This window comes from Vicia villosa, linkage group LG6, assembly GCF_029867415.1.
Source record: "Vicia villosa cultivar HV-30 ecotype Madison, WI linkage group LG6, Vvil1.0, whole genome shotgun sequence".
NCBI lineage: Eukaryota > Viridiplantae > Streptophyta > Magnoliopsida > Fabales > Fabaceae > Vicia > Vicia villosa.
Window position 1 is genome coordinate 156677683 of NC_081185.1, and position 72089 is coordinate 156749771.

Below are 72089 nucleotides of genomic sequence, written 5' to 3' on the forward strand. Positions count from 1 at the left end.
TTGAAAGAAATAATAAAAATTAAAACTAATACACACAAATGGACTTCACGACTGCGACAAATTATTTTTATTTTGATGTTTTTCTTGTGATATCTTTGCAATAACAAATGGTGGTAAATTATTTGGTTTACATATACATACAATATAATTCTAATTTTACTTTCATATTTGTTTATAAATTAAAAATAATATTGCTCAATTTAATTGTATTTTTCTTTTAATTTAAAATATGTGATTGAACATTCCAGTGTTTATCGTACACGACTAGTTCTGTAAATTTGTGCATATACTACATATTTAAAGAATTCTAACAAATAAAATGGTAAAAATAAAAATTAACCTTATTTGTATTATAAAAATGGTAAAAATAACAATAATCCTTTTTTGTATTACCAATAGTCTTGTGTATATACACATTCAAAGGATTTTAAGAAATAAAAATGGTAAAAATAACAATAATCTTTATTTGTATTATAAAAATGGTAAAATAACAATAATCCTTATTTGTATTATAAATAATCCTTATTTATAAATAAATAAAAAACAAATGTGCAGTGTACACAGTCAAACAACACAAATAGAATTTTAAAAAATAATTAACATTCTTATAAAGAATACAACTAATACAATTCTAATTAAGTTTTTTTCTCTAAATAGCATAAGAAAAATATTAGTATTTTGAAGTGAATTCTATGAACTAAGCCAGAAAAAATCATACATTTACTTATTTATTTAATTTTACAATTTCATTTTCAACATTTTTATCCAATATAACTAGTGGAGCATTTGAGGTATTCTCATAGTTGGAGCTATACTTTTCACTTTGACCGTCTTCTTTCTCGTTTTCCTTGTTCTTCATTGTAAAAGTTTCGTGTCTTTATTCGTGATGGACTTGGATGTCTCAAGAAACGGAGATTTTGAGGACACAGATTTTGGTTTTGCCTTCAATGATTCTAAATTCTCTGATAGAATCATTCAACTGAAAATTATGAGTGATCTTATTGAAGTTCCTTCTAATGTCAAGAGTTCCTCCACATGCGCCAATCAGACCAGCCTCGACAAAAAGAAAATGGATGACTTTCAGACAGACAATGGTAATACCCTAATATTTTTTTATTCATTTCATCTTGTAGAGTTTCTACAATGCTTTGAATCAAATTTTTGTGTGATTCAATTAATGGTGAAGTCAGAGGGGAAAAAAGAGGATATTAATTGAAATTTAAATCCCAAATCTAATGAACCACGTTTCTAACAATACTATACCAAATTTAATGGTGCATCTAGTGGTCGTAAAAATAATGTTGATAAGTTCTCAATTTTGTCTACTGTCAAGTCAAGAGCAATATATGAGGTTTTTAAATATTCTTTTTATTATGAATTATGTCTAAATAAATTGCAATACTGGATCCTTGTGATTTAGATAAATATGATTTGTTTTGCATCATTATGATAGGACCCAGAACATCGACCAAACATGATTTGATGAATAGGTTATATATTTTTCTACACTTTTTTTATCTTACTAACATATGTTCTCTCGTGTTTTTGATAGCAGATTTGTTATCGGGCAAATCTGATGTAGACGACTGTACGGTGCATAAGTTTGAAGAGGATGCAAACGCGGATGTGGTTGAATTCTCCAATGCCGGTACTTGGATAATCTCTTATAAATTCTCATTTTTTATGATTTTTTTATTTATTTTAACTCGTGGAGGCATTATCTTGCAGTTGATTTACCAGTGTTTATCAAAATATTAAATTTTTTGACACTGATTGTGATGTTTGATAATTTTATTGATAATCCATGAAATTGTAAAATCTAGTAATAATTGTAAGTCATATGCTCGTATACTGATTGAATTGTTTGTGTGAAAACACAATCTTAAGCTAAAAAACACTTTTCTTTCGCTTGCAAGCTAAACAATTCTTTTTAATTATTGTTAAGTTTTCAGTTGTGTTCATTGGTTTGAGGTGGTTTATTATTAATATAGGTGATGAGGCTGCAGATCTTCACATAGACTACTCCACAATCGTTAAAGTGAAGACATTGTATGTCAACTCCTCCATCCTAGCCGCGAAGAGCACATTCTTCTACAAGGTATACATCTCTTCTTTATTTAATATATTTGAATATTTTTGGTAAATATTCTTTGCTTAGTTATGTCTATTATTTTGCAGCTCTTTTCTAATGGGATAAGGGAGTCCAAGCAGATACACATCTCCGTAAGAATCACTACATCTGGTACAAACATATTTAAAAAGCTTTTAGATTATTTTCTTAATTAGATTTGTTTTCTCCAATAGTTTGCTTACTAATGATGGTTTAATTTTCATGTTTCAGAGGAAGCTCCACTCATGGAACTTTTGAAATTTATGTACAACAGTTCTCTGAACGTGACCTCACCGCCTAACTTACTGGATGTTTTGATGGCGGCGGGCAAGTTCGGTGTGTCGTCGTGCATGAGCTACTGCATTCGGGTATTGTTGAACATACCCATGACACCAGAGTCTGCGTTGCTCTACCTATAGCTTCCTTATAGTGTCCTGATGGATGATGTTGTTCGACCATTGGTTGTAGCAGCAAAACAATATCTCATTGCCCGTTACAAGGATGTCACAAAGTATGTTTCTTTATTCAACTTAGTTTAAATAATTTATATGATATATGTTGCAGATGATATTTAAAATATGGTTGATATGTTTATAATTGTCTACTAAATTCATTGCTATTTTTTTAATGCTAATAAGTTTTATTATTGGTCAGACATCAGGAGGAGCTAATGGGGTTGCCACTTGCTGGGGTCGTGGCGTTACTATCTAGCGATGAGCTGCAGGTGGCGTCTGAGGATGCAGTGTATGAATTCGTGTTGAAGTGGGCTCGAACCCAGTACCCTAGTCTAGAAGAGAGGAGAGAAATTCTAAGAGAAAAGCTTATTCCCTTCATCCGCTTCCCATACATGACCTGCCGCAAGCTGAAGATGGTCCGGAGTTGCAACGACTTCGAACAAGAAGTCACTTCTAAGCTAGTATTTAATGCCTTATATTTCAAGGCTGAGGCACCACACAGTAAACAGATACTAGCAGCGGAATCGGCTTCCACTAGTCGCTTCTTTATTGAGAGGTCATACAAGTACCGTCCTATTAAAATTGTGGAATTCGAACTTCCACAGCAACAGTGTGTGGTCTACTTAGACCTAAGGCGACAAGAGTGTGCCAACTTGTTTCCCTATGGCCAAGTCTGTTCACAGATCTTCCATTTATGTGGTCAGGGGTTTTTCTTGTCAGCGCATTGTAGTATGGATCAACAGAGCTTCTACCATTGCTTCGGCTTTGGTTTTGGTACACATAAAAAAGACTCTGTGAACTTCAGTGCTGACTATGAATTTGCTGTTCGGTCGAGGCCAACCTTAGAATACATCAGCAAGTATAAAGGCAACTGTATATTTACCGGGGGAAGAGCAGCAGTCGGTTTCAGGAATTTTTTTTCTACACCATGGACATCGTTCATGGCTCAGGACAACCTCTTCTTTATCAATGATGTTCTCCATCTTAGAGTAGAGCTAACGATTAGAAACTAGTTAGTTTTTAATATTCTTGTAGTTTTATCGTTATGTTATTTTGTAGCACTTGTTCTTATTTCCCTTTAACCCTCTGTTATTTTAATAGTCTTAAAGAGAGTGAAACAACGTCGATGCATTGTGTTGAGTTCAAGGCATTGAGTTTACTTGAAGATGTTTGTTGAAATGGCTTGTATTTTTTTCTTCAAATTAACCGATGTGATTGAATATTCTGGTTCATCGCACATGTAGACGATTAGTTAAGTAAACGTGTCTATAGTGTATACATTCAAAGGATTCTAACAAATAAAAATAACAAATATTCTTATTTGTATTATAAAAAATAGTTTAAAAATAAAAATGGTAATTTAGCAGCATTAAACGTGAAAAATTTAATAAATTATTAATTTAAATATAAAATAGTAATTTAACATTAGAAGTAAAAAAATTAAAAACAAATTTGTAATGTACATATTCAACGGATTTCCCAAAACTTTATTAAATTCTTAATTTAAATAGAAAATAGAAATTTAAATTTAGAAAGAAAAAAATAAAAACAGATGTGTAATGTACACATTCAAACGATTTCCCAATAAAATAGTAATTTAAAATTAGAAAAAAAAATTAAAAACAAATGTGTAATGTACACAGTCAAGGGACTTTTCCAATCAAAGATTTTATCATATTTTTATTTATTTATTTATTTATTTATTTATTATTTTTGACAATTTATTTTTCAATAATTTTATTGAGTATTAATAGATGAACATTTGAGTTATTTTCATTCACATTGTTTTCTCATAGTTGAGAGTTATAACTTTCATCACTCATTTTTCTTTTTCTTCCATGCTCTTCACTTCTGTGTCACTTTATCAATCACTATCAAGAAATCAATTTAGTTGAGTCTTTAATCTTGATGAACTTGGATATTCCTAGAAATGGAGGTTATGAGGATGCATATCTTAGATTTGCCTTCAACAATTCTAGTTTTTTGGACAGAAACATTTAACTTGAAATCATGAATAATTTCATTGGAATTTTCCCTGACGTCAAGAGTTGCTCCACAAGTGTCCGTCAAACTAACCTCGGTAAAAGGAGAAAGGATGACATTCATAAACACTAATATTTTTTCTCGAAAACTCTTAACCTTTTTTGTGTTTTTTATTTTTCCAATTTTTGAGATACAAGAGGTATAATTCACTTTATACTATTCAAAAATGAGTGTTTATATATCTTGAATGGTGTTCATTTCGTGGGTGTTTATGATATTATTCTTGATATCTTCTTTTTGCTTAAATAATTTTTTTGGTACCATGGTATAAACCAAATGTTATTGTGATTCATTCAATTGGTGTACCTTCTTTGTTCATTTCAAATTTTATCTACAAATCAGAGGGGGAAAATGAGAATATGAGTTACAATTTTTGTGTTTTTTTTCTTCTAGTTGGTGAGATACAAGAGGTAAAATTTGTTTTAAAAAATTCAAAATTAAGTGATTACATAATTTGATTGTTGCTCATTTCAAAGCGCTGCGTGTTTATTTGAAAATTAATCTAGAAAAAAAGAGAATGAGTTGAAATTTAAAACTCATATCAAATGAACCACATTAGGGTTTTCACTAACTAAAAAGGAAATCAGTTTGTTCATCTAAAAAATTTCTTAAATTTCACTAAAACATCTTACATCTTCTTGGGCATCGAAAATACAACCAACAGTTTTGCATTTACAAATTTTTGTTTGGGTTTTTAAATATATTTTTCATCCAATCTAAATAACAATGAATCTTGGACCATGAACAAGTTAGCACCATTTAAATTAACTGATTTTTGGGATATGTTCATTGATATTAGAATTTTGGAAATTGGATTGCCTAAGGTCAATGAAGTCAACAACATGTCGCTGTCACGTAGTCACAATAATGAAGACCATTGGATTTCAATCCAGTAGTCCAAGTCATGGAGGCAGCATCATGCAGTTGGTCTGACAATGTTTGTCAGAATATTATATGTTTTGACATTGATTGTGATGTTTTGCATTTACAAATTTTTGTTTGGATTTTTAAATATATTTTTCATCCAATCTAAATAACAATGAATTTTGGACCATCTTCTAAGGTCCTAGAGGCATTAAGGGTCTTCTTAATGCCTCTAAAAAAATCAATTTGTCGAAATCAGTTTGTTCATCTAAAAAATTTCTTAAATTTCACTAGAACTTCTTACATCTTCTTGGGCATCGAAAATACAGCCAACAGTTTTGCATTTACAAATTTTTGTTTGGGTTTTTAAATATTTTTTTCACACAATCTAAATAACAATGAATCTTGGACCATCTTCTAAGGTCCTAGAGGCATTAAGGGTCTTCTTAAAAATCATCAACAACCAAACTTATTAAGAAACCTTTATAAGTATATTGAAAATGGAGTGGGAGATAGCAACGGGGATTCGATGCAATATACCTTATAATTATATTATCTTGGTTCTCCAAAAAAAACTCGAGAGAATGGGTTTATTATTATTTTTTATGTATAAAGAAAATCACTCACTTATAGGTTTTGTTACCTCGGTTTTATTATAACACCGAGCTAAAATGTTGTTTATTTTATTTGAAAAATCAAACATGACGCTCCCAGAATATATTATACTCTCAATTTTTAGCATGTTCAAGATGAAAGATTCGTCATAAAAAGTATTATTCGTTATAGTGTTACTATATTATAAAAGCTTTTACATTTTCAAACAATCAAAACTATAAAATGTATTGTTTTTAAATGAATTTTTATTAATTTCAAATAATTTTTGACAATTTAAAAATTATGATTAATTGATAATTTATAATGTTTCTATAATATTACTATATAATCAAAATCTAAATTTTATTTATCAATAGTATAAAACATTTTTAACATTTTGATTAAATAAAAGTTGCAAAAGTAAATCAATATTTGTAAAAAAATAATTTATACGAATAGTTTGATTAAATGTACCGATAAATAAATTTATGATTTTAAATGTATATAAAACAAATTCTATGAACAACAAACCAACAATTTAGTTGAGTCTTTAATCATGATGGATTCAAATTAGAGATGGCAAAACGGGCCGCCTGTCCCGCCCGCTCCGCCTTATGCCCGTAAAAAAACGAGCGGGGCGGGCATGCCCGCCATGTAAAATGGGCATAAAAGTCATGCCCGCCCCGCCAAGATGGCAGGTTGGAGGGCGGCGGGCTTACCCGTCTATTTTTATTTATATTTTTTAATAGATTAATAGCATTTTTTACATTTTAATTAAACTATTCACTTATTTTTTAAAACAATTTTTTATAAAAGCAACTTTTTAACAAATTTACTTAAAAAAATATTACGTATATTTATAGATAAATGCATAAAATAAATCATCAAAAATTGCAATTACTAGAATTTGCTAAAAAATGTGAGTTTTTGAGGAGGGGCGGGCTTTGACGGATGGAGGGTTTTGGCGGGGCGGGCCACGGCCCGTTTTGCAGCCCCATGTCGCTAGAAACCGAGACTCCACGTAGATTTTCATAAGCTCATTCAAAATAATATAATTAACCCACATCACCAATTAAGTAAATAAAAATAAACAAATAATTAAATAACTAATAAATTAAATTGCTAAATAAATCATAATCCTATTCTCTCTTATCATTCCCACATTTCCACCTCATGGCTTTATATAATATAACAATTTCAGTATAATTTTCGTTTAAGTATTTAATGGCACAATAAATTATTTGTGTAGGAATATATTCATCCAACACAAATAATTTGAAAATCATTTAATTTGAAGAAAAAGTATAAATACTTTACATTTTTTATTATTTCATAATAATATTTACAATTTATATTAATTTTGATTTGTTTGTAATTTCATCTTTTTATTGTACTGCAGAAAGATTCATGCCATGTAAAAGAATATAGCATAAAATTTCAAGAATTCTTAAAAAAAAAAATTATACTTATTTAATTTAAAAACTAACACACAAGGTCAAATTAAACTTCATAAAAGTGTAAAAGAATAGCCCCTAATGAAATTCTAACAAATTATTTTGATTTTGTTATTTTTTTTAGATTTTTTGCATCACAAATAATGATAAGTTTTGTATACATATATACTACATTATTCTAATTATACTTTTATGTTTATTTGCAAGAAAATTTAAAAAAAATTATATTGCTCATTTGACTCTTTTTAGTTGTATTATATTTTTTAAATTTAATAGTGTAGCGGAGAAAAGTTGGGATCAAAGTCATTAGATTGACGCGACTCATTATTTTAGTAGTGAAAGTCGCCACTAGATTGACTCGACTCATTATTTTAGTAGTGAAAGTCGCCACCGCGCTTTATTGTTTCCAAAGGAAATGGGAAAAGAGTGAAATAAAACCCAAAGATTGTTTTTAAAACAAAAGCAGAGATCTTAGGTACAAGGCTTGATTATGTGAGGGGAAGGTATTAGCACCCCTCACATCTGTGGTACTCCACATGAACCTTTTTGTAAATCTATGTAAAAGAGAGTTGTGTGCAAAAGAAAGTTTGATTTTTAAAAATATGCTTGGCAAGACATTACATCTTGTGCCTACTATAGATGATTTAGTTTGGAAAGTGATATTACCTATGGATAGAAATGATAGAGTACTGGGAAAATAGTCACCTAATTGGGAGGGATCGTTCAAGGTAATACAGGTCTTTACAAATAATGCTTATGAACTGGAAGAGTTAGCCCCAGATCGACGGATTTTTAGAGTAAATGGTAAGTACCTAAAAAGGTACAGACCTATCCTTCAGGAAGTCACGATTTCGACAGCATAAAGTAAAGAGTCGAATAAAAAGCTGGAGAAAGTAACACTCGAAACTAGCATAACAAGCATAAAAAATGTGCAGAAGAAACAAGGTAAATAGGAAACAAAGCCTTATATGGGAATTGGTTAAAAAACCATAAGTCAAAATATTACAAAAAATACGCAAGAATAAAAGGCCTCACGCGGGTGGCTGCGGGAAGGAAAATTTAGAAATGCCCGAATATTTTTTGAAAGGTCCTCAAGTCGAAGTGAAGATTTGTAGTCTGATTTTCCAGAGTATCTGCCTTGGCTTTAAGCACCTTGATCTCTTCTTCGATTTGAGTCGTGGCATTGCTAACAGCAATGGCGTCCACAGCCATTTTGAGCATTTCTGCTTGAGTAGGAGCAATCTCTTGGGCAAGAGCTTCTTCTTGTTTGGTGATAAGCCCCAACTCAGCGTCCAACTCAAACATCTCCTTCGACAAGGCCTCAAGTCGAAGACGGATTTCAACAGACCTTTCCCGTTTGGGAGCTTGTTCTTGCCATTTCTGGCCCACCTGGGCCCTTAACCCTTCGATTACCACTTTCGTCTTTATCACGGTGTCCACGTTCCTCTTCACTAGTGCTTGCTTGGTTTCGACCAACTCCTCATTCTCTTTCACAATTTTGATATTGTCAAGCAGACGAGGGAGGATTTTTTCAAAATCCACCACCATGAGCCTGCAGAACTCAGAAATCTCGAGACTCTTTAGTTGAGCAATATCGTCTAAAAGTTCTTGGCCAAGGGCCGAATCTTCACGCAGCAATTCAGGTAAGTCGGGACTGAGAGCATGCGTCAGAATTTTATCCGTCAGGTTTTTGATTTTTGTAGCCTCAGGTCCCATTTTGTCATTATGAGTTTAGGAATGGTCGGAGTCGGAGGAGAAAGTGTAATGGCTCACGAAGCTGTTCAACTGGTCTCAAGATCAACTGGTCGATCTTGCAAGTAACCCTTAGTTTAAGGCTTTGGGAAGACCAACGGTTGTTTACCAATTTCTACAGTAAACACCTACATACTTCCTTAGTGCAATGGAGAATTGAGAGCAAATGTAGTTCCACTTAAAAGGAAAACAAGAGTTTTGTTTAAAAACGGATAGACACTTTGTCGTCTCAGAGGAGAAAACTTAGCTAACCATACTTGAACATGAGAACAAGTGGATTCTTTGTGTCACAAGTGAAAGAAGGGCTCCAAATCGGATAGAGATCGACGAGTATGCCACTAACTCTTTGAAGTGGAAAAGAATCGACTATATCAATCAATATCAAGGGGATAGGGTATTACATCTCGACTATGACGACTACTCGTGCCTAATCTTTAAAATAAGATTTTAAGATAAAGCCACAAAGGGAAAAAAGATTTTAAAGAAAGTTTTATCGAAAGAGTTTAAAGAGTTTTCAAACATAAGAAGATTTTGAAAAAATGGAGTAGATTTTGAAAATTAAAGAAGGGGGAAAGAGATGAAGAGACTATCCTAAAGCATAAAGTAAAAGTGTAAGGTAAAAGAAGAGTCTAACCAACAAGAAACCAATACTTGACGTAAAGAAGTCAATGTAGATTTCTCACCCTTTGGATTACCATAACTTGCACAAAGCTTTGGAAATGCACCATAAGAACTTGAGACGAAAATTGGGCAGAGTAACAGCTGTGTACGGGTGAATTCTCAATAACAATGTCTTGGAATTAAACATCAAGGACTTTTAAAGAACCACATGCATACACAAAGAGAAATAACCCAAGGCCTTGGAGTAAACTCCAAGAACTTCCAGACAAACAAAATATAATCACAATATCAAGGTCTCAATCCAATAGTCCATCCTCCAAGCTTAGGGTATGGTAACCAAAGTCCAAGTCCTCATTAAATGTTTTAGGGTTTAAGTTTGATTATTAATATTTAAGCACAAAGTAAAAGTATGGTCCAAGTGGACAAAGGAAAAAAACGCATAAACATAAACATGATAATGAATGATAGATGGTAATGTAAAGTACAAAGCATAAAAAATAAAGACAAGATAATAAAAGGCATAAAAGTAAAGTTAATTGTTAATTGTCAATGGTTAGTAATTGGTGATCAATGGCGAGTGATTAATGAACTTAGGTTCAAAGTTAATGAAAACTCATCAGAAGATTGATAAAATCAAAACCTCTACACAATAAGTTTTCCAAAGTCGTGTACCAATTGTGATACAATCTCTGCCTTTTGATCTTTTTTCCGATATGGGACGAAATGCAGCGCTATGTTAAGAAATCGCCAAGTAACTTATATAGAAGTCACCCTACAACGAGGCCGGTCAATAACGATTTGAGTGCTAATACATGCGAGAGAAACGATATGTAAATCGTCCCCCGAAATCGATACCGCACAAAAAGAAGAGAGGTAACGATCTAATCTTCATCAAGAGCTCGAAAGAATTCCAATGATATCGAATATTTTCATTGACAGAAAATAAAGAGATGAAGAAGAAAAGGGAAACACAAAAACTCAAACTGTCATTAATATCATTATTCTAATATTATGAATTTGGTTCTTTCAAACCTGTCAACGTTCTAGATCCAATGATATTAATGAAATTAAGTCAAGATATTACAAAATATTCATAAGATCATAACCAATCATAAAGAAACAAAAACTTTAGCTAAAACAAGTAAAAATAATTCTCTTAACCATCATGGGATTTCACTTTGATGGTTCATTAGAGGAATAATAAGACCATAACCTCCACACAATGAACTCTTCAAAGCTTGCACCCATAAGTTAAGAGGGTAAGGAGATGAAGAGAGATATTGAAAAATCATGAAAAATCTAATAAAGAAATCAAGTATTTAAAACAATTTTTTTGGTATTTTATGAAAATATCTAAAACTAAATATAAAAACTTAGTAAAAATACATGCAAAGAAGGGGGTGTGAGAAAATTCGCTGGGCTTTTGAAGGAGACTGGCCTAAGATCCATTGAGCAACAGCCAAGGATGGTGAGAATCTGAACGGGTCCATATAGGGGATCCGAATGGGCTTTAAGCTGTTTGGCCCAAGAGAAAAAACACACTAATCAACCTTAAGAAGCAAAGAGATGGAATCCACTTCTTCTTTCCAACTTGACCGTACCCTGTTTCTCTCTCCTCAAATTTCTCCTCCGCAAATTTCTTTCCACGCTTATTCTCCTCTCCCACTTTTCGTTTCCCTCATCTACTCAACACCGATTCAGCCTCTCTCTCTTCTCGCGCCTCAAACTCTCCGCTTCAATCCATCCTCTCTTCCGTTTATCTCTCTGCTTTTCCACGATTTCTCTCTCCAACGGAATTTGATTCGGTGTGAATCGAGTTGTGAAGAGATTTAAGGAATTGTTACAGTTGTGTCGGTTGCGTTAATGAATGAATGGCGATGCTGATGCACAAATTGCAAGTGGTGGTGAATACGATGCGAGGTGCAGATATTGGTTCTTTTGGTGGCGATGTGAATCGGTTATTTTGAAAGTTCGGCAGGTTTAATGTGGATCTGTTATGTGTATTATGGAAAGGTGGTGAAGATGATGTAAGGTTTGAGGAAATTAGCTCTGTATTATTGTGATGATAGTGATTAGTGATGTGCAAACAATGATGTTATTTGGATTTTGCAGTGGAGAGTTGGACAATGAACTTTTTTTTTTTTTGATTTTTTTAGATGAAATGCGAATGGATGGGTATGACAGATAGATGTGATTCAACATTCTGTTATGTCAATTTGTATATAGTATACAAATTCAAAGAATTCAAACAAATAAAAATGGAAAACTAACTCAGTTATGTAAATTTTGTTTATAGTATACAAATTCAGAGAATTCTAACAAATAAAAATGGAAAACTAACCGATATCCTTATCTGTATTAAAAGAAATGGTTTTAAAATATTTTAAATAGCATAAAAATAAATATGGTAATTTAAATATTAAAAAAAAAAATTTATATGTTTTTTTCCTAATATATTGAATTCATATAAAGTAATTCTATGAATTTAGTCCTAAAATAAAAAATAACTATATATAAATTTATTTTTTTATTTTTATAATTTCCTTTTCAACTATTTTATTGAGCATAAATAGAGGGGGCATTTTTAATATCATTGTCTTCTCATATATCTTATATTGTTTAGAGCTATAACTTTTCGTGTTCGATCTTGTCTCCCTAAACTTGGTTGTGTCCCTTTATTCGTAATGGACTCGGATGTCTCTAGAAATGGAGGTTATGAGGAAGCAGATCTTGACTTTTCCTTCAACGATTCTAGTATCTCTGATAGAATCATTCAACTTGAAATCACGAAGGATCTTTTTGAAGTTTTCCCTAATGTCAAGAGTTCCTCCATAAGTGTTGATCGAATTAGCCTCAACAAAAGGAGAATGGATGGCATTCAGAAACACAATGGTATATACTAATATTTTTTCTCAAAATTTTGAATTTAATTTTGTGTTTTTTATTCTTCCAGTTGCTGAGATACAAGAGGTTAAATTTGTTTTACAAAATTCAAAAGGGAGTGATTACAAAGAGAATGTGTTGAAATTTAAAACCCCATTCAAATGAATCGCATTAGGATTGAAAAGGATAAATTTTCTACGTTAAATGTAATGCAATTATACTTCGATATGTTTTTCAAAAGTTGCGAAATTTAATGGCATATACAGTAGTTGTAATAATGGTATATTGATTTTAGAATTTTATCTACTATGAAGTCATGAGAAATATCTGAGCTTTTTCAATAGTGGATCCATGTGATTCTAGTTAAATATTATTTGGTTTTCATAATTATCACAGAGCTAGAGCAATAATATATCGTGATTTTGTGCATACTATTTTGTGTCACTCTATGCATATCAGGTTATATGTTATGTATCAAATTTTGATCATACTACCATGCTCTCTCTTGTTTTTCGTAGCAGATTTATTATCGGACCAGCCTGATGTAGACGATTGTGCCCCGAGTAAGCCTCGGGATGTAGACGCAGATGCAATGGTTGAGGCGTCCTTGGCTGGTACTTGATCTAAATATTAAATTTTTGGACACCAATTATATCTAGTTGGTTTGACAATGTTTATCAGAATATTAAATTTTTTGACACCAATTTTGACGTTTGATAATCTTATTGATAATTTATGAAATTGCACAACCTAGCAGTAACTACCAAATGTGCCCGTACACCAACTGGATTGCTTGTGTAGCCAAACGATCTTAAGCTGAAAAACACTTTTATTTTGCTTGCAAGCTAAACAATTCTTTTTAATAAATGTTGAGTTTTTAGTTTTGTTCATTGATTTGAGTTGGGTTATTATTAATATGGGTTCTAAGGATGTCAATATTAATGAGACCGCAAATCTTCACATCGACTACTCTCCAATCGTTAAAGTGAAGACATTGCATGTTAGCTCCTTCATCCTAGCCACAAAGAGCTCGTTCTTCAACAAGGTGGATGTCTCTTGTTTATTTATTATATTTGAATATTTTTTGTGAATATTGTTCGCTTAGTTATGTGTATTATTTTTCAGCTCTTTTCTAATGGGATGAGGGAGTCCAAGCAAACGCACATCATCGTAAGAATCACTCCATCTGGTATAAGCATATATAAATAGCTTCTTAGATAAATTTCTTCCTCAAATTTGTTTTCTCTAACAATTCGCTTACTAATGCTGATTTAATTTTAATGTTTCCGAGGAAGCTCCATTCATGGAGGTTTTGAAATTTATGTACAATAGTTCTGTAAGTGTGACCTCACCGTCTAACTTGCTGGATGTCTTGATGGCGGCAGATAAGTTTGGTGTGGCATCCTGCATGAGATACTGCATCAGGATATTGCTGAACATATCCATGACACCAGAGTCCGTGTTGCTCTACCTAGATCTTCTTTATAATGTCCTGATGATCGAAGTTGTTTGGCCATTGACTGTAGCAGCAAAAAAATATCTTGTTGCTCGTTACAAGGACGTCACAAAGTATGTTTCTTTATTCCTCTTAGTTTAAACAATTTATATAATTCAGTACATGGTTGGTATATTTATAAGTCTACTGAGTCATTACTGATTTTTTTAATGCAAATAAGTTTTATTATTTATAAGACATCAGGAGGAGCTGATGGGATTTCCACTTGCTGGGGTCATGGTATTATTATCTAGCGTTGAGCTGCAAGTCGCATCTGAGGATGCAGTGTATGATTTCGTGTTGAAGTGGGCTCGAACCCAGTACCCCAGCCTGGAAGAGAGGAGAGAAGTTATAAGGGAAAATCTTATCCCCTTCATCCATTTCCCATACATGACCTGTCGCAAGCTGAAGATAGTACAGAGTTGCAAAGACTTTGAAAATGAAGTCACTTCTAAGCTAGTATTTGATGCATTGTGTTTCAAGGTTGAGGCACCACAACGGAAACGAATACTAGCGGCGGAATCAGCTTCCACTAATCATTTCTTCATTGAGAGGTCATACAAGTACCTCCCTATTTAAGTTGTGGAATTCGAACATCCACATCAACAATGTGTGGTATACTTCGACCCGAGGCGGGAGGAGTGTGTCAACTTGTTCCCATCTGGCCACGTCTGTTCACGGGCCTTTCATTTAGGTGGTCAGGGGTTTTTCTTGTCAGCGCATTGCAATATGGACCGACACAGCTCCTACCGTTTCTTCGGGTTATGCTTTGGCATGCCGTAGAATGACTCTGCGAACTTCAGGGTTGACTATGAATTTTCAGTTCGGTTGACGCCAACCTTAGAATACATCAGCAAGAATCAGAGTTACCGGTTGAGTTTCAAATGTAATCCAACTTTTGCATGTTAAAAATATAAAGTTTCCTTTATACTTGCTGATGTATTCTAAAGATGGCCTCGACCTAATAGCAAATTCATAGTAAACACTGAAGTTTGTAGATTTCTTCTCTGGAATGCCAAAGCAAAAGCCGAAGCAATGATAGAAACTTTGCTGGTCCATACAGCAGTGCGCTGACAAGAAAACCCCCAGACCGCTTAATTGGAAGGCCCGTGAACATACGTGGCCAGAGGGGAACAAATTGGCGCACTCCTCCCGCCTCACATCTAAGTAAACCAGACACTGTTGATGTGGAAGTTCGAATTCCACAACTTTAATAGGGCGGTACTTGTATGACCACTCAATGAAGAAGCGTCTAGTGGAAGTCGATTCCGCTGCTAGTATCTGTTTTCGATGTGGTGCCTCAGCCTTGAAATACAAGGCATCAAATACTAGCTTAGAAGTGATTTCATGTTCAAAGTCGTTGCAACTCTGGACCATCTTCAGCTTTCAACATATCATGTATGGGAAGTGAATCAAGGGGATAACCTTTGCTCTTAGAATTTCTCTCCTCTCTTCCAATCTTGGGTACTGGGTTTGAGCCCACCTCAACACAAAGTCATACACTACATCCTCAAACGCAACTTGCAGCTCATCGCTGGATAATAATGCGACGATCCCAGCAAGTGGCAAGCCCATTAGCTCCTTCTGATATCTGGTCAATATCAAAACTTATTAACATTAAAAAATCAGAAATGATTTAGTAGACGATTATAAATATATCAACCATATCCTAAAAATTATTTGTATCATATATCATATAAATTATTTAAACTAAGAGAAATAAATACACATACTTTGTGACGTCCTTATAACGAGCAAGGAGATACTTTTTTGCTGCTACAACCAATTGCCAAACAACTTTAGTCATTGGGACACTAGAAGGAAGCTCTAGGTAGAGTATTGCAGACTCTGGTGTCACGGGTATGTTCAACAATGCTCGAATGCAATATCTCAGGCAAAGCTAAAATCGGTGTCCTCCGAACCTTCGTTCACGATTGAAGACTCAACTAAATTGGTGTTGTATATACTGTTCATCTTGTGATTGATAAAGAGACACAATTTTTTTTCAAAGAACAAGGAAAATGGAGAAGAGGATGAGGAAAGTATTACTCTAACTTTGAGTAGTAATGACATAACTCAAATGTGTTCCTCTATTTATCCTGAATAAAATTGTTGGAAAAAAATTGGAAAAAATCACAAATAAATAAATAAAAATATGATTTTATTTTTTATTTAGGACTTTATTCATAGAATTTATCTGAACTTACTTTGTGTGTGTTTGAAATATTAAATTTGTTTACAGACATACATTTAATTAAGTCAATGATATAAATTATTTCTACAATTTTTTTATTGTTTCCATTATAATAAGAATATTAATTTATTTTTCATTTTTTATATGGGTGAAATACTTTGAATGTGTACACTGTACATTTGCTTTTAATTGTTTTCTAATTTTAAATAATTATTTAATTTTTTTTTTTTTGCTATAAAAATAATTATTTAATTTTTGAATATCTTAAATAGGAATTTAATAAAATTTCGCATTTAATGCTATTTAAATTACTATTTTTATTTTTATGCTACTTAGAAGATTTTTAACAGATAAGGATGTTTATTGTTTTTATCCATTTTTATTGGTTAGATCATTTGAATGTGTATGCTATTCACAAACTTACATAATTATAATTATGTAAATTTGTGCATAGCGTACACATTCAAATGATCTAACCAATAAAAATGGATAAAAACAATAAATATCCTTATCTGTTAAAAATCTTCTAAGTAGCATAAAAATAAAAATAGTAATTTATCTGTTGGAGAGAATGTTAAAAGGAAATACATTTGAATTGAGTCAAATGAATAGTATAATTTTTTTAAAAATAAATTATAAATAAACATCAAAGTGAAATTATTAATATAGTATGCATGTATACAAAATAACTTATCATTATATGTGTGGCTGCAAGGAAAAACAACAAAATCAAATTGATTTGTTTGAATTTCAATAGCTGCTATTCTTCTGCACTTTTGTCGTTGCTATGAAGTTCGATTCAAACTTTGTGTGTTATTGGTTTGAATTTGATATAATTTCTCGCAAGTAACATGTTTTAAATAAGTTCTTTTAAAGATTTTTTAAATTGTGTGATAAATCCTTTTTCACAATGGTCTGGATCTCTTTATACACTAAAATGATAAAGATGAAAATACAAACAAATCAATATAAATAATAAGTATTTGAACTATATAGTTTGAAAGTGATGCCATAACATTTAACACCCATTTTAGATAACAATTTGAATTATATAATCTAGATCTCTTACCATATTATCAAAGGAGAATTTAAATTAATAGATTAGTTAGATCTCTTACCATATTACCATGTATGAATTTTTTTCAATTTTTTTTTTTAATTTACAGTTTTAGCTATATTTGATTTTACTTTTATTTAGTTTTAATTTATAATTTTAATTTAATTTTAGTTTTGGTTTTATTTTATTAGCTTATAATATTAATTTTAATTATATGATTTTATTTTAAAAATTTCTTTATGAATTTAATTTTGGTTTTGTTTTCTAATTCTATTTGCTTTTAATTTATTAATTTGTAAAATTAATTTTATTTGATTTTAAAAAACTATTTAGTTTTATTTGATTTTATTTTATTAATTTAAAATTAAAAAAAAGGAGGCAACCTAAAATGTGGGGGAAAATTAATTTTTTTTCACAAATAATTAGCGTAGTGTCGGTCTTACAGCGTCGCTACTACTTAAATTAATAAACAATTACACCAATAAAAAAGGAGGCACACAAAATTTAGGGTGGAAACGGAAATTTTTTGCACCAATTTTAGCGTCGGTCGTGACCTTTGCTATAATAAAACAATCAAATAACTAAAATAAATATTAATATATGTTAGCGTCGGCTTAAATCGCTGCTAAAGTAAAATGAATAAATAGAAAATAAGTAGCGTCGGCCTAGACCGACGCTAATACTAAAAATCCTAATAAAATAAATTAGTAAGTAATTTAACCTGTTAGCGTCCGCTTTTAGAAACATAAATTTGACGCTATTAGCATCGGGGTCGGGGCCGTCGCTAAATATTTGCAGCTAAAACATGATTTCTTGTACTGAGTGATTACAAAATATCACATAGTTATATCAGAATGGTATGTCAAAGTTTACCTCTAAACCTGCTTGCTTTACGGCATCAAGAGACTTTGCTTTACGAACGTCCCTCCACCACAACGAAGTTTTCAATAACATTCTACCCGGCATCACCCCACAAAGAGCCTACTTCCCCACACCATACCTAAACTCCATAAATTTGCTCCAAACCGCCTCCCTATCCGACAAAAAATACCAACCCCATTTACTCATCAAGGAAAGATTGAAAATCTCAATATTCTTCACTCCTAACCCCCCCCCCCCCTTTTTACACGGACGGCAAATCTTCTCCCAACTAACCCAACACACCTTTCGGCATCCTTCACTTCTCCCCCATTGAAAGTCCCTTTGAATTTTGACAATCTCATCCAAAACATTCCTCGGAGCTTTAAAGAAAGATAGCATAAAAATATGGATACTATTAAGAACCGAATTAAGTAAAGTAACTTTATTTCCCAACGAAAGGTGCTTGCCATTCCAACCACTCAACCTCTTTTTAAGCTTAGAAAGTAAACAAGACCACAAATCCTTCCTTCGATGGTTACCGCCAACTGGAATGCCCAAGAACACAAAAGGAAACTTCCCCACTTGACACCCCAAGAATAAAGAAGCCGCTACAAGAACCTGCTCCTCCAAATGCACACCAAAAAGCTTACTTTTATTCAGATTAATGCACAACCCCGATACCAACTCAAACCCACGTAACAAAGCCTTGACACACCATAAATTCTCCTTAGAACCATCACAAATAAGAACAGTATCATCCGCAAACTGCAGCATCATAAAGGATATATTAGAAGAAACATGAAAACCTTTGAAACTACCTTCGACCACCGCGTTACGCATCATACCTGCTAAACCTTCTGCCACCAACAGAAAAATGAACGGGGAAAGAGGATCCCCTTGACGTAAACCTCTAGAAACATCGAATTCCCTCGTCGGCAAACTATTAACCAAAATAGAAATAGAACTAGAAAAGACCGTACCTTCCATCCAAGATTACCACCTATGACCAAAACCCATGCGCTTCAAAACATATCTAAGAAACCCCCAAGACACGCAATCATATGCTTTTTCAAAATCCACCTTCAACACAAAACACTTTTTCTTACTCCTCTTAGAAAAATCCAACACCTCATTGAGCACTAGAACCCCATCAAACATTTGCCTTCCTTCAATGAACGCCGATTGAGACTTAGAGATTAACTTCCCCATCACAACCTTCAATCTAGCCGCCAACAACTTTGAAATTAACCGATACAAAAAGCCGACCAAACAAATCGATCTAAACTCATCAATTCTTTGAGGACAATCCACTTTAGGAATAAGCGCCAAAAATGAAGCTGTAGCCGCTCTAGGAAGAGAACCCCGCTTATAAAACTCCTGAACAAAGTAAAACAACTCCTTATTGACAAAGCTCCAAGTCTTCTTAAAGAACCCCAACGGAAAACCATCCGGACCCAGACTTTTCTCACAATCACTAAGCCAAATGATGTTCTTTATTTCCTCCATGGAAAACAGCTCCTCAAGAATCTTACTTTCCTCCACCGACAAAGCATTAAAACCAACTCCATCCAACACCGGTCTACCCATACAGGGCTCCAAAAATCGATGTTTAAAATGTTCATACACGTCATCTTTGATCACAGCGACATCCTCTAAAAGGCCACCATCCGAATTAAGACTCACAATATTATTCCTCCTAAATCTTCCACGCATAAAAGAATGAAAGTATTTAGAATTAGCATCCCCTTGTTGAATCCACCGACATCTAGAATTTTGACATGACATGCTTTCCCTTCTTAACATCGCCTCCCACACATACTTAGAAGCCTTCACTCTATTAGACGACAAAGTGTCACTCCAAAAATCTCCCCTCCCCGCATTAGCCACAAACAAATCGAGATCATTAAGAGTACTAACCGCTTTATCCACATTTAAATCGAGCACACCAAACACTCCCTATTCCAAGACTTCATCTTAGCTTTAAGAATATGGAGCTTCTCCTTATGAATGAACCCATATTTACCACGGATGGCCATGGCCTTCCATTCCTTCTCCACAAAGGGAAGAAACTCCTCATGATCGAACCAACACTTGAATATCTTAAAAGGTTTTGGACCCCAATCCACAAAATTACCCGCCAACCAAATCGGACAATGATCCGACAACGACCTCTCACCTACCATAATACCTTTTACTTTCCACAAATCAAGAAGGGAATATGAAATTAAGAAACGATCCAACCTACTACAAGCACTCCTATCAAGATTGAACTAAGTAAAATTGTTTCCCATGAGAGGAATATCAACTAAATCCATCCTTGTCAAGAAAGAATTAAATTCATCCGCTTCCCTTAGATTAAAGGAATTCGACCTTCCTTTTCTCTCCTTCGCACAACGAATAGTGTTGAAATCACCCTCCACACACCAATAACCATCCGAAAACGATTCCTTCACGCGACAAAGATTGGACCAATAAACTCTCTTCTTATCAATCATACAAGAAGAGTACGCATTTACCAAATAAACAGAGAAATCTTTCCAAATGACATGAACACCCACCCTCCCCCCACGAAGCTTGAAATAAGATCAAAAAGACCTAATTTCCAGAAAATAAGAAGCCCACCCGACCTCCCCACCGCCCACTTAGCACTCCACCCCACCAATTCACCCCTCCATAAAGACTCCAACCCAAACGAATCAAGATTATGCAATTTTGTTTCTTGAACAAAATACACATTGACATTAGCCACCTCTAACGTATTTTGTAAACATTTCCATTTGGCCCTCCCACCACACCCACGTAAATTGAAAGAAACAATAATCATTGAGAACCAAGTATATAAGCATCCTTCAAACCATTGTTCCTTTTATCTTGAATTTCCTTCAATCTAATTGCTTCAATTTGTTGAGAAACTGAACCGCCTCCTGACATGCCCAAACGTCTAGCTCTCGACCAAATTTCCTTAGCATTAAACCCAAGATCTTTGTTCTTCCAAAACCTCTTGTTGGATTGCACAACACCGTAATCGGAATTGACATTACCACACATGACAAAAACACCAGAAAATTTATTAGACATTGAATCCTCCTCCTCCAGTAAATTAACATTGACATTCTGATTAGGCTTATCAAACAAAACACTACTGTAACCACAAACAATATCTTTTATAGCTACAACATCATCAGAATTACAAACCTTATATTCATTACTACCATTCACCCTGGGCCCCGCGGTATCAACATAAGGAACATTGGTAAAATCTACCTTTTTACTATTGGCCAAAATAGTAGATAAATCTTTCACCTTTTGGACCTTTATATTCTTGCTAACATCACACTCCCCACCCGCATCTGTCTCCACGCTCCTACACCCTCCATCATATCCAACTTCCTATTCCCCACCTCCTTACCAAAAGAACCTGTCTCCATCACATAAGACGTGTCAGATGTCATACCCCAAAATTTGCCTTCCATATTCCATTCATAATACCTCAAAGCTCAAGAGTTTCATCAAGACACTCTCCTAAGCAAGTATCTCCTAAAGCTAGGGTTTGGTACCTTCTTGAGGAAAGTAACAAAACAAGGTCTTCAATGAAGTTCCCCATGGTCCATTATGTTTCAAGACACCACTATGACAAAAGTCAAGACTCAACTCCAAAGGTTACCTGTTCAAATAGTTCAAATGATCCACAGTCAACTGGTTTGACCTAAAAGTCAACCATGGTCAAAGCACAGTCAAACCCTCTCAATTTTGGTCAACATCAAGTGTGTGAGAATATATCCATCATTTGATCAAAGGTTGATCATGATCCATCAATAGAAACTCAGAAATGAACAAATGCAAAAAGGTTCAAATTAGGGTTTCTTTAGGAGAAAGTCAACTCAACTTTGACTGGCCATAAATTTCACAGGAACATCATAAATTCCTCATTCAAAGCCTATTTGGAAGGAAATTGGATCCTCTACAACTTTGTCTCTCACATGCCAAGGCCAGAAATGCTTCATTTGGGATATATATAGTACAAAACATTATAGGTCCTTTTCAAAAGTCAACCAAAAGCAGTTTTTTTTCAAAGGCCATAACTTCAAGATAAAATCTCCAAACTCTAATCATGTTCAAATAATTAGCCTTTAACTCTATTAACTGTCTGTCATCTTTCTTTATTTTTTAGCCATAAACCTTGACTTTAGAACGCAAACCTTAGGAAAGGGTTGAGGGTGCCTAACACCTTCCCTCGACCTGAATATAGTATCTTATCCTGAATCTCTTAGTTGTATAAAGGTTTCCTATTCGCCTTGATAGAATAGGTGGCGACTCTAAAGGTTAATTTTAGGGCAGGTTGCTACAACTGGTGTGTCTGCTGGGGATAAACACTTAATGGTGAATACTATGCTCCTATAGGTTTTGGCAGGGTTTAGGTTTGACAAATTTTTAGGGTTTGGCTAATTTGCCATTTTTAGGGTTTGTAATTATTTTTATATTTAATTTGTTTATTTGTTTATTTTTGTCTAAAAATATTTAATTGTTTATGTTAATATATTTATATTTAACTGCCTGGTTTTTATTTTTATATATGCATTGATGGGTCATATATTTGTGTTAAAACCTAAGTATGGGAGTTATCCTTAAGACCAGGGGTACTTGATTCGTCTACGAGTCTTATTTATAACTCCACTCGGAGTGGGTTGAATATTCGGAAATGTCCAAAACGAGGCTTGACTTTGTTAAGGGAAGGACTGAGTATTCAGCTGATCTCTCTGAGAACCTACCCCAAAAATTTGAACCTCATTGGATAAAATGAGTTGTTCTAAAATCCAAAGAGACAAAAAGTCTCAGAGGCTACGAACGACCCCATGCGACCCGTGTCTAGGACATACCCATGGAAATGGTAGGCTCCCTAGAGCCGCTACGTCGAACCTATGAACCTAGGGCCTATGTGATTATGTGCTATATATATGTTGTTTATTATTTGTTTGTTATTTCTTTTTTTTTTCATTCATCATACATCATGTGCATTCTTGCATCATGTCTTATTCAAAAAAAAAAAGAGAGAAAAAAAAGAGACTTATTATATTTAATCCATAAACGTGGATAAGACATAAATACGAATAAAGCATATCATTCATGGCATGCACATCATTTCCATGGCATTGAGAGAAGATTTCTCTTTTATCTCCAGAGCAAGAGATCATTGGGAAGGATAACCTAACATCCCGATCGTCTTATCAAACAAGATTTCAGCAAAAGAAATCAATGGATCAACTATAACAGAATCAAGCCGCCCTTCGTGAGGAGGTAGATCAACTAGAGAATAGTATGGAAGAGGTTAAAGGTGGTATGGCTCAGATGCTAGGATTCATGAAGGCCCTCCTAGATAAACAAGAAAAGGTAAAAGAGGTTCAGTCTGGGGATACCCTGGTTCAGGATGAGATCCCCAACGACAAAAACCCGCTGCTAGGATTTGTTTCAGGCATTGGCCCGGCTAAGGATAGACCTCGGGTCCGATCTGTCAGGAGAGCTATCCAATTCCAAGAGAAGGGAGAGACCTCTCAAGAAGGATTTTTCCCCACTCCACAAACGAAAGGGACAACCCGCACAGTTCGCATTCTTGCTAACAACGTCCCTAAGAATGATGATCACCTGGATCTACAATACAGAGTACAAGAGGTGGACAACACAAACCAAGCACCTCAGACACAACGGTCTATTCCTAACCCTGGGGAAGACTCCAAGGAAAATGAACAAATCAAGGCGCTAGAGGAGAGACTAAAAATGGTAGAAGGATACGATATCTTCGACGTGGATGCCTTCGAAATGAGCTTGGTCTTAGACTTGACTATCCCACACAAATTCAAGATTCCCGACTTCGAGAAATACAAAGGACTCACATGTCCGAGGAATCACTTGCACATGTATGTGTGAAAAATGGCTGCTTATGCTCACGATCAAAAGCTGATGATACACTTCTTCCAAGATAGCTTAAGCGGAGCATCTATTGACTGGTACATGCAATTGGAGAAATCCTATATCCGAAGCTGGAATGATCTTGCTAACACATTCTTGAAGCAATACAAGTACAACCTGGACATGGCACCCAACCGGTTGCAATTAAAAAATATGTCACAGAAGAAGGATGAATCATTCAAGGAGTATGCCCAAAGGTGGAGGGAAATGGCTTCTCGAGTCCAACCTCCCTTGATGGAAAAAGAACTGGTGGACATATTTATGGCAACTTTGCAAGGACCGTACTACGCCAAGATGGTCGGAAGCATATCTTCAGGGTTCTCGGACTTGGTTGTCATCGGTGAGAGGATTGAAAATGGGATAAAAAATGGGAAGATACAAGGGGCACCCTCAGGTTCCTATCACACTAAGAAGTCATATGACGAAAAAAAGGAATCCAACACTGTGGGGGCAATCCTGGTTAATCAGACCCCGGTACTACAACGAAAGGATCAGCAAAAGCAACAGGGTGGCCAACGCACCTGGAAGGCCAAGCCAAAACGATCATTTACCCCATTGCACATGTCATTGTCTCAAGCTTTGCAACGTCTGCTCAGTCAGAACTTGGTAACTCTGCTACCTCCATACTCAGCCCCAGCTAATCCCGCTCCTGGGTACAAGCATCATGCTAGGTGCGCTTAGCATTCAGATAGTCCTGATCATGATACAGAGGATTGTGGACCGTTGAAGCACAAGATCCAAGATTTAATTGAATAAGGGCTCATTGAGTTCAAAGATCCTCGCAAGTCTAATGCCATAGGTGGCTAGAAGGAGGAGTTCTTAGATCATTAGTTTCGTTTTCATTCGCAATTTCTTTCTATTTGTTTAAACATTGGTCTTACGACATATGCATGCATTGCTTACGTTTGTCTTGATTTATTCCTAGTGTTCTCACTGTATTTAAAACTGCGTTTTTACCTAGTTTTCTTCTTTGCAATATTCAAATCTCGTTAAAGCTGTACACCTTTAGAGGGAGAATGACGAAAATGATACCACAACTTCATACATTATGCTTTCGAACAGACCGTGTTGACGATGTCCAGGCATTGTTTCAATTCCTAAACAATGGGGATATAAGGATGTTAATCCCTCGTCAACCCCTTTGATCCTAAAGAAGTAGGAGTTTTCCTTCATATAAAATAAAACCCTTAATACATAACCTGGGGTAGGGTAGCTGCTCAGTTAACTTAATTATTCCAAACTATTCCTTTGAACATAATCACCGATGGTTCCCCGTCATCATTAAGTCCGGCAGTCAATAGTCGCAAAGAAAAAGAAAGCAATGCAAGGGCCTGCTAAGTCAAAACCTATTAAGGAGACTTAGGCAAAATTGGGGCATCACACTCTCAAAGCGCCTCCTTCAATTCTTCCAAAGAAAAAGGGCTTTCAAGCTCCAAAGATTCAGACATATAAAGAAATTTCAAATTAGGAAAAAAACACACTGGTCTATTATGTTCTGGCTCCGTAAAAAAGTCGTTAAAATGATTAAAAACGGCCTCCTTTATTTCGGAAACTTCCTCTAACCTCCTTCCATTATATTGAAGAGAACACAACTTATTCTTGCTTCGTCTTCCTTTTAGAGAGCAGTGGAAAAACCTCGTGTTATTATCTCCCTCGGCTAGCCACGACTGTCTTGATTTGAGCCTAAGAAGACTCTCCTTCTTAAAGAGGTTTTCCCAAAAAACTTCCACCACTTTTGCCCTCCTTCTCACCTCCTCGTCACGCACCGTACCTGCAAAACTAGCAAACAAGTCATCTAAAAAACTCAGCTCTTCTTGCGCGCTTTTTATGTTTAAGTCAATCCATCCAAAAACTGATTTATTCCACCAAGCCAGCCGACCCTTTAGAATCTCCAGCTTTTCAACCAAACAGAAGTCCCCTCTCCCTATAACAACTATCTTACTCCATTCTTCCTTTACAAAACTGCCAAAATCCGGGTGTTTTAACCAACCATTGTTGAACTTAAAGGGTTTCGGCCCCCAGTCCTTCCTGTTATTTTTAATCCAAATCGGCGCGTGATCAGAGATTTCTCTAGCTCCTATATATTTCCCCTCGATGTTCCAATCCTCTATGAAACTCTCAGATAGAAAGAGTCTGTCGATCCTGCTCATAGATTTGCCGTTACTGTTGAACCATGTGAATTTACCTCCTATTATAGGTATGTCCACCAATTTCATTTCTGTTATAAAATCCTGGAACTGAGATATCTCCTTCCTAAGACAACGACCTCTAACCCCACCCTTTCTACCTGGGCTGAAACAGCGTTAAAATCTCCCCCGACACACCAGTCACCCTGTTGAAACTTACGGCTATACTCTACCAGCTTCTTCCACGTGGTCCTTCTATTCAAATTAACACAAGAAGCATAAACGTTTACCAGATATATCAGCTTACTATCTTTCTCCACGCAATGCCCTAGAAATCCCTCTCCTCTAAAGCTGAACAAAACCTTGAAAAAATCCTTCCCCCACATCGTTAAAATCCCTCCTGAAGCCCCTATAGCATCCATGTATGAAAACTCAAACGTGTCCTCACCCCACATTTCCTTAACCATGCCCTCATTTAAACCTGACAGCTTAGTCTCCTGAATGAAACAGACGTCCGCTTCCCCTGTTCTATTCATAAACCCTATTCTTTTTCTTTTCACTATGCTTCCCCCTCCTCTAATATTAACGGATAAAACTATCATTGCAGATTGTTGCTTCTATCTTCATGATACTTGTTATTGGTATTAATGTTGTTGTGATACTTTTGGATTTTGCGGTGGTTATCACTTTTTTGTTTATAGTTGAAATCTTGTGTTGAATGGTTTTCATCCCTAAAAGTGTCTTTAATATTTTCTGGTTTCAATCTATTTAGCATGACATCTTAATGGTTACTGTAAGGTTTAGATGATATGTATTTGTAGGTGAACTTTCTAAACTTATTTATTTATGGTTTTTGTAATTTTAAATTTTAAATTTTATCTCTCTTTGATTTATTTGTGTTGTGATGAAGTGTGACATATGCCATTTTTGTTGAGTGATAGATCAACGGATGCCATTTTTGCTGAGTGAGAGATCAAGGGATTTATCCCTCATGGGTTAGATCAACTATATAAATTTTGGAATTTTAAAATATGTTTACATGACCCTAATTTATGAGTAAGTATATAACTACTATAAACTGGTTATGTTTGTTGCAATGCAGAGATCTTGAGGTATCAGAATCAGCTTCAAAGACAGGTCTTTATTCATCCTTAGACTGCATAGTTTTGTCATTTTAAATTGAGTTACTGAACCAAAGAAGTATCTTTGTTTACAGTAGGTTCATGTTCAGCAATTTTTTACTACTAAAGAGACACTAAACAGTGTTGTAGAAATAATAAACTTGTATGAAAAACTTGAAACAGTGGCATAGATGCAAAGCTTAGATGAAGATTTAACTAAATGAATACACATTTTATGATCTTGTGAGTAATAAAAGTTAAGTGCCTTACATATTTTCAAGATGGTTATTTCATTTTGTTCAAATTTTTGTCTTTAGATTAAGACACAATCTCTCAATTTATCATTAACATTGATCATTATTCATTATTGATTTCTCTTTTTTGTTAACTATTATCTCTTGTTTAAATTTTTTATGACATATATTGCTTGCATGAATGAGTTGGAGAAAATATGGACAGAACACATTTATCTCTCCATATGACTCATTATATATTTGAATGTTACTATAATTTATAATAATATTATAGAATTTGTAACAAATATGACTTGTACAATAACTGTGTTGGATGATGGACAATTGATTCCTATTATGTTTAGCTAAAATTACTCAAAATAGTCCTATGAACAAATAATTAGTACATTTTTCATCCAAATAATTAATAGTTTTGTTTATAAAAAATCAATCAATTTTCCATTTTTAAAATTAAAATATAATTCATAGAGTTGTAATTGGGCTTGAAATTTGGGTGGCCCAACTAATAACTTCTTAAAACAATTTCTTTATCCACCCCCTTCCCTTCTTTGCAACCCCTAACAAAATTCCATAAATGCCCCTATAATTTGGAGATGCATCTCCGAAGATGTTGTTAAAGCGGTAAAGCGGCAAGCAAAAAGTAATATGTATTATTTATTACCGGGTGATATAGGTTATATCGTATCGTAGTCCACAGAGATTGGTGAGAAGAACTGCCGTTCGACTATCTCGCGTTCTAAGTTTCATGATTGGGTGCGGAAAGGTAAATGCGGGAAAAGTAAATAAAAGCAGATAAACAATCTCAATAGTCTAAGAGAAATAGTTATGGAATTGCATTTCGTTCTACCCGTCAAATACTTAAATCTGAAGATCTATCGCTCGACACTCACAATACGCATCAACATCACCGGGCATCACTCGAGATGCCACATCGGTGTCCATGTCTGTAACACCGACGAAAGCTCAACCGTACTATTCACATCAGCGATTTCTCCATCGACACAAACAACACGGAGGCATTAGACTCGATACCCACTACGATTGTTAGTCCTAAATCCATGTCTGCAACCCAGAAACTAACAGTTATCATTCCTAATCAAGATCTATGGTGTCCATGTCTGCAACAACACAAATCCAGAGCATTTAAGCAAAAAGATCAAGAACAACAACAATGATGATTTGTAAAGCGAATATATAAACGATCCCAAGATCCACAAATATACATACAATAAGAGTAGAAACATACATACAACACCCACCATTGGAATGAAGCAAAGGGAAGAGAGAAGATGAGCCGGAAAGATCTCACCGGTACAATGAAATCGAGACAGATCCATGATCAATCCACATGATGTCGCACCCAATGGTGTTTCCTAAGCCTCTAAACTATCAAAATTGGACCAGAGCCACTCCATGGGGGAAATGGATGATAAAAAACCCTAAAAAAGTGTTTTTACAACATATATACAAGTCTGAAAGTCGCAGACCGCGCTAAGCGCGCCCAGCGCGCTAAGCGGGTTGTTTTTTATTGTTCTTAAGCCCCCAGACCGCGCTTAGCGCCAAAAACCCGCGCTAAGCGCCCAACTCTCTGCCAAACGGGTCAAAAATGCTTCCAGACCCCGCTTAGCGCGGTCAAGCCCGCTTAGCGCGCTCAACAGAACAGCAAATCTTGTTTTGGTCATATCTTGAGAACCGTAACTCCGATTTGCGCCCGGTTCGAAGCGTTGGAAAGCTTATTCCATGCTCTATCTAACAATGAACAAATTGCAACCAAATTGATGAATTTGATCATCCTTATTTTGAGCCTTGTCCGCCGATGAATTGGTAAAATCGCGTGTTCGCCGCCGTGTCTTCGACACTCTATTCCTCAAAGCTTCGAACACACATAAATACCTACAAAAAGACAACAAAACTATCAAACAGTATATATTTACATGAAAACGTAACAAAACACAAACGATACACATATGCACAAAAACGGGGAATTATTCAAACGGTATTAACAAAAAGTATCGATAAGTGCCACTATTTACAAACACAAAATAACTACATTTTGGCACTTAACAACTCTCCCCAACTTGAATTTGTTTGTCCTCAAACAAGGCCAAACACTCAAAGAATCAAAAGTAAAAATCAAAGAATCAAGAATCAACAAGATTTGGAAAGACAAAACAATTGTACGGTTCAAACAAAAACGTACCAACAAAGTAAATACTTACCACAATCCTACAACGACAACATGAGAATGAAACCAATCCTAAGTACAATAATCATACAAAACATTCTAAACAAAAACAAGCTCAATAATGAATCACGCCTAGCAAAAATTCATCGGTAGATGAAAAACACCGAAAGGTGAGGACTAATGACACTCACCCGACAACTTGCAAACAAAAGACAAAATTATGCATTCATCCAAAAATAGTATTGAAAACGCAACGACACGAATCAAAAGGGCTTTAAAGGTTGTAATGCGGCTCGGTTAACAAACAAGTGATAATTCCTAAAGCTAATCGAAACAAAAATTTGCCTAAACCTAAGGGAGTAATTACTTCCACAAAGTTCCAAACAAAGGAATTTCAATCAAACTTTCTTCTTCATCACATGTTTCACACCAAACCCAATACTTATTAGCACAATCTTATTCCCAACTCTTTTTGTTATTTTCTATTTCAAAATTCTTTCTCTTTTCTCTTTTTTCTTTCTTTTTCTTTTCTTTCTTTTTCACATTTTTTTCTTTTCTTTCCTCAACCTCACATCAATCACTACATAAACAAGCAAACATCCTCTCCCCAACTTGAATTCAACCACAATATAAAGTGAATACTCCCTACTTTCTAAGGCAAGGTAAAAATACAACTAAACATCATAGTTAAAGGTTCAAGAAAAACGATAATCAAAATCCATCAAAAAGGTGAACTATGTCTCAAGTTCAAAAACAAAATGGACAATGACAAAAAGGCTCAAAGGGGCTACGAATGGTCACACACTCACAAGGTAAATTGACATTTGGCTATGGTAGTTGTGCTCAAAATCAAACAAGTGCCTTGATCACTTTCGTGCATTCACAAAATCAATACAAACGACAGATTAAACATAATAATATCCAGTTAAAACAAGAAATGTCGATCACTCGCATATGTATACAATGGAAAGCCACCTCACATTTATGGTAAAAAGGGGAAACTAATGTGATTCAAGTCATGAGAAAGTTATGCATAAAGAATGAACAATATGAAAATTATACAAATGAAAAGTCTCCTAAACATGTTATGCTATAGAAAGCGATAAACGAGTACCTTGCTATGTACAAATTCGAACAATCATTACCGCACAATTGGCACGTTGAATCAATCAAAATTGAAGAATTACCAAATGCGACTTCAAGTAATCGAGCCAAAATTTGAGTCTAAACAACAACAAAAGAATTAAAATTATAACTATAAAATATATTACTATAAAGCCTTGGTGTAAGTGGGAAAAAAGGTGAGGCAAATGAATCATTAAAAAGAATTCATTGGCCAAAAGCTACAGACCGCGCTAAGCGCGGTCTAGCGCGCTAAGCGTGCTACACCAGGAAGAGAAAAACCAGTCCAGAAAACCAAAATTTCTAGTGCGGCCTCCACTTAACACCTACACAACTCATTTACAGAAAAATAAAACAGAAAATAAAATCGTTGGGGGGCCTCCCAACAAGCGCTCGTTTTACGTCGTTAACTCGACGCCTTTTATTGTTTCGCGAATGGTAAGAACTTCCCCGCGGTACGCCAGTGCTTTCGCCTCAAACGCCACCTAAAGAAAATGTCCTGCCCAAACACTTAACAAACGAATCAAAAGCAAAAGTATATATAAGTATGTGTAAAAACACAAATATACATAAAACACAATATTTACAAAATCCTTAATTGGTTAAACAAATTGAAAAGTGAATATTTAGAATTTACGAACTATCCGAGTTCAATTTGTTTAGCCAACTTCACCTTGCTAAATAGCAAAAGTAAAGAGGAACAAAATCAAACACACAAACATGTACAAGTATGAAAACATAAACATGTATAAATATACAAAAACACACAAGTAAGGGAATATGCACAAAATATACGATATGGACATATTTACGAAACTTAAAACAAAAAACCATCGCAATGCGATTAATCTCAAAACCAATCCCCGGCAACGGCGCCATTTTGTTGAAGCGGTAAAGCGGCAAGCAAAAAGTAATAGGTATTATTTATTACCGGGTGATATAGGTTATATCGTATCGTAGTCCACAGAGATTGGTGAGAAGAACTGCCGTTCGACTATCTCGCGTTCTAAGTTTCATGATTGGGTGCGGAAAGGTAAATGCGGGAAAAGTAAATAAAAGCAGATAAACAATCTCAATAGTCTAAGAGAAATAGTTATGGAATTGCATTTCGTTCTACCCGTCAAATACTTAAATCTGAAGATCTATCGCTCGACACTCACAATACGCATCAACATCACCGGGCATCACTCGAGATGCCACATCGGTGTCCATGTCTGCAACACCGACGAAAGCTCAACCGTACTATTCACATCAGCGATTTCTCCATCGACACAAACAACACGGAGGCATTAGACTCGATACCCACTACGATTGTTAGTCCTAAATCCATGTCTGCAACCCAGAAACTAACAGTTATCATTCCTAATCAAGATCTATGGTGTCCATGTCTGCAACAACACAAATCCAGAGCATTTAAGCAAAAAGATCAAGAACAACAACAATGATGATTTGTAAAGCGAATATATAAACGATCCCAAGATCCACAAATATAAATACAATAAGAGTAGAAACATACATACAACACCCACCATTGGAATGAAGCAAAGGGAAGAGAGAAGATGAGCCGGAAAGATCTCACCGGTACAATGAAATCGAGACAGATCCATGATCAATCCACATGATGTCGCACCCAATGGTGTTTCCTAAGCCTCTAAACTATCAAAATTGGACCAGAGCCACTCCATGGGGGAAATGGATGATAAAAAACCCTAAAAAAGTGTTTTTACAACATATATACAAGTCTGAAAGTCGCAGACCGCGCTAAGCGCGCCCAGCGCGCTAAGCGGGTTGTTTTTTATTGTTCTTAAGCCGCCAGACCGCGCTTAGCGCCAAAAACCCGCGCTAAGCGCCCAACTCTATGCCAAACGGGTCAAAAATGCTTCCAGACCCCGCTTAGCGCGATCAAGCCCGCTTAGCGCGCTCAACAGAACAGCAAATCTTGTTTTGGTCATATCTTGAGAACCGTAACTCCGATTTGCGCCCGGTTCGAAGCGTTGGAAAGCTTATTCCATGCTCTATCTAACAATGAACAAATTGCAACCAAATTGATGAATTTGATCATCCTTATTTTGAGCCTTGTCCGCCGATGAATTGGTAAAATCGCGTGTTCGCCGCCGTGTCTTCGACACTCTATTCCTCAAAGCTTCGAACACACATAAATACCTACAAAAAGACAACAAAACTATCAAACAGTATATATTTACATGAAAACGTAACAAAACACAAACGATACACATATGCACAAAAACGGGGAATTATTCAAACGGTATTAACAAAAAGTATCGATAAGTGCCACTATTTACAAACACAAAATAACTACATTTTGGCACTTAACATATGTAAAAAAGGTTATTTCGGAGATGCATCTCCGAAAATACCAAAAAAATTGATTTCGGAGATGCATCTCCGAAAACACCTGCGTTGTTCTATAAATTCAAAACAGCCTCCCCCTCTTTTCATTATACCCAAAACACAAAATTTTCAACACGATGGCTCGGGCGTCTTCTTCCCGTGAGGATGAGGAGGAGTTGGGAGTTGAGGGGGAGATACCTGATGTTCACCCTGAGCCCGACGAGGATGATGCGGAGGAGGAGGCCATTGAGTGGATGGTGGACAATTTGGGTATGTAGCCAAATATGATAGATTACGAGTGCAGAGCGACGAGTGGGCCGCATATCTGGTTCTCCAACTTGAAAGAACTTTATGAGAACCACTTGGTGGCGGCAGCGGAGTTCGAGGAGGCAGGTGACAGGCTTTTTGTTGAGTATCACTGTGGTTGCGCTATGCGGTGTTGGTTCATGTTCTTGATAGGCACTTCACTCCTTGTGGACAAAAGTGCAACCTACGTCGACATGACTTATCTCCGTTATTTTATTGATCTGACTATAATTCACAAGTGGAACTGGCGGGGTGCCATTTTGGTATACCTATACCAGAAGATGAATGAAGCCTCCAACTGGAGGACCAGACAGTTGACTGGCTCTTGCACACTCTTTAGGGTACGTTTCTTTTTTAATTATTTTACATTTAATTATGGTTCATATTTTTTAACATATTTTAGTATTTGTGTTTAAGGGTTGGATCATCTCATACTTCCACCGCGTCCACGACTTCGGCATTGATCTTGCGTACGATAACGCCATGCCCACGGCAGCACGATACGTCCTCCAGAGGGGGAATAACAAGGTGGGTCCATATCGCTTGTACCTCGACCGCACTGTTCACGATGACAACCATTGGACGCCCTTCCCTGATTACGATAATGTTGTCTCATTCGACCGCATCGCATTATATTCTGGAAGGTTAGCATGTGGGACCAACACCATGGTCAGGTATCTGCCGGAGTGGTGCATGAGGCAGTTTGTACGTGTGGAGATGATACCGAGGTCTCCGTTTGAGGCTGCTCTCGACACCGTTACCCGAGTGGGCCTCACTGCTATATTTGAGGATTGGGTGCATCATTTGGTGCCCGAGGAGTATCGGCGTTTGGTGGCCACCTAGAGTTGGCACTGTGTGGATGGTTATGTGACACTGTTTTATCGGGTGTCACATCCTTTGATGACACCCGATGCTCCCGGAGATCCACCTAGGCCAGCACATGAGGAGATCTTGGAGAACCAGCAGACCGAGGATGACCATGCCACTGATCTCCTACCGATATGCTATCGGATACATATGCTTGGTCAGGATGCATTGGACAGAGGTATCATTGAGCAGGGCGGTCCATAGGAAGTTGCCATTGTGGAGAGGATGGTCAGTGACGCGGCCGGTGTGACGGCGTATAGGAGGCAGAGGAGGTCCCAAGGAGTTAGGATTAGACATACTCAGTAGTAGTTGCCTATTTATGTTTTATTCATGACATTTTGTTGGGTTGTAATATTTTTACATTTTTGACTTATCTGAACAACTACCATTGATTAATATAGCCATATTTATTATAGTTTACGTGTTATTTGATTCTATTTTGCAATTTTGCCGATTAATGTAAAATATGGGATTAATCATTGTTTTGTAAAGAAAAAGTAAAACTCATAGCATATTTCGGAGATGCATCTCCGAGACTGGTCAAAGGGTATTTTCGGAGATGCATCTCTGAAATAATTGAAAATGTGAAAATTGGTGTTTTCGTAGATGTATCTCCGAAGTAAAAGTGTATTTTGAGATTTTTGGCAGGGTCCTCACCCCATGGCCATGGGGTCTATAAAGAAATTGTTCTTCTTAATAAGAATTTAAAAACAATAAGAAAAATACTATTGGATTTAGTATTTGGACATTGGCCCAATTGCAGATGAAATTCGAAATTAATCGGTACAGTTACTCAAACCCGTTTCAACCTGAATTCAAAAAAACTAAAAGTTTAATGGATCGGAATTGAGCCTATATATGTCACTCGAGTATTGGGCCGGATTGAAGTTTTGGACCCAAACCGACTCGAACCGATGTCCACCCCTACTACATACCATGTATATTGCCATATTTAGTTATACACAATTAGAATATAACATTAAAAGAAAAAACAAAATTAAATTAGAACATAGAAATTTAGTTATGTGAGTTGGTGTATAGTGTACAAATTCGAAGGATTCTAAGAAATAAAAATGGAAAAAAGAACTACTATCCTTATTTGTATTATCCAAAATTGTTAGAAATCTTCAAAATAGCATAAAAATAAAAATGGAAAATAACAAATACCTTATACGTAGAAATACTTTATAACAATGGTTTAATTCGCTGTATATGAATAAATGCATGCAATTGCCCTCTCATTCTCATGTATATATATATATCCCATTCTCATAGTTTAGAATTATATCTTTTGCCACTCATTTTCGTTGTTCTTCTTTACGAGAAATTTCTCTGTCCTTTTATCAATCACAATATGAGCACTATCAACAACAACACCAATTTAATTGTGATGGACGAGTCTAGAAACAGAGATTTTGAAGATGCCGATTTAAGTTTTGTCTTCAATGATTCTAATTTTTCGGACAGAATCATTCAACTTAAAATCATGAAGGATGATATTGAAGTTTTCCCCAATATCAAGAATGGTTCCACAAGTGCTGATCGTACTAGCCTCGACGAAAGAAGAAAGGAGGACTTACTGAAAGAAAATGGTATACGCTAGTATTTTTCTCAAAACCCTTCTTTTAAAAAAAAAATGAAAAGTGTCTGAATATATAATTTGAGTGGTGTTCATTTCTTATGTCTGGGTTAAATATATTTTTATTTGTTTCATCATTTAGAGTTGGTACCATGCTTTGAACTAGGTGTTATTGTGATTTAATTAGTGTACGAGTTGAAATTTAAAACTCATATCAAATGAACCACGTTAAGGTCTACACAAACTGAAAAGGAATTTTTTTTCTATGTTAAATGAATGCAATCATACTTCAATGTGTTTTTCTAAAGGTGTTGTGTTTTTCTAAAGGTGTTGAATTGTTTAGGGTTACTAAGGCACAAAATTTTCAATAATACAATACTGAATTTAATGGTGGGTATACAGGGGTCGTAAAAATCGTATGTTGATTAATACTCGATTTTGAGGGGTCTGTTCATTGATTTTCAAATTTTGTCTACTGTCAAGTCATGAGCAATATTTTATTATGAGTTAAGTCTAAATATATTTCAATAGTGAATCCTTGTGATTGAGTTAAATATTATACTTTTTTGCATCATTATGATAGGAGAGAGCAATGATAAAAACTTGATTTTGTGCATAGGTTATACTTTTTGCATCTTCATAACATATGTTCTCTTCTGTTTTTGGTAGCAAATTTGTTATTGGACAAAGCTGATGTAGATGATGGTGTGCTGAGTGAGCCTCAAAAGGATGCAAATGTTGAAGTGCCCGCAATTGGTACTTAGATAACTTACAAAAATCATATCGTTTGTGATTTTTATTTTATTTTAAGAAATACCACAGTTCAAGTCATGAACGCAACATCTTACCGTTGGTTTGACAATGTTTATCAGAATTTTAATTTTTTTTACATTAATTGTGATGAATGATAATCTTCTTGATACATGGAGCACAATCTAGAAGTAATTGTGAATCGTGTCGGTACATTGATTGAATTGCTTATGTAGCAACACAGTCTTAAGCTTAAAAACATGTTTCTTTTGCTTGCAAGCTAAACACATCGTTTCAATGAATGTTAAGTTTTCAGTTCTACTCACTGGTTAGAGTTGGGTTATTATTAATATAGGTGATGAGGTTGGCAATGCTGATGTGACTGCAAATTTTCATATGGACTACTCTGCAGTCGTTAAAGAGAAGACATTGTATGTCAGCTCCTCCATCCTAGCCGAGAAGAGCTCGTTCTTCTACAAGGTAGACGTCTCTTCTTTATTTGTTAGATTTGAATATTTTTGAAAAATATTGTTTGCTTAATTATGTGTATTATTTTGCAGCTATTTTCTAATAGGATGAAGGAGTCCAAGCAGGCGCACATCACCGTAAGAATCACTGCATCTGGTATAAACATATATAAAAAGCTTTTTAGATTATTTTCTTATTCAGATATGTTTTTTCCAATAGTTTGGTTTCTAATGTTGATATATTTTTCATGTTTTAGAGGAAGCTCCATTCATGGAGCTTTTAAAATTTATGTACAATGATTCTCTATACGTGACCTCACCACCTAGATTGATGGATATCTTGATGGCGGCGGACAAGTTTGGGGTGGCGTCCTGCATGAGATATTGCATCCGAATATTGCTAAACATCCCCATTACACTAGAGGCTGCGTTGCTTTACCTAGATCTTCCTCATAGTTTCCTAATGACTGAAGTTGTTTGGCCATTGGCTATAGCAGCAAAAAAGTATCTTGTTGCTCGTTACAAGGATGTCACAAAGTATGTTTTTTAATTTATCTTAGTTTAAATACTTTTTTTAAAATATGTTACAGATGATTTTTGGGACATGGTTGATATATTTATAATTGTGTACTAAATCATCGCTGATTTTTTTAACGTTAATAAATTTTATTATTGAACAGACATCAGGAGGAGTTGATGAGATTGCCACTTGCTGGGATCATGGCATTACTATCCAGCGATGAGCTGCAGGTCGCATCTGAGGATGTACTATATGACTTTGTGGTGATGTGGGCTCAAACCCAATACCCTAGTCTGGAAGAGAGGAGAGAAATTCTAAGAGAAAAGCTTATCCCCTTCATCCGCTTCCCATACATGACCTTCCGCAAGCTGAAGATGATCCGCAGTTGCAATGACTTTGAAGATGAAGTCACTTCTAAGCTAGTATTAGATGCCTTATATTTCAAGGTTGATGGGCCACAGCAGAACCGAATACTAGCGGCGGAATCGGCTTCCACTAGTCGTTTCTTCATTGAGCGGTCATACAAGTACCACCCTATTAAAGTTGTGGAATTTGAACATCCACAACAACAATGTGTGGTATATTTAGACCTAAGGCGGGAGGAGTGCTCCAACTTGTTCCCCTCTGGCCAAGTCTGTTCACGACCCTTCCATTTAGGCGGTCATGGGTTTTTCTTGTCAGCGCATTGCAATATGGACCCGCAGAGCTCCTACCATTGCTTCGGCTTGTGCTTTGGCATGTATGAGAATGACTCTACGAACTTCAGTGTTGACTATGAATTTGATGTTCGATCGAGGCCAACCTTAGAATATATTTGCAAATTTAAAGGAAACTTTATATTTACCGGGGGAAGAGAAGCAGTCGGTTTCAAGAATTTTTTTTCCGCACCATGGACATCTTTCATGGAGGAGGACAACCTCTACTTTATTAATGATGTTCTCTATCTTAAAGTAGAGCTAACAGTGAGAAACTTGTTGGATTAGTCTTATAAATTTGCAGTTCTGATATTTTGTAGCACTTTTTTTCTATTTCCCTTCAACCCTCTGAAATAAGTGATTTTTGTTCTATCAAGTAAATTTTATTCAGAGTTTAGTGTGATTCTTTTTTTTGTGACTAAAAACGACATTCATTCTTTCAAATTGAGAGAATACATCGAATAATACAAATTCCAAATCGCTATAAACTGAAAAGGATGATTTTACAAAAAAACACACAACACTCACGTTCATAGAATATAACAGAAAAATGCCTACAAATTTGACAAATCCTAGACATATGACAAAATTGAATTGCTCGGAATATCCATGTCTTCGAGTATACACCATTGACGACGTCAAAATTATTGATTGAATATGCACCAAATCGAAACTAATTTGTCAATCTGAACCGAGCAAACACTGCACTAAGATGGGAAAACAAAATAACATTACAATATGACGTCAACCAACACAATGTCACACTAAGACGATGAAATCACGAAGAAAAAAATATTTGAAATCACTTATTTGAATAAAAAAGAAATAAAAAAGAATTTAGAGGGGTATTTTATATCAAAAATTGACCCTAAAATCTCCCCTCTTTAATGGATGAAAATAAGAGAAAACGAGGGTTGAAGAAAGAAGGGAAGAGGTTTGTGAATGATGATGTATAGTTAATAAAATAGACAATTTAGAGTGATTCTTTAAAATATCGCAAAAGTTACTTTTGAAGACATGGGTTAGAGAGTCCTGATCAACAAGCGAAACAAATGTCTTTAATTATAAGTTTTATTATTGACTTATGTTTGCATTTACTAATTTTTGTTAGGTTCTTAAGATCTTTCTTTGCTTTTTTCAATTAATTAAGGTTAAGAATTAAGATGATGAAAATGATAAGATAATTTTTTTTTCTTTTAGCTTCTAATTAGTTGCTAATAATGGGTGATCTATATTCTAATAACTTACTAATAATAAAATTTATTAGCTAAAAAATAATAATAGAGATTTTATGATTGGATCCCTCGAAAGATATTCTAAATTTTTAGCATAAGATAATCTATCTTCTAGCCAGTTACTAATAGTTTTTTATCTGCTCTCCAATTAATTTTTGATAATAAATATTATTAAATTTAAAATGTGTGTAATCTTAAGTAGAAATTTTATAGTTGGATCTCTTTTAAAATTTTAATATTTAAAAATAGATTTTGTTCTAAATTTTTTACGAGCCATACCATAAAACATAAATGTTATTTACTATTTTATGGTTGAGTAATTGTGGAAACCCTTTCCGCAGCTTACCACTTTTCTTCTCCCAAAATCCAATTTTCAAGTTTCAACATGTACATAAGTTTTTTGGTGGTGCGATGAGGTCCTTCCTCCACACCACCCTATTACCCTTGAAGATGTTCAATCATCATTGTCGATAGCTTTGATGTAGTCTTTGAGGGGTTCTCTCATAACGGCGTTGTCGCGTGTGGTTGTTGGTTTCTTCTCTTTCTCTCCTTAAGACTTATATTTTGGTTGCTTCTTGCTTCCTTTTGCTCCATCATTTTGGTTCCAACAACGGTTGGTATCGCTGGCAAATGAACGCTACAACCAGATCGGAAATCAGTTGGGTCAACTTCGGATTGTGTTTATGTTTCATCAGTGGGATTTTTTCGGCTAAGTTCTCACCAGATTATGGTTCTCTGGAGGCAGATATTTTCGCTGAAGGATTATTGTGTGCTACAATTTCTTCCAAGCTGAAGTATGGAGGTTTTTTTACAGCTCGTTCCTTTTCTCTGGTGAGTATTTTAAACGAAAATGATTTTGCCATGGTCGCATGTTTTGTGTTTCTACTGCAGAGTTGATATTCCGAGCTTTTGATTCTCAAATTGTCTCCATATATGTTGAGATATGCAAATTTCAAGATTTAAGAATGGTCTCCTCTATACTGGTGCTAACTCAAAATGAGTATTAGTCATCGTGATTGTTGTCAGTTTGAGTTATATTCGTATCATTCTATGTTTTTTATGTTAGATTGTTTGGCTTGAAAGAGACTTATTCTTTCATGCTGATTTTTTTTCTAGAAGTTGTTGGTTTGTGAATTAATATGTGGTTGATGTTGGTTCATTCGCCGTGTTAAAAAGTGGAGGCTCACACACGACTCTATTTTTTTCTATTGGTTCTCGTGCCTCTACACAGGCTCAACAACCTTATTGACTCCTCAACAATGTTCAATCTTATAGGCTTTATTGTTTTCCAACAACACTGACCCACCATCTTGATCACATATATCCTCAAACAAATCTTTAAAAGGTTAAGCTTTAAAATACTTAACAATTTTAAAACAAAAGGGACCAAACTTTAAAATACAAGGTCAATGGGTTAGGAGAATTTTCACCGGGAATAATTCTTCTCTTAACACCAAGGTTTAAAAAAAAAAGACCAAGCTTTAACAATACAAGGTCAATGGACTAAGAATAGTTTCACCGGGAATAATTCTATTCTTTAGTACCAAGGTTTAAAAACAAAAGGGTTGTTAGAACAAGATTTGTTCTGATCAATATTCTTAGTTTTGATGATAACAAGTATATGAATTTTGTATGAGATAATGTGGTACTCTAATACTATGCAATTTCCATTTCAGGAATTATATAAAGAGTATGCACAAAATCAGCGCAAGAAGCACTGACTCAGAAGGTTCAGCATGCAACATCAGAACATTGTCTGGCAAGACATCAGAAGATGGTCAAGCAGAATCAGAACATGGTCTATGGAAGCATCAGAAGAACTTGAGATCAGAAGCAGAAGCACTCAAGTTCTCATGGTATCACGCTCAGAAGCACTTCAAGGTCAGAAGACAAGAAGATGCTCTGCACCAAGCTGTTTGACTCTGATGATATTCAAACGTTGTTTACACAAACATCAGATCAGAAGCAAGTACAAGATGGCAGGCTACGCTGATTGACAAAAGGAACGTTAGAAGCTATTAAAGGCAACGTCAGTAGACACAGCGAAAGCAAGGCTCGAGGTAGTTGACAAAAGAGTGAAACATTAAATGCAATGTTGTACGGATTACGCAAAGCATTAAATGCTCCCAACGGTCATCTTCTCAAGCGCCTATAAATATGAAGTTCTGATGAGAAGCAAGGTTACCAACTACGAACTACGAAATATAACTCTTGTGCAAATATACAGAAACGCTGTCAAATTCAAAAAAGCTCTCAAACTTCATCATCAAACTCACTACAATGCTGTTGTAATACTTTAGTGAGATTAAGCTTAAACTTAAGAGAAAATTACAGTTGTGATAATAGCTTTATAAGAAGCATTGTAACTCTTAAAAGAATTTGTTTACATTAAGTTGTAAGAACTAGAGTGATCAGGTTGTTGATCAGTATACTCTAGAAAGTCTTAGAGGGTATCTAAGCAGATTGTTCCTAGAGTGATCAGGTTGTGATCAGTATACTTTAGAAGACTTAGAAGTTGTCTAAGTGGAAAACCATTGTAATCTTGTGTGATTAGTGGATTAAATCCTCAGGTGAGGTAAATCACTCCAAGGGGGTGGACTAGAGTAGTTTAGTTAACAACAAACCAGGATAAAAATCATTATGCAAATTGTTTTTATCTTACAAGTTTTAAAGCTACACTTATTCAAACCCCCCCTTTCTAAGTGTTTTTATATCCTTCAATTGGCATCAGAGTGCCGGTTCTAAGGTGCAAGCACTTAACCGTGTTTAGAAAAGATTCAGGAAGAGAAAAACGCTTCAGTAAAAGATGGCTGGTGAGGATCCTAACCCTACATCTACATCTGGCTCTGCTGAGCAATACAATGGAAATGGTAACAATGGTTATACTAGACCACCAGTATTTGATGGTGAAAACTTTGAATACTGTAAAGATAAACTTGAAAGTTACTTCCTTGGTCTAGATGGTGAACTATGGGATCTTTTGAAGGATGGTTACAAACATCCAGTGAAATCTACTAGCGTAAGGCTTACAAGACAAGAAATGAATGATGATCAAAAGAAGCAATTCAAAAATCATCATAAATGTAGGACTGTTTTGCTGAATGCTATCTCTCATGCTGAGTATGAGAAGATATCTAACAGGGAAACTGCCTATGATATATATGAGTCATTGAAGATGACCCATGAAGGAAATGCTCAAGTCAAGGAGACCAAAGCTCTTGCTCTAATCCAGAAATATGAAGCCTTCAAGATGGAGGACGATGAAAAAATTGAGAAGATGTTCTCAAGATTTCAAACGCTAACTGCTGGATTAAGAGTTATGGACAAAGGCTACACCAAGACTGATCATGTAAAGAAGATCATCAGAAGCTTTCCCAGAAGATGGGGTCCAATGGTGACTACATTCAAGATAGCAAAGAATCTGAATGAAGTCTCTTTGGAAGAGGTAATCAGTGCCTTAAGAAGCCATGAGATAGAGCTGGATGCAAATGAGCCTCAAAAGAAAGGTAAGTCTATTGCATTAAAATCTAATTTTAAAAAATGCACTAACGCTTTTCAGGCTGAAGAAGTAGATTCTGAAGAATCAGAATCAGAAGAAGAAGATGAACTGTCCATGATCTCCAAAAGGTTAAACCAACTCTGGAAGAACAAGAAAAGGAAGTTCAAGAGCTTCAGAAGTTCAAAGAAGCTTGAAAGAGGAGAATCTTCTAGTGGCAGAAGATCTGACAAGAAGGAGGTCATCTCCTATGAGTGCAATGAGCCTGGACATTTCAAGAACGAATGTCCAAAACTTCAGAAGGAGAATCCCAAGAAGAAGTTTCATAAGAAGAAGGTTCTTATGGCGACTTGGGATGATTCTGAATCAGAATCAGAATCAGAATCTGAAGGCGAGCAAGCTAACCTTGCACCGATGGCCACAGTGGATGATGGATCAGAATCTACATCAGAATCAGATTCTGAAGAGGTATTTTCTGAACTATCTAGAGAAGAGTTAGTTTCCAGTTTAACTGAACTTATGGAACTCAAGGCTCATCTTAGTATCAAATACAAAAAGCTGAAAAAGCTATTTGAATCTGAAACTAAGAAGGTGGAAGTGGAAAATTCTGAACTAAAGGAAAAAGTTTTAAAATTATCCAAAGATATTGGATCTCCTTCTGAATCAGAAAAATCCATTCCTAGTCTCAATCATATTCTGAAAGAATATGACTCGAGCTTCAGAAAGTTCCTATCTAGAAGTATTGGCAGAAGTCATCTTGCTTCTATGATATATGGTGTTTCTGGAAACAAAAGGTTTGGTTTTGGCTATGAGGGTGACACCTCACATAAATTTGAACCTGTTGATGATTTGAAAATCATATACAAGCCATTGTATGATCAGTTCAAATATGGCCACTCACATGATATTAGGCTCACTTCACATGCCAAAAGCTTTAACACTACACACACCAAGAAGCAAGTGACACAACCTAAAAAATATCATGCTGCCAAACCTAAGGAATATCATGCTGATCCTCTTGTTACTTATCATACTAAACCCAAGTTCAATCAGAACTTGAGGAAAACTAACAAGAAAGGACCCAAAAAACTGTGGGTACCTAAGGAGAAGATAATTTTTGTTGCAGATATCCTTAGCAGCAAAGAAGACAAAGCACAAAATGTCATGGTACTTGGATTCTGGGTGCTCGCGACACATGACGGGAAGAAGGTCTATGTTCCAAGACCTGGTGCTTAAATCATGTGGAGAAGTCAAGTTTGGAGGAGATCGGAAGGGCAAGATTATTGGCTCTGGAACCATAAGTATTGGTAACTCTCCTTCCATAACTAATGTACTTCTTATAGAAGGATTAACACATAACTTATTGTCCATAAGTCAATTAAGTGGCAATGGTTATGATATAATCTTCAATCAAAAGTCTTGCAAGGCTGTAAGTCAGAAGGATGGCTCAATCCTATTTACAGGCAAGATAAAGAACAACATTTATAAGATTGATCTTTCTGATCTTGAGAAGCAGAAGGTGACTTGTCTTATGTCTGTTTCTGAAGAGCAATGGGTCTGGCACAGAAGATTAGGACATGCTAGTTTGAGAAAGATTTCTCAGATTAACAAACTAAATCTGGTCAGAGGACTCCCAAATCCGAAATACAAATCAGATGCTCTTTGTGAAGCATGTCAGAAGGGCAAGTTCTCTAAAGCTGCATTCAAATCTAAGAATGATGTCTCTTCCTCAAGTCCGTTAGAACTTATGCACATTGATCTGTTTGGACCAGTCAAAACAGCATCTGTCAGAGGGAAGAAATATGGATTAGTCATCGTAGATGATTATAGCCGCTGGACATGGGTAAAGTTCTTAAAACACAAGGATGAGTCTCATTCAGTGTTCTTTGAATTCTGCACTCAGATCCAATCTGAGAAGGAGTGCAAAATCATAAAGGTCAGAAGTGATCATGTGGCGAATTTGAGAACAGATTCTTTGAGGAGTTCTTCAAAGAAAATGGTATTGCCCATGATTTCTCTTGTCCTAGAACTCCACAGCAAAATGGAGTTGTAGAGCGAAAGAATAGGACTCTGCAAGAAATGGCCAGAACCATGATCAATGAGACCAATATGGCCAAGCACTTCTAGGCAGAAGCAATAAACACTGCATGTTATATTCAAAATAGAATCTCTATAAGACCTATTCTAAATAAGACTCCTTATGAATTGTGGAAGAACAGAAAGCCCAACATTTCATATTTTCATCCTTTTGGATGTGTGTGTTTTATTCTGAATACTAAAGATCATCTTGGTAAGTTTGATTCTAAGGCACAAAAATGTTTTCTTCTTGGATATTCTGAACGCTCTAAAGGCTACAGAGTATACAATACTGAAACATTGGCTGTAGAAGAATCAATCAATATCAGATTTGATGATAAGCTTGATCTTGAAAAGCCAAAGCAGTTTGAGAATTTTGCAGATATAGATATTGATATATCAGAAGCTGTAGAACCAAGAAGCAAAGTTTCAGAAGCTGAAAGTCTCAGAAGCAAAGGATCAGAAGATCAAGTTGCTGCATCTTTAGAGAATCTCAGAATTTCTGAAGAGCCAACAGTCAGAAGATCTTCTAGACTCACCTCAGCTCACTCAGAAGATGTGATCCTTGGAAAGAAAGATGATCCTATCAAAAATAGATCATTTCTAAAGAATAACAATCAGTAGCTGTGATCAGAATCAGAAGATGAAAAGTTCTACTTAGTACAACACAGCTGTCATCAAGTATTTTCTGATGGTGAACACGTGTTTGTACGGTTAGTAAAAGCGTGAGAGAATCTGATGGGACGCTGCCCTAGGTAATTGTGTTAAATCATTTCATTTACCACGATCTCTCACCTAACGTCACTCATCATTTAATGCAATTGATTTCCTTTGATTTTGTAACTGTTCATTCTCAAAATTTTATTACATTCATTTTCAAATTCGTCTCTATAAATACATTTCAAATCATAACGTTTATCTTTTTCGCTCCCATCTCTCTTTCTTCTTGCATGCATTTTTGCAACCTTTTTGGTCTTTTCTCAAACCCTAAGCGCAAACCCAGAAATTGTTCTTGCAATCTCAGTACTGTTTCAATGGCTGCTTCATCGTCTCACAATGTTGGCTCATCTGTCCCTCTCCATCTTCAAGAAGAAAATCAGCAAATTGTTCCGGTTATCGCCTGCTCTATTCCCAAAAAGGAGTTAGAAGTTATCTGTGAACTCATGGTAGACTTTGATAGTCTCGAAGAACATAATTTTTGCCTTAAAGAAGATATCATCTTTCAAGGATGGACCTCTTTATTTGCTGAGTTCTGTGGACCGGTTTACCCAGATCTTGTAAAGGAATTTTGGGTGCATGTTGTTGTTGCTCCTAAATCCATTCTGTCTTTTGTCCATGGGAAGTTTGTGGTTGTTACAGAAAACATCCTAAGAATGATGTTCGATCTAAGAAACCCTGAGGGTGCTTATAAAATTGATCAAGGGGCTGACTGGGAAGAGGTTTTGTCTACTCTATATACAGATGTAAACAAAACAAGTCGTGTTAAGGACATGAGGGATCTCTACAAAATCTGGACCAAGATTCTTCTGGGGTGTTTCTATCACAGGAAAGGAACACATTCTGCAGATTTTGTCAACAATGAGCAGAAATACATTATGTATTGCATTGCCACTCAGAAGAAGGTTGATGTTATCTACATAATCTTCAACCACATGTGGAATGTTGTGAGGGATTCTAGAAATGCCTTCAGAATAAAGAAGTGTAATATTATTCTTTTTGGAAGAATCATTACAAACCTTCTGGTTCATTCCAAGATTGTTGAGAACTTGGAAGCTGAAGGTACCATCAAAGATCTTGTTGTTAATACTGGAAGTTGCTTGAATGCTCTCACCTTGAGAAAGATGACTGTTATTGATGCTATCAGACAAACCCCTCAACCTCTTCCTGGAGCAAGAAGCAGAAGAGATTCTATTCTTGCTGACTTTGAACCCTTCTTCAGAAGTGAGATGCCAGAAGTCAGAACCAGGTATCTGAACTCTCTCAAGGAAGAAAAAGAAGAAAAATAAAAAGTAAAAGGTGCTCCTACTAAAGGAGGTCGCAAGAAAACTTCTACCTCCAAGCCTACTGATTCAGAAGATGTTTCAGAAGCTTCTCCTGAAGTTGCTGTGAAGAAGGAAATAAGGACTAAGAGAAAACTTGATCATCCTTCTGATAACCAGGAGAAGGTAGTCCAGAGTGTAGCTGCTGCTACTACTTTTGAGAAAGTCGTTCAAGAAGAAGTTGTTGCTGAAGGAGTTCAGGTTACTTCAGTTGCAAATGAGAAGAGTAAGAAGGAGACTGCTGAGAAGAAGAAGAAGAGAAAGCCCTCTAATGACAATGAGAAAATTGTTAAAGCTGTTGAGAAGAAGAAGGCAAGAAAAAGAAAATTAATAATTGATGCCTCAGATGTAGATGAGGATGTTCAAGAAGCTGTGAATCAGCAAGCAAAAGATGTGAATCAGCAAGCAGAAGCTGTGAATCAGCAAGAAGAAATCTCTCAAGGACCAACAACTCAAGTAGTTGAAGGTCAGAAGGTTGTTGCTAGTGAGAAGGAGACTCTGGAATCTGCCAGAAGAAGAGAAATTTCTCTTAGAAAGGCAAAGGTTGTGGAAGAGCAGAAGAGTAAGAAGTAGAGGAAGCTTGAGGCTGTTTTTGAAGCAGTTCAGAAGGTATCCAAAGGTATTCATTTCTCTGAACCTGATTCTGTTCCTGCTTTACATTCAGAAGTTGCACCAATAACTGTTGCTCAAACCCCTGAACCAGTAAATCAACCAGAAAAAACCCCATCAGAATCACCCATAAACATTCATGTTCTCCCACCTCATTCCTCTCCTTAACCAAAACTCTTACTCCTCCTCCCTCACCTATCTCAAATGTTCCCATTCCTTCATCTCCACCCACAACCAACCTTACTTCTGACCAGGTCCTTGAAACCCCTGTTCTTGATATACAACCTCTTCAAACTCTATTTCCACCTCACACAAATATATCCACTTCTCGACCACCACCTCATGCAAACTATGAACCCATTCCTTCCACCTCTCAAAACAATCCCTCTGTTTCTGATCTTCCAGATTCTGCATCACATGAGCAATTGCTCTGTGACTGCAATTGCACTCCCAAGCCTCGCCCTGAAGCTGAAGTGGTAGTGTTAGATTCTGAGAATGAAGTAGAATCATCTTTTCGGTTGGATAGAGAGCCTCAACCCTATTCTGTCCCAAACCCAGATTCCCCCATAACCAAAATAAAATCCCGCCGAGCATACCCTATTGGTGTAATATTTGAAATGGTAAAGCGGAATCTCAGAAGAGTCTTTGATACTCTCAGAATTGTTGAACATGCTGGCTTAAATGATGATGCTATGCGAAAATTCTGGAGAATCTTCCGAAGAAAAGCAGATGCTTATTTTGAAGAACTTCAAGAAATTTGTGTAGAACTTGCTCCACGCCCTTGTAGAATTCTGAGGCACTATGAAGACTTCTGGTTTAGTAGTCTTGGTGGGAGATATATCTTTGAAGAGAAGGAATTCACTGATGAGCTTGTAGAAGCAAGGATTGCTGCGGCAATGGAAGCTAATCCGTGCAGAGATATTGTGGTCTGGAGACCTAAGTATCCAGTTCTGACTGGAGACTTCAAGTCATTGTTTGACTTTCTGAGGGAAAACCCTTCTGAGGAAGACCCAAGTATAGTCATCCCAGAAGTTGTTGACCCGCCAAAAGTTGAAGGTCCTTCTGCCCCAAGGAATCTGGCTGCCATTCTTCAAGCTCTTGAGAATGGAGATTCTGATCTGCCTGCTGCAGAATATGATGGAGATGCTTCTATGGAAGAAGCTGATGCTGAAGATCATCCTTCTGAGACTATTCCTGTTGAGGAAAATCATAATGATGATCTGACAATGGAAGCTGCGGTTCAGAATGTTGTCCCTCTGGACAGAAGTTATGAAGCTTCTTCTGGTGAACCCTCTCTTCTAGCGAAGACTCTAGAGGTTATTCAGAAGAATCGGGCTGAGCTAGCTTCTCGCATGGACGAGCAAGGCACGATCAATGCTGAGTTCCGCTCTTTCATGGAGAGGCAGACTGAGAGCAACAATGGGATTCATGACATGCTGGCCAATATTATGTCAAAGCTAGGATCATCCTTTCATGGAGAGGCAGACTGAGAGCAACAATGTGAATATGTCTCTTTCATGGAGAGTCTTAGTTGTTTTTCTTTGTTTCTTGCATCTGTCTTCTTTGCATCCTCCTTGTATTTTGTGATAATTCTCCTTTGCCTATCAATGAAAATTATCTTTTCTTCTCTCATATTGTTTGTTTTTTCATCTGAATCTTCTATGTTTTTTGATGTTATGACAAAAAGGGGGAGAAAAATGTGATAAATGATCTGATTTATTTTATCAATTACTGGGAGAAAGTCTCCACATTTCTAACAGAACTTGCAAGTTCTATGTCTTTGAGTGTTTTGCAGAAATTGAAGATATTCTTAAAAGCTCAACATAAGAAGCAAAGACATGGGGAAAAGCAATTCTGTATGGAAACAAGCTCATGGAAATTGAAGTAAGCTGAGTGCTGTAAAGCTTCAAGATCAGAAGCAAGAAGGAAGAATGTTCTGATATTCTGATGATAGAATATGCTCTAACTCATTCTTATTCCTTATATGTTTTGATGCATGTTTTTAGTCCTAAAATATGCTCTGAAACATTATTGTTTGCTCTGATACATAATTATATGTTCTGATACATATTTTATGTTCTGATTCATTCATGCTTTGACTTTTGTCGTTTAGTTTGTTCTGTAACATTTCAGGATGTAGAGATGCTCTGATGATGCTCTGGTACATTCAACAATGTTCTGATACAATCTAGCATGCAATGATTCAAGAAGAAATTCAAGCTCTGAAGCTGTCCTATGGAAGCAAGAATCAGAAGCTATGAATGTTCTGAAGATCTAAGCATATGTGATCGTCTCAACTGAAATGGAAAATACTCAGGGAAGTCCTTTATTTATAAATTTCTTCCAGTATTTATTTCAGGGGGAGATTATTTATCTCAGGGGGAGATTGCTAATCTCAGGGGGAGACATATTCACACACAATGCCTATATGCTTACGCTATTGCTGTGTAATTGTCTTTAGCCGTCTGATATTCTGACTGCAAATTCATATCATTTATGTATGTTTTTGTCATCATCAAAAAGGGGGAGATTGTTAGAACAAGATTTGTTCTGATCAATATTCTTAGTTTTGATAATAACAAGTATATGAATTTTGTATGAGATAATGTGGTACTCTAATACTATGCAATTTCCATTTTAGGAATTATATAAAGAGTATGCACAAAATCAGCGCAAGAAGCACTGACTCAGAAGGTTCAGCATGCAACATCAGAACATGGTTTGGCAAGACATCAGAAGATGGTCAAGCAGAATCAGAACATGGTCTATGGAAGCATCAGAAGAAGTTGAGATCAGAAGCAGAAGCACTCAAGTTCTCATGGTATCATGCTCAGAAGCACTTCAAGGTCAGAAGACAAGAAGATGCTATGCACCAAGCTGTTTGACTCTGATGATATTCAAACGTTGTTTACACAAACATCAGATCAGAAGCAAGTACAAGATGGCAGGCTACGCTGACTGACAAAAGGAACGTTAGAAGCTATTAAAGGCAACGTCAATAGACACAGCGAAAGCAAGGCTCGAGGTAGTTGACAAAAGAGTGAAACATTAAATTCAATGTTGTACGGATTACGCAAAGCATTAAATGCTCCCAACGGTCATCTTCTCAAGCGCCTATAAATATGAAGTTCTGATGAGAAGCAAGGTTACCAACTACGAAATATAACTCTTGTGCAAATATTCAGAAACGCTGTCAAATTCAAAAAAGCTCTCAAACTTCATCATCAAACTCACTACATTGCTGTTGTAATACTTTAGTGAGATTAAGCTTAAACTTAAGAGAAAATCACAGTTGTGATAATAGCTTTATAAGAAGCATTGTAACTCTTAAAAGAATTTGTTTACATTAAGTTGTAAGAACTAGAGTGATCAGGTTGTTGATCAGTATACTCTAGAAAGTCTTAGAGGGTATCTAAGCAGATTGTTCCTAGAGTGATCAGGTTGTGATCAGTATACTCTAGAAGACTTAGAAGTTGTCTAAGTGGAAAACCATTGTAATCTTGTGTGATTAGTGGATTAAATCCTCGGGTGAGGTAAATCACTCCAAGGGGGTGGACTGGAGTAGTTTAGTTAACAACGAACCAGGATAAAAATCATTGTGCAGATTGTTTTTTCTTACAAGTTTTAAAGCTACACTTATTCAAACCCCCCCTTTCTAAGTGTTTTTCTATCCTTCAAGGGTTTGTAAAAAGCTTTAACAATACTTTAGACACAAGATAAAAGAGATTGGAAAGGGAGTTTGAGTACGTTGACAATTTTAGTCAATATCATTCCCATCCTTTTGGACAAAAACAACAAACTTAAGCAATCAACAATGGATACCTCAAGTGTGTGTGTGTTTGATATCATGTGGCACAAGAACAAACAAGTGAATATAATAATCAACAAATAAGAGAGATGGATGTATCTAAATCCTTGGATTCAAACTCACATATGGATGATGAATGATTGATATGATGAATAAACATGGGGTTAGATAAACAACATATATAAGAAATTACCAAGATAATGGTTAAAATAACAATCAAGTACAAAATATGGATAAATCAACAAGTATGTACAAGATAACAAACTTAATTAATCATGGATAAACAAAGATCAACATGTTTTTGGATTAGGGTTTTAAACCTAGGTTTTTTGAATTAAGGTTGAAATTAGGGTTTAAACATAAACACCTAAACCTAATTAATTTTAATTGTTAAATACCAATTTCTTTAAGATAAATGGTCTAAGGGTACATGAAGAAGTCAAAGACATCCTATTCTAACCCTAAACAAACATTTACAAACACTCATAAAGTTCTATAAAAGAAATAATCAAAACAAAAGATTTTTTAGTTGATTTTTCTTAACATAAAAGACATTTTTTTGAATTAATTTTTAAATGAAGAAATATTAAATATTTTGGGGATTTTTTAATATAATGTGAAAATACACGAAGTAAATAAATCACAAAAAAAAGGGATTAAAAAGATTAAATCTACTATTTTTAATGATTTTTCAAAGTTTTAAAGAAACTAAATAAACAAGTAATAAAAAGAAAGGGAATGTGGGAGCCAAGGCTTGAACCCACGCCCTATAGATCACTGCACAAGACAACCACTAGCTGAGTTGCGTGTGTGTGGTGACAAAGGAATGCATCCAGTTCAGTATAATGTAAAACAAGTGATAAACACATAGAAAAAAATAAAACAAAAGGTCTGGGGCGAGGGGGAATTGAACCCCAGACCTGAGGGTCACACGCTTCCTTACCCCAAAATTTGCCCATCATCTGTCAAGATATTTTGGCTCAAGTAGTCTTCTCAGACTCATATGATCTCCAACTACTTAAGGCCACACAAGAATTAGGCACACTTACCTGTCTCCTAAGCAACAAGCCTCCAACTAGGGTTTTGCTTCTCTCAAGGTAAAATCAGGTTCTAAGGATCCAAGTGGACTTCATAGCATCTCATATGTCTCAAATGATCCTCACACCAAGTTGCAAGTCTCACAATACAAGATTGCCTATTAATTGCTCAGATGATCAACAGTCGACCAATTTGACCTAAAAGTCAACTATGGTCAACCTACAGTCAAAGCTCCTTATTTTTGGTCAACATTAACATTTTGAAGTGATATCCATCATTTGATCAAGGGTTGATCATGATTCATCAAGAAAATTTCATAAATCAACAAAACTCATAGTTTCTAAACTAGGGTTTTTATAGCATAAAGTCAACTGAACTTTGACAAATCATAACTCTCACATGGTTCATCAGAAGTTCCCCAACCAAATCTCATTTTGATGGAAATTCAATTCTCTATAACTTTGTGTCTTTAAAGCCAAGTTCAAAAATGCTTCATTTGGGAGATATGAGACAAAACATTACAAGTCTTTTTGAAAGTCAATAAAAAGCAGTTTTCTGTCAAAGCCAATATCACCAAGATAAAATCTCCAAATGCATAAAAGGTTTCAAAGTGGCTTGTAGAGGACATCTTGTGATTTCTAAAAAGTCCTAGAATACTTTCATATGATAAATATTGAAGGAGTTATGACTTGTTGAAGTTGGCAAATTTTTGAAGAAAGACATGAAGCAAATAAGGGCCAAACTGGATTTTCTTGCAAATAGGCCCAATCTTTTATGATCCAAACTTGTTCCCCAAGTCACTAAGAGTGTCCTAGCCCAATCCCACGATTATGTGATTTTTATCCTATTTTTATTGAATTTTTATTCATTTAAAATGGAATTTAAATCAAATAGTTGAAAAAATATGGAGGATTTGATTTGGCTTTTGATTCCAATCAATCGTCAAATGACATATATTTGATGCAATTTTCATGACAAACAAGATTGGCATGATTCGAAGAAGATTGAAGCAAATTTGGAAAATTTGCATATCATGATCAAATCAAATATCGATCTTACAAATCATCAAGATTGGATGCAGTTTTTAAACCAAAATCAATCTCCTATATATGCATAATAGTTCTAGATGCCAAGGGGACAAAATTCTCTGCCTCATAAACCCTAAACAAACTTTAAAAAAAACTCAATAAAAAGTTAACTTAAGTTTTAGGATTGCAGCCATTATCAAGCCAAGTGGAAGATCAAATCAGAATCTTGGGACCTTTCTGAAGCTATTGCAGCCATCACTGAAGCTTAAATACCAAGAATCATGATATAGGCGAACACGGTTTGCACTCTTTTTCAAATTTCGATTTCAATGATTCACGAGTTATAAATGTAATTTGGTTGCATAATTATGTTCATAATCATGTTTTCAAGCTTTCTGGATACTTTGATTTGAGTTTTGATGCAGGGATCTTAACTTGCCATTGTTAGGTTTTTAGAGCTCCAATTTGGGGGTTCATGATACAAGAAAAAGTGACCCATATCGATGGCATCAACGCGTTCAAAGGGCATTTCCGAGTAGGACCATGACCTTATTTGGAATTTATTTAACGATTTCGTGAGGTTGGTATGTGCAGGTGTTTAGCTGCGTCCAGAATCGTAGCAAATCTATGGCCAATTTGTAGCTAAAATGTATGGTTTCAATGAGAAGACGAAGAAGACAAGCCAAGGCGCGCGCGTTTTTTTTTTTAAATAATACATCTTTGTTTAAATTATTTGATTTCCAGATAATTATCAGCGCGTGAACGTGTCTCAGCTGGCAGTGTGGAATCAACTATCACCTTGGTGGAGTGAGTTCGAATCCTAGCGAACTCCCCTTCCTTTTTCCAGCTTTTTACCTTTTCCCTTCACCTTTTTTTATTATTTTCTAAATCATTAATCTATTAATCCACTTTGTTAGTTAATCATTAGGTTGATTTAATTAAATCAATTAGGTTAGATAATTAGGTTAATTGAGTTTAGTAAATACTTTTTTATCAATGTAATTAAATTAATTTAGAATTAATAATTAGGTTTTAAATTAGGTTAAATAATTTAATTATTAGGATTTAAATTAGGATTTAATTTCAAGTAAGGAAAAAATTAAATAATTAATTTAATTAGGTAGTTTTAATTTAATGAGGATTAGGTTTTTTTACTGACTTAATTAATTAGGTTTCTAACCAATAATTAATTTTTAAGTTTATAATTAGGTTTAGCGTTAACTTCAAAAACCATAGAAAACCTCGAAAACGTATTAGGTAGGTGTTGCCCATTAACCTCGAGTCTAGGTTTTAAACCTACGTACCCATTAGGTTTTTTACCTATTAGGTTTTTAACCCATTAGGTTTTCAAAAGGTAGGGTTGTCCATTAACTTTCATCTAATACGATCATTTGGATTTTAAGGCTGGGCAGTGTGCAGTAGAAAACATGTCTCTGGGAAATTATATCTTGTAAGATTAATACACACTCTATCATACACACTTGCTATGAGATGACCCATTTCAGGGAAGCGCATTCACTTACCCTCTAGTGTAGCTCCGCTAATGCAAGGAACAAAAGAATGATTAATTAAATAAAAAATTTCTTTTTTTTCCTAAATATATGTGTGTATGATTCTTTATGGTCCCTTAGCTTTTGGATAAGTAGATGGAGAACAAGTGTGTGATCCTCTTCTCCTTTACCGAGCAAAGCAGAAACTACTCGAAATCCATAGTTACTGTCACCCTTTACATCGATGATATGTTTAATGTGTGTTGTGCATAAAAACCAGCATCTCGTCAATGAATCACTACGCAAGAAAATACTTTTAGGCTCTGTTTGGCATGTCACTTTTTGAGCTTATGTCTTATAGCTTATAGTTTATAAGCTCATATAATAATAAAAGACCTGTTTGGTAAGGGTCTTTTCATTACGAGCTTATAGCTTATTTTACTAACTTATAATAGCTTATTTTTCAGACGCTATTTCAGATAGCATTTTAGCTTATAGCTTATACCTTATCATTTTTTCTTCCATTTTTATCCTTATAATGTTAACTAAAATCCACTTTTACCCTCTATAATTTATTTTAATTTAAAATAAAATAATTATATATTAAATGTCCTTTATGTCATTTTAATTAATCAGTTAGTTGAACCGCTAATTTTACCAAACACTTCAATCAGCTTATCTGCTATAAGTCATCAGTCATCAGCTATAAGCTATAAGCTATTTGTCATTAGCTATTAGCCATAAGCTATAAGCTATCAGCTATCAGCTAGCTTATCAGTCAACCGCTATTTTTATCAAACAGAGCCTTACTAACTCTTTTTGGCATTCAACAACGCTTTTAAGTGCTATTAAAACTCTTGCTATTATAGATTGTCCACATATGATTGCGCTTTTTAAGGGCTATTAAAATCCATTCTTTAATAGCACTTCTCTCAAAGCGCTATCGTAGCATGTATTACACTTATATACATGCTATGGATTATGATTTAATAGCTATTTTCTAAAAGGGCTATTATATACCCACTATTAATAGCACTTTCCTTAAAATGCTATCTTAGGACCTTTCAAAATTGTATATATTATAAAAAAGGATTTTATAGGTTATGAAAAAGTATTATCTTTTATAAAACAATTTCTTTTATTCTAAAAACTAATATATACGTCATTCAACTTATTCATTATAATAGAAAATAACAATTAAATGCAACTCAAATATTAATACAATTATGAAAAGTACATCATTATAAAAGAAAAATTCATCTTGTATTATTCACTCAAACCTACCAACATACAAGATAATATAAGTATAAAACTTACCAACAAAACTTAACAAATTCCTAGCCAAAGAGAGATGGTTCCAAAACATATTTAGTCGGATAAATACTGAAGCAAAGTGCCACACATAGAAAATCAAAAGACTAAGTCTAAAGCACTAAGGGAAGAGACCAAAATTATGGGGAATACACTTTTTACGCATCAACTCATATATCAAATGGAAACATAAACTCAGACAAATAGGATTTGCCAAGAATTTATAACATGTTCTTGCTATAGTCTTTCGACGATAAGATACCCAAAAATGAAGTTCCAAAGTGTCATTAGAACTTTCTCGAAGTTCTGCATCCTCAGTAGATGAAACATATAACGGTTAACAAAATATCCTGGAAGGCAAGTCATAATTGTGTCATATAGTCTATCAAGGCAGTCTATATGTCAATGTACATGATCCGGATTTTCTCCACTCCATAGAGCAAAATGTCCCGCCATTGGACAGTGTCCCACCGTTGGACAATACCCCACTATTGGGTTACTATATTTTACAGGAATTACATTTTAAAGGAGACTAAAAATTCTTTTACTAATGAAACTCCTTTTAATTGGTCTTCTTTTATTATACCAATGTTCTAACTTCTGTAATGATTGTTGGGCTTAGTGTCCATATACTTTGGGCCTGTTGTATCTTTTAGGAGTGAACTTTGTATTAGCTACTTGCATAAGTTGTTGTAATAGCTATATAAGATTCTTGCCAAGTAATAAACGTGTGGACCTGGTTTTCACTCTAACAATGATTAGTACCAAGCTTGATGTGGGTTACAGTCACTTTCTAATTTTCATAATTTAAAACTAATATTTTAGAATCAATTAGCAGTAGATAATTAAGGTAAGAGTATGAGTGTTCTTACTTGTGAAGGAAGGTTTAGAAAGCATCCTTCTTCGCCCGCTCAACTCATCGGGATTCATTGGCTTTTTTCTCGATAGCAGGAACATTAGAAGAAGTAAGGCAAGGGAAACAATTATTTTGCTGAATTACATAATGATCAGGAGTATGTCTTCTTTCCGGTCCAATATCATCAACAGCATGACTTGCAAAAATTTCTCCTGTTAAAAACAAAGTTAACTCACCTCAAGAACTATCCGATTTCAACATACAAAAACTATTGCTTTTCATTTGACTAGAGTGCATATGTTGATCGGAAGTGAGTTCGAGCAATACTACAAAGTGTAGCTTTGATCAAAATCGCAGTGGCCCATCAAGGTTCTGGGTTTACCATATTTGACCACAATTCTTCGCAACATCAAGGATGGCTCGTGATATGAAATATACTATAAACCCATACCATACCATGAATCTAAACTAATTAAACTATATAAATCATTAAAATATGATACAATCATACAACTAGTCTACAGTCATGCAAGTAATAAAACTACATAAAATTCACCATAAAAAACAAGAAAACGGGAAATTCAAAAGCTACGATATAAACTCGTCAATGACACTAACACTAACGTAGGTTTCACTACATAGACTCCACTCCACTACTATCAACCACAAACTCTTTTTCTCAAGCTACGGCAATGAAACAAGATCGCAGTCATTTTAAATAATTAACAACTTATTACATGTTAATTATCATAGATGATAACTTTGTACATATAGATTCACAAGCTGGACTTAGAAAGAACATATGAATATACATTATCATTATATAGTTAGCACTAAACTTGAATAGCAACATAATTAAGAAAACTATGCTTTTATTTATTTTATCTTATCAAGTCTTAGTAGTCAAAGTGGATGAAAAGTCAGAGTTGGCTGGTTTCATCCACTCTTGGTGGATTTTACTATCATTCATGCATAGCAACTAAAACAAAGTCAAAGAGTTTGATTTTTTCATCTGGTCCTTCATTCATAGTTCATCAACATTTGAACTAAAAAAAAAATTAAAAGAATTACACTTTTTAGATTTTGTATGTTTTTGTTGGTGCACAAAGAATAAAGATGATGACAAAGAGAATAACGGCGCAAAAGGTTAATGAAAGAGAATAAAGTTGTTGTTAATAAATGATAGCTACTAGAAGGCTATTTATACAAAAGAAATTCTTGCCACGTAGGCCCTAACAGACTAAACTTAGTGAACAAGTTTAAGGTACAAACAGTACAATACTACAAAATACTAAAGTACTCTTACTAACTAAATAGCTAAGCTACCAGGACCCAGAAGCTACAACTTCTGGTCAACACTACTTCTGAGTAACCATCAGAAGATCAACCCGCATTAGAACTTTTGATGCTCATCTTCTGAATATTGAATTACTCTTCAATACCATCCATTAATTCATATTCTTCACTCAAAGCTGACAACGCCAATTCCATCCCTTAAGAGCATAAATTGATCCGTCTTGATTGCCTTCGTCAGAACATCTGCCATCTGCTTCTAGGTGCTACAATGCACAACCTCTAATGTTCCATTCTGGACTTGGCTTCTCAAGAAATTATACTTAGTCTCAATATGCTTGCTTCTTCTGTGTAACACAAGATTCTTGGCAAGATTGATTGCAGACTTGTTATCAATCATCAGCTTCACAGGCTTCTTCACTTTAATCTTCAGATCTTCTAATAGATTCAGAAGCCACACAGCATGACATGCAGCTACAGCGCCTTCAATGTACTCAACTTCAAAGGTTGATAAAGCAACAACAAGTTGCTTCTTGGAACTCCAAGAGATAGGACCTCCCAGAAACATAAACAAATATCCAGAAGTACTCCTTCTATCAACTCTGTCTCCACACCAATCAGAGTCAGAGTAACTCAATAACTCTGATTCTTCCTTTCTCCCAGAAGGAAACAATATGCCAAACTTCAGAGTTCCCTTGACATATCTCAAGATTCTGACAGCACCTTGGTAATGGGACCACTTAGGTTTACTCATTAACCTACTCACCAATCCAACTGCATAGCATATATCAGGTCTGGTATTACACAAATACCTCAGAGAACCCACCAGCTGTTTGAAGATCGTAGCATCAACATCTTCACCTTCAGAATCAGAGTCCAACTTCTGATTCGTTTCTGACGGTGTAACAACAGCTTTGTAATTCTCCAGCTTGAATTTCTTCAGAAGTTCTAATTCATACTTCAGCTGATGCAGAATGATACCATCTTCTGAATACAGAATCTCCATCCCTAGGAAATATGACATTTTCCCAAGGTCTGTAATCTCAAACTCATTCATTAACACCTTCTTGAACTTCATCACATCTTTTGGACAACTTCCTGTAAGAAATATGTCATCAACATAAAGACACAACAGAATCATATTGTTTCCAGAATATTGCACATAGACTCCATATATTCCATCTCACACTTCTGAAACCCTTGCTTCTTGAAAAATGAATCAATTTTCAAATTCCAAGCTCTGGGTGCTTGCTTTAATCCATACAAAGCTTTGTGTAATTTGTACACCATCCCTTCCTGATTCTTTTTCACAAAGCCAGGTGGTTGTGACACGTATACCTCCTCTTGTAATGGACCGTTCAGAAATGCAGACTTTACATTCAGATGCATCAAGGACCAACCTCTGTTTGCAGATAACGCAATCACCAATCTGATTGTTTCATGTCTAGCTACAGGAGCAAACACCTCAAAGTAATCTAGCCCAGGTTTCTGAAGAAAACCTCTTGCCACTAGCCTCGCTTTGTGCTTACCAACTGATCCATCTGGCTTCAGCTTTACCTTAAAAACCCATCTGACGCCGATGGCTTTCTTCTTCTTTGGAAGCTTTGTCAGCTTCCAAGTTTTGTTTCTTTCTATAGCCTCAAGTTCTTCATTCATGGCATTCAACCAGACCTTCTTCTTGAGCGCTTCTTCTATACTCACTGGTTCAGAGTCTACTAACATGGAACACTGAATGACATCTCCCTTTGAGTCAACTTCTGTGTCTTGCAACATGTCAAAATCTGCAAACCTTCTAGGTATAGTTCTGACTCTTTGTGGCCGTTGAGCTACATCAGAGTCAACTACTCCAGAGTCACCACCTTCATGATCATCACTTCCAGAAGCTTGTCCTCCAGATTCTACATCTTCAGAGTTTTCCCTTCCAGAATCATGACTACCACCAGATTCTGGGTCATCATCAGAATCTGGATCAGAATCAGATTCACCATCTGACTCATCTTCATAAGATTCTTCATCTTCTGACTCTAACTCTTCTTCAAAAGTTATCTCTACCTCAGAAGTTGGTTGAGACTCTATCCATTTCCAAAGTTCTGATTCCTTCACAATGACGTCTCTGCTGACTTCAACTCTATTAGTTTCTGTACAATAGAGTTTGTATGCATCTTTACTGTGGTACCCCACCAGTAACATCACTTTTCTCCTATCATTCAGCTTCTTCCTTCTAGCTTCTGGAACGTGTTTGTAACACAAAGAACCAAAAACCTTCAGATGACTAACACTTTGCTTCTCATTAGTCCACTTCTCTAAAGGAACAATTTCCTTCAGCCTCTTCGTTGGACACCTATTGAACACATATGTTGCAGTAGTAACAGTTTCTCCCCAGAGATTGTGATGAAGCTTCTTCTCTTTTAGCATACTTCTCGTCATATCAAGCAAAGTACGGTTTTTACGTTCAGTCAGACCATTGAGTTAAGGAGTATAAGGAGCAGTAACCTCATGCTCAATTCCATTATCATCACAGAACTTCTGGAATTCTGTAGAGTTATACTCACCTCCACCATCCGTTCTGAGAATCTTTATCTTCTGACCACTCTGCTTCTCAGCCTTCACCTTGAACTTCTGGAATTCTGTGAACACCTCAGTATTAAACTTGATAAGTGTTACCCACGTCATTCTTGAGAACTCATCCACAAAAGACACAAAATACCTATTTCCTCCAAGTGAAGGTTCTGGAAATGGTCCACACACATTAGAGTGCACTACTCCTAGAGCATGCTTTGCTCTTGGAGCAACTTCTGATACAAATGGCAATCTGGGTTGTTTTCCTTTCATGCATACCTCACATGACTTCTCAGGCTTCACAATCTTTGGAATGCCATGTACAAGCTTCTTAGAACTTAGATGCCCCAGACTTCTATAGTTCAAGTGCCCCAACCTCTTGTGCCACAGCTTACTATCACCTTCTGAGCCTTCAGCACTCAGACACTCTGTTTCAGCTGTTTCTACATTCACCTTGAATGGTCTGTTGCTTCCCTGTTCAGATTGCATAATCAACTTCTGATTGGAATCATACAACTTCAAGTGATTGTTCTTCATAATAACTGAGAAACCTTTCTCAATGAGCTGACCTACACTCATCAGATTGCTTCTGATTCCAGGAACATACCAAACATCCTTGATCAGAAGAGTCTTTCCATTCTTCACTTTGACTTTGACATTTCTCATATCTTCTGCATAAAGATACTTGTCATCAGCACATCTGATCTTTGTCCTCCTTTCAGAGTCAAAGTTTATCAGCCATTGTTTGTTTCCAATCAAGTGATTTGAACACCCAGTGTCCATATACCACCACTCTGACGAACATCTTCCGTCAGACTCTGAAGCCATCAATAGCACAGGTTCATCATTTGAATCACCTCTGGCTATGTTTGCTTCTTCTGATTTCCTTCCTTTGTTTGTCAAACAGTCTCTAGCAAAATGGCCAAACTGTTTGCAACAGTAACATTGAACTTTATTCTTATCCTTTCCCTTTTGATATCTCTTCTCATCAGAAGTTGAGGCTTCCTTCTGGAATCTATCACCACGTCTATGCTTCTGGTCCTTCTTGACAAAAGAAGCCTTCAGAGCTTGCTCAACTTCTCTCTCAAAAGTTCTTTCAGTCAGACGCAACTCTTGTGCTTCTAAACTGCTTTGAAACTCTTCTATTCTCATGGTTTCCATATCTTTAGAATGTTCAATAGATACAACAATATAATCAAATTGAGGAGTAAGTGACCTCAATATCTTCTCTATGATTACTTGTTCAGAAAGGGTTTCTCCACAAGCCTTCATCTCATTAGTGATCACAATCACTCTAGAGATATACTCAGAAACTTTCTCATTGTTCTTCATGTTGAGATTTTCATATTGCTTTCTCAAGGATTGAAGCTTCACATTCTTTACTGATACGTCACCATTCTAACACCTGGCCAGTATATCCCACGCCTCCTTAGACGTCATAGCATCAAAAATATTCTCAAACACATTCACATCCAAACACTGATGAATGAAGAACAACTCCTTTTGATCTCTCTTGTTTGTTTCTCTCTGCGCTTCTCTTTGTTCTTTCGTTGCATCCGCTGCAACCAGAACATATCCTCTAGTGACAATATTTAGAACATCTTGAGCACCAAATAATATACGCATTTGAATCATCCATCTATTCCAGTTTTTACCATCAAGAACTGGAAGTTTGGTATTCAAGTTGCTTCCACTCATCTTTAAACTTGTGCAGAAAAATTAGATTTCACTCACACTCACACAGTGTTTCCCAACCCACAAACAACCAAGAAAAATGTGATTCAACACAACTTTGTTTCCCTGAAACAAAATCAATCACACAGTCACACAAACTCACGTTCACTCGTGTATCCCTGTGTTTGGAACCGGAGCTCTAGATACCAATTGTTGGTGCACAAAGAATATAGATGATGACAAAGAGAATAACGGTGCAAAAGTTTAATGAGAGAGAATAAAGTTGTTGTTAATAAATGATAGCTACTACAAGGCTATTTATACAAAAGAAATTCTTGTCAAGTAGGCCCTAACAGATTAAACTTAGTGAACAAGTTTAAGGTACAAACAGTACAATACTACAAAATACTAAAGTACCCTTACTAACTAAATAGCTAAGCTACCAGGACCCAGAAGCTACAACTTCTGGTCAACACTACTTCTGAGTAACCATCAGAAGATCAACCCGCATCAGCACTTCTGAAGCTCATCTTCTGAATATTGAATTACTCTTCAATAGTTTTTTCATTTGAATTTTTAATTGATTCATTAGCATACATTTTAGAATATGCCAAAAAAATCAAGAGTTTGACTTTTTGAAGAAAAATAAAGAGAAGGACGCTGAAAAGAAGAAGAAGAGGAAAAAGAATGATAAGAAGGATGATAAGAAGAAAGATGAGAAGGATGTAGAGAAGAAGAAAAATAAGAAAGATAAGAAGAAGAAGAAGAAGAAGAAAAGGAAACTAGAAGAGAAGGCTGTTGAAGGAGAACAGAAGAAGGATGAAGAGGAAAATAAAGAAGAAGCAAGGAAGAAAGAAATTTCTGCAGGAAAGAAGGTTGTGATTCAGAAGAAGAGGAAAGAAATTGAAGCTGATTCTGAAAGGCCTCAAAAGAAATCTAAAGGTGTGTTTATTTCTGAACCTGGTTCTGTTCCTTTTGTTAGTTTAAAATCTGTACCAACAGAAGTTCCAAAACCCTCTCAACCAGAAATACAACCAGAAATACAACCAGAAAAAGCCTCAGCCAAATCACCTTCAACCACCAAAGTTCTCACCCATCCTTCTTCACCCAAAACCAATCCTGCTTCTATTCTTGATGTCTTACCCCTTCAAACCCTCTTTCCCCCTCACACAAATATCTCCACTTATCAACCTCCTCCTCATGCAAATTACTCACCTGTTGCCTCACCTGTTCCCATCAACCCCACTGCATCAGAATCTCCAAATTCTGATTCTTTACATGAACTTTTCCGCGCCTGCAACTTCACACCCAAACCTCGTCCTGACCCTACTTTTGTTAATCTGGAATCTGAGGATGAAGCAGAATCATTGCTTTCTCTTGATAGAGAACTTGAACCTTACTTCATTCTGAACCCAGATTCTTCTTCCAACCAATTCAAAACCCCTAAACCTGAACTTTCTGTTGGTGTAAGTTTTGAATTTCATAAGCTAAAGGTACAGACAGGCTTAGAAGCCGCGAAGGTTGCACATAATGCTCGGATTGATTATGTGGCAACAAGGAGCCTCTTTAGGGCTTTCCGAAGAGAATTCAACTCTGATCTTCTGAAGCTTCATAAAGCTGTTGTAGCAGAAGCTCCTGGCCCTATGGGATTTCTGAGGAACTTTGAAGACAGCTACTTCTATCCCATCAGGAGTTGGAAATCTCTTGAAGAGAAAGAATTTTCTGATGAGCTCGACGAAGTGCATCCACTTGCTATGGTTGTGTGGAAGCCTCATTACAACATTCTGACTGGAGACTTTCAGTCTATATTCAACTGGCTAAGGGAGAATCCCTGTGAGAAAGCGCCAAATATGGTATATCCAGAAGTTGAATACCCATCAGAACCTGCTGATCCTACACATCCTAAGAATTTGGCTGAAATTCTTCTGGCTTTAGAGAATTCAGAAGCTGAAATCCCTTCTCCTGTGTTTGCTGAAGCTGCTTCTGAATCAGAAGCTGATGCTGGGAACTAAGATGCTGCAACTCAAAATGCTGAGAATCATCCTGCTATGCAATCTCCTTAAGGAAAATCAAGCTGATGTTCTCATGGTCGACGCTGCTGTTGAGAATCCTCTGATGGACAATAGCTTTGATGCTTCTTCTGCTGGACCTTCTGTTCTGATGAACACCATGAAGGCTCTTCAATAGAATCAAGCTGATCTTGCTTCTCGTCTAGACAAGCATGAGGATACTCACAATGAGTTCAGATCTTTTATGAAGACGCAGACAGGAAGCACTGCTGAGATTCAAAACCTTCTGGCCAAGATAGCTTCTAAGCTAGGCTAGTCGTAGTATGTCTTGGTCTTATATGTTTTCTTGTTTCTTGCATCTGTTTCTTGCATCTGCTTCTATCCCTCTTGTACTTTTGATATATTTTGTTAATCGATGAAATATTATCTTCTTCACTTTATGTGTCGTTTATCATCTGAATCTTTTTAATGCTTTTAGATGTTATGACAAAAATGGAGAGAAACATGATAATTGATTTGGTTATTATATTAGTTGCTGGGATCAAGTCTCAACATTTCTAACATCATTTGCAAGTTCTATGTCTTTGAGATTTTTTGCAGGATTGAAGATATTCTGAAAAAGCTCAACATGAGAAGCAAATACATGGGGAAATGCAATTCTATAAAGAAGCGTGTTCTTGGAAAATTGAAGCAAGCTTAGTGCTGTGAAGCTTCAAGATCAGAAGCAAGAAGAATGTTCTGATATTCTATTTAAAGAATTACTCTGATACATTTTGTTCTCTCATTTGCTCTGATACATGTTCTTTCTTAAAAGAATGTTCTGATCCATTCATGCTCTGATTATTTTCGTCTAGTATGCTCTGAAACATTTCAGGATGTAAAGATGCTCTGATGATGCTCTGACACATTCAAGAATGTTCTGATACAATCAAGCATGCTATGATTCAAGAAGAAATTCAAAGCTCTGAAGCTGTCCTATGGAAGCAAGAAGCAGTAGCTCTGAATGTTCTGAAGTTCTAGGCAAAGTGAACGTCTCTACCGAAATGGAAAATACTCAGGGAAGTCTTTTATTTATAAATTCTTCTAGTATTTATTTCAGGGGGAGATTGTTAATATCAGGGGGAGACATATTCACACACTCTGATTATATGCTTATGCTATATCTGTGTAATTGTCTTTTGTCGTCTGATATTATGACTGCAAATTCATATCAATTATATATGTTTTTGTCATCATCAAAAAGGGGGAGATTGTTAGAACAAGATTTGTTCTGATCAATATTCTTAGTTTTGATAATAACAAGTATATGAATTTTGTATGAGATAATGTGGTACTCTAATACTATGCAATTTCCATTTTAGGAATTATATAAAGAGTATGCACAAAATCAGCGCAAGAAGCACTGACTCAGAAGGTTCAGCATGCAACATCAGAACATGGTTTGGCAAGACATCAGAAGATGGTCAAGCAGAATCAGAACATGGTCTATGGAAGCATCAGAAGAAGTTGAGATCAGAAGCAGAAGCACTCAAGTTCTCATGGTATCATGCTCAGAAGCACTTCAAGGTCAGAAGACAAGAAGATGCTATGCACCAAGCTGTTTGACTCTGATGATATTCAAACGTTGTTTACACAAACATCATATCAGAAGCAAGTACAAGATGGCAGGCTACGCTGACTGACAAAAGGAACGTTAGAAGCTATTAAAGGCAACGTCAATAGACACAGCGAAAGCAAGGCTCGAGGTAGTTGACAAAAGAGTGAAACATTAAATTCAATGTTGTACGGATTACGCAAAGCATTAAATGCTCCCAACGGTCATCTTCTCAAGCGCCTATAAATATGAAGTTCTGATGAGAAGCAAGGTTACCAACTACGAAATATAACTCTTGTGCAAATATTCAGAAACGCTGTCAAATTCAAAAAAGCTCTCAAACTTCATCATCAAACTCACTACATTGCTGTTGTAATACTTTAGTGAGATTAAGCTTAAACTTAAGAGAAAATCACAGTTGTGATAATAGCTTTATAAGAAGCATTGTAACTCTTAAAAGAATTTGTTTACATTAAGTTGTAAGAACTAGAGTGATCAGGTTGTTGATCAGTATACTCTAGAAAGTCTTAGAGGGTATCTAAGGAGATTGTTCCTAGAGTGATCAGGTTGTGATCAGTATACTCTAGAAGACTTAGAAGTTGTCTAAGTGGAAAACCATTGTAATCTTGTGTGATTAGTGGATTAAATCCTCGGGTGAGGTAAATCACTCCAAGGGGGTGGACTGGAGTAGTTTAGTTAACAACGAACCAGGATAAAAATCATTGTGCAGATTGTTTTTTCTTACAAGTTTTAAAGCTACACTTATTCAAACCCCCCCTTTCTAAGTGTTTTTCTATCCTTCAAGGGTTTGTAAAAAGCTTTAACAATACTTTAGACACAAGATAAAAGAGATTGGAAAGGGAGTTTGAGTACGTTGACAATTTTAGTCAATATCATTCCCATCCTTTTGGACAAAAACAACAAACTTAAGCAATCAACAATGGATACCTCAAGTGTGTGTGTGTTTGATATCATGTGGCACAAGAACAAACAAGTGAGTATAATAATCAACAAATAAGAGAGATGGATGTATCTAAATCCTTGGATTCAAACTCACATATGGATGATGAATGATTGATATGATGAATAAACATGGGGTTAGATAAACAACATATATAAGAAATTACCAAGATAATGGTTAAAATAACAATCAAGTACAAAATATGGATAAATCAACAAGTATGTACAAGATAACAAACTTAATTAATCATGGATAAACAAAGATCAACATGTTTTTGGATTAGGGTTTTAAACCTAGGTTTTTTGAATTAAGGTTGAAATTAGGGTTTAAACATAAACACCTAAACCTAATTAATTTTAATTGTTAAATACCAATTTCTTTAAGATAAATGGTCTAAGGGTACATGAAGAAGTCAAAGACATCCTATTCTAACCCTAAACAAACATTTACAAACACTCATAAAGTTCTATAAAAGAAATAATCAAAACAAAAGATTTTTTAGTTGATTTTTCTTAACATAAAAGACATTTTTTTGAATTAATTTTTAAATGAAGAAATATTAAATATTTTGGGGATTTTTTAATATAATGTGAAAATACACGAAGTAAATAAATCACAAAAAAAAGGGATTAAAAAGATTAAATCTACTATTTTTAATGATTTTTCAAAGTTTTAAAGAAACTAAATAAACAAGTAATAAAAAGAAAGGGAATGTGGGAGCCAAGGCTTGAACCCACGCCCTATAGATCACTGCACAAGACAACCACTAGCTGAGCTGCGTGTGTGTGGTGACAAAGGAATGCATCCAGTTCAGTATAATGTAAAACAAGTGATAAACACATAGAAAAAAATAAAACAAAAGGTCTGGGGCGAGGGGGAATTGAACCCCAGACCTGAGGGTCACACGCTTCCTTACCCCAAAATTTGCCCATCATCTGTCAAGATATTTTGGCTCAAGTAGTCTTCTCAGACTCATATGATCTCCAACTACTTAAGGCCACACAAGAATTAGGCACACTTACCTGTCTCCTAAGCAACAAGCCTCCAACTAGGGTTTTGCTTCTCTCAAGGTAAAATCAGGTTCTAAGGATCCAAGTGGACTTCATAGCATCTCATATGTCTCAAATGATCCTCACACCAAGTTGCAAGTCTCACAATACAAGATTGCCTATTAATTGCTCAGATGATCAACAGTCGACCAATTTGACCTAAAAGTCAACTATGGTCAACCTACAGTCAAAGCTCCTTATTTTTGGTCAACATTAACATTTTGAAGTGATATCCATCATTTGATCAAGGGTTGATCATGATTCATCAAGAAAATTTCATAAATCAACAAAACTCATAGTTTCTAAACTAGGGTTTTTATAGCATAAAGTCAACTGAACTTTGACAAATCATAACTCTCACATGGTTCATCAGAAGTTCCCCAACCAAATCTCATTTTGATGGAAATTCAATTCTCTATAACTTTGTGTCTTTAAAGCCAAGTTCAAAAATGCTTCATTTGGGAGATATGAGACAAAACATTACAAGTCTTTTTGAAAGTCAATAAAAAGCAGTTTTCTGTCAAAGCCAATATCACCAAGATAAAATCTCCAAATGCATAAAAGGTTTCAAAGTGGCTTGTAGAGGACATCTTGTGATTTCTAAAAAGTCCTAGAATACTTTCATATGATAAATATTGAAGGAGTTATGACTTGTTGAAGTTGGCAAATTTTTGAAGAAAGACATGAAGCAAATAAGGGCCAAACTGGATTTTCTTGCAAATAGGCCCAATCTTTTATGATCCAAACTTGTTCCCCAAGTCACTAAGAGTGTCCTAGCCCAATCCCACGATTATGTGATTTTTATCCTATTTTTATTGAATTTTTATTCATTTAAAATGGAATTTAAATCAAATAGTTGAAAAAATATGGAGGATTTGATTTGGCTTTTGATTCCAATCAATCGTCAAATGACATATATTTGATGCAATTTTCATGACAAACAAGATTGGCATGATTCGAAGAAGATTGAAGCAAATTTGGAAAATTTGCATATCATGATCAAATCAAATATCGATCTTACAAATCATCAAGATTGGATGCAGTTTTTAAACCAAAATCAATCTCCTATATATGCATAATAGTTCTAGATGCCAAGGGGACAAAATTCTCTGCCTCATAAACCCTAAACAAACTTTAAAAAAAACTCAATAAAAAGTTAACTTAAGTTTTAGGATTGCAGCCATTATCAAGCCAAGTGGAAGATCAAATCAGAATCTTGGGACCTTTCTGAAGCTATTGCAGCCATCACTGAAGCTTAAATACCAAGAATCATGATATAGGCGAACACGGTTTGCACTCTTTTTCAAATTTCGATTTCAATGATTCACGAGTTATAAATGTAATTTGGTTGCATAATTATGTTCATAATCATGTTTTCAAGCTTTCTGGATACTTTGATTTGAGTTTTGATGCAGGGATCTTAACTTGCCATTGTTAGGTTTTTAGAGCTCCAATTTGGGGGTTCATGATACAAGAAAAAGTGACCCATATCGATGGCATCAACGCGTTCAAAGGGCATTTCCGAGTAGGACCATGACCTTATTTGGAATTTATTTAACGATTTCGTGAGGTTGGTATGTGCAGGTGTTTAGCTGCGTCCAGAATCGTAGCAAATCTATGGCCAATTTGTAGCTAAAATGTATGGTTTCAATGAGAAGACGAAGAAGACAAGCCAAGGCGCGCGCGTTTTTTTTAAATAATACATCTTTGTTTAAATTATTTGATTTCCAGATAATTATCAGCGCGTGAACGTGTCTCAGCTGGCAGTGTGGAATCAACTATCACCTTGGTGGAGTGAGTTCGAATCCTAGCGAACTCCCCTTCCTTTTTCCAGCTTTTTACCTTTTCCCTTCACCTTTTTTTATTATTTTCTAAATTATTAATCTATTAATCCACTTTGTTAGTTAATCATTAGGTTGATTTAATTAAATCAATTAGGTTAGATAATTAGGTTAATTGAGTTTAGTAAATACTTTTTTATCAATGTAATTAAATTAATTTAGAATTAATAATTAGGTTTTAAATTAGGTTAAATAATTTAATTATTAGGATTTAAATTAGGATTTAATTTCAAGTAAGGAAAAAATTAAATAATTAATTTAATTAGGTAGTTTTAATTTAATGAGGATTAGGTTTTTTTACTGACTTAATTAATTAGGTTTCTAACCAATAATTAATTTTTAAGTTTATAATTAGGTTTAGCGTTAACTTCAAAAACCATAGAAAACCTCGAAAACGTATTAGGTAGGTGTTGCCCATTAACCTCGAGTCTAGGTTTTAAACCTACGTACCCATTAGGTTTTTTACCTATTAGGTTTTTAACCCATTAGGTTTTCAAAAGGTAGGGTTGTCCATTAACTTTCATCTAATACGATCATTTGGATTTTAAGGCTGGGCAGTGTGCAGTAGAAAACATGTCTCTGGGAAATTATATCTTGTAAGATTAATACACACTCTATCACACACACTTGCTATGAGATGACCCATTTCAGGGAAGCGCATTCACTTACCCTCTAGTGTAGCTCCGCTAATGCAAGGAACAAAAGAATGATTAATTAAATAAAAAATTTCTTTTTTTTCCTAAATATATGTGTGTATGATTCTTTATGGTCCCTTAGCTTTTGGATAAGTAGATGGAGAACAAGTGTGTGATCCTCTTCTCCTTTACCTGTTGCACCCCAAAATTTGCCCATTTATTTATTCCTGATTGGCTTTCACATCACATTCATGTGCATACCTCATATAGGCCATTCACCCAATACATTCATTCACATCATTGTTACTATCCAAGAAAACTGAGGAAAAAAGAGTTTCTATGTGTGAGACATCTGGGATCAAAGGAGAGAGATTGAGAGTCTGACTGCACAATACTATTCTCATGGAAGTTCCCCTAAAGATCAGGATTTCGCTCTCTCCAAGACAGGGTTCATATTAAAAGATACGAATCTCATGTTTATCAGGGTCGTCAAATTAGGATTTTTTGACCAAAGTCAACCCAGTTGACTTTCTGGTCAAAATTTAATCAGGAAAATGTTTGTGGATGCAAAATATGGTTGTCCTGTTCATTGAAGCCTCTCTGGTTGAAAATTGATTGAGAATTAGATCAGAAATGGATTAATCGGGAAATTTATCTGGAAAATCAAGAAAAGTCGACTTTTTGGTCAAAGTCAAAGTCAACTGGTAAATATTGACTCATGGTGAAAAATCGGTCAAAGAAAAGTCAACAAAACAAAATAAAATCAAGAAATATTCAAAGTTGCCAAATATGGAAAG

At 35.5% G+C, this 72089-nt stretch overlaps 2 protein-coding genes and 2 pseudogenes across 2 annotated transcripts; 3 read left to right on the forward strand and 1 right to left on the reverse strand.

The window, feature by feature from the left end:
- Positions 1 to 886: 886 nt before the first annotated feature.
- On the forward strand, positions 887 to 3578 carry LOC131615088 (BTB/POZ domain-containing protein POB1-like; annotated as a pseudogene).
- Positions 3579 to 12577: 8999 nt separating this feature from the next.
- Positions 12578 to 15180, forward strand: LOC131615089 (BTB/POZ domain-containing protein POB1-like; annotated as a pseudogene).
- A 10552-nt stretch (positions 15181 to 25732) lies between these two features.
- On the reverse strand, positions 25733 to 26563 carry LOC131615090 (uncharacterized). Its single transcript, XM_058886594.1, has one exon. It carries the CDS (start codon positions 26561 to 26563, stop codon positions 25733 to 25735), a length of 831 nt encoding a protein of 276 aa, XP_058742577.1.
- A 9471-nt stretch (positions 26564 to 36034) lies between these two features.
- On the forward strand, positions 36035 to 38979 carry LOC131615091 (BTB/POZ domain-containing protein POB1-like). Its single transcript, XM_058886596.1, has 6 exons — positions 36035 to 36272; positions 36929 to 37015; positions 37365 to 37489; positions 37570 to 37633; positions 37734 to 38013; positions 38157 to 38979. The coding sequence occupies exons 1-6, from the start codon at positions 36035 to 36037 to the stop codon at positions 38977 to 38979; spliced, it is 1617 nt and encodes a 538-aa protein (XP_058742579.1).
- The last annotated feature ends 33110 nt before the right edge of the window (positions 38980 to 72089 follow it).

Excerpts from the sequence above, each read along its gene's own strand:
- LOC131615090 (XM_058886594.1), bottom strand. The coding sequence starts at position 26,563 with ATGAAATTGGTGGACATACCTATAATAGGAGGTAAATTCACATGGTTC.
- LOC131615091 (XM_058886596.1), top strand. The coding sequence starts at position 36,035 with ATGAGCACTATCAACAACAACACCAATTTAATTGTGATGGACGAGTCT. Across the intron at positions 36,273-36,928 it reads GGACTTACTGAAAGAAAATG|CAAATTTGTTATTGGACAAA; the intron begins GTATACGCTAGT and ends TGTTTTTGGTAG. Across the intron at positions 37,634-37,733 it reads CGTAAGAATCACTGCATCTG|AGGAAGCTCCATTCATGGAG; the intron begins GTATAAACATAT and ends TTCATGTTTTAG.